Here is a 72,089-nt window from a genome sequence, read left to right on the forward strand (position 1 = left end):
TTTCATCTGAAGTCGATTCACTCATCCCTAGTGATAACCAACATGGGTTTACCAAGGACAGAAGTTGTCAGACTAACCTGATTTGTTAGTCTGACAACTAACAGGGGAGTAGAAGCCTGGACAGAGGGGAGGCTGTGGATGTTCAGTGGTCAATAATCCCTATTCAGAATGTAGGGGTTGAGCGAAACCGAACTCTAAAGTTCGGGTTTGTACCGAACTTTAGGATTTTTGGACCCCGGACGCGAACCCAAACTTTTCAGTAAAAGTTTGGGTTCGGGTTTGATGTTTGGCGAGTTAATGGCGCTTTTTGAAAGGCTGCAGAGCAGCCAATCAACAAGAATTTAACTTGTGTGCCCTTAGAAGCCATCAGAGCCATGCCTACTAATGGCATGGCTGTGATTGGCCAGTGCAGCATGTGACTCAGCCTCTATATAAGCTGGAGTCAAGTAGCGCTGCACGTCACTCTGCTCTAATTAGTGTAGGGATAGGATGCTGCTGCTGTGAGGGAGAGAATAGGAAAGAATATTTAATCTGAAGTGCTTGTTAACTCAGCAATCTACCTAGATTTTGATTTGTGGGTGCAGTGCACAATCTTTTTACCCTACCCTGAGCCCAGTGACCCAGAAAAATAACTTTTATCCGTCTGTTAGTTAGGTGAGCGCGGCGGCCATTTTATGCAAGGTCTGTGCACCAGCACAGCATATGTGCATTTGTGACAGTCAAATAGAAGCTTGTGTAGTGTACGGGGACTGTAATGCCCGTCACTACAGAAGGGTCACTTGTGTGCTGTCGTCCCCCTTATTTATGGGGAAGTTGGTATAAGTCATCTTTATAAACTGTAATGCTATGTATTTCCCTGTTACTGTGAAACTTGCATGTACAGGCCTGCTAGGGGTGTCATTCCAGCTCTTAGTCACTAGAGGGAGCTAGGGAGCCCTAGGTTATATAAGGCCCAGTCAGGGAAAGGAGAGTGAGTCTAAAGTCAGTCTAGTCTAAAGCCAGTCTACAGCAGCTGGAGTTTAGACTATGTCAGAGTCAAGTCCATGCCGGAAGCCTGCAGACCAGGAGAGGGTATTGCAGTCCCTGTAACGGGGTTCCAGCTTCAAAGAGAAGGTTCCCCTCCTGAATTCACCTATGCAGAAGCAGGAACACCTCAGTTAAAGAGCCTGAGGAAGCTGAGAGAGAGACAGAGGCAAAGTCAGGAAAAGCAAGAGGTACTCAAGACAACAGAGGAGGTACTTGATAAAGATAAAACCAAGGATATACGCCAGAGCTAGGGTATTGGGCCTTGGAGAAAATTTTCTATGTTCCAGGATCAGTCAGGAATAGAGTGCAAGCTGCCTGTACTGCAAGTCCTGTGTTTAACACTCTGAAGTCACCTTGCTATACATATATTGCCTGCTTCAACTGTATTGAAAATCAACTGTCTGCAAAGGAACTGCGTTTCCGTTAATGTCCCTATATGATGACTACTAAAGTTTGAGTTCTGCTTTAACATCACGTGGTTCCTCAGTTATTCCTGCTATCAGCAAACGGCGTGCCACCGTTTAATTGGCACTGGCGTCACGAACATTTCTCATCATCACCTGCCCTTGCAGAGAGTCAGCCGTCTCAGGTTAGTGTCTATTGCACTACAACACCCAGGAACATTTCTAAACCTAACTTGAGTACGCTGCACCTCTCTTTTGGCGTCACGAACAGGATACGCACGCTTTCTAGTGCAAGAAGCGTGAACTTTGTGCCTTATACAGTTGCCCTGTGACCAAAGTGACAAATTGCCTGTTTTGTTTAAAGTGGACTTTGTGGACTGAAAAACATACCAGAGGTGTCCCTAAAACCTCCAAAAAGCGCTGTACAGTGTTGCGCTATCAAGAGGAAGAAAATCGCCACATCGGAGTGTGGTTTTATGGACTTTTTATCATCCTGCTTGCTGTCAGTGAATAGACGGCGCTTCTACCAAAGATGGCCGCTGAGGCTACTGAAATAGCTGCTGCGTCATCTTCATCCCGAAAAGGCGGGAAAAATTGGCGCCTTTTTGAGGAAGTTGCGGGAAGGAGTTCAAGGTCAGGCGCCACTGCTTATCTAGACATTTGCATGTCGGCCAGCATGGACTCCGCCTTCCATATACTGGAATACCTGGGGGGCGGCCTCCCAGTGCAATGGGAGGAGCTGGCTGATCTTATTGGCGCCACCCTGTCGCTCTCCAGAGAAGGATCGAGCATGTTGGAGAGTGAGCACCGCTTTGCTGCAACGTCCACGCCTGAAATACCAAAGATGACTGATATTGGTGTAGAGCCAGAGGAGGCTCCGCCGGCCTACTCTCCGGGACCGGAGAGACCCGCCTGCCCGCCACGGTAGAAAGAACCGGAGCCCTGCTATGGCTCCTGGAGAGACTTCTTTCAGCCCTCTTTCAAGTGGTCTTCACTAATGGCAGAGATCCGGGAGGCCGCTATAAAGCGGAATACAAAGACTAAAATCTATTATGAGGAATTGACCAAGACTATCCATGAACGACACACCGACACCCAGCCCCGCCTGGAAAGGAGAAAGGGGTTGGTGGTGTCCTTCGACAAAACCCGTGGCTACGGGTTCATCCAAGATTATCTAACTGGCAGAGACTTGTATGTTAACAGAAGATCTGTCAAGAGAGACTACCTCCCTTCCTATCAGCACAGCCTCCGCGAGGGAGAGGAAGTGGAGTTCACCCCTGCCGAGAGCCTGAGAGGCCCTTATGCAACTGCCGTGACCCGTCCCAAGCGAGAACCTGAGGACTGGGAGGCAGAAGAAGACTACTCTGGCTGCGAGCGGGAACCTGAACGCTCTCCAGAGCCGGCCCATCACGCCTTCCAGGAGCGGAGCTCCTTCATTGAGCCTAATGTCTTCTGGCAGCCAACCGTGTTGGAAAAATGGGTGAGCCCTTATCCTTCCCCCGAGCTGCCTCGTCGGGAGAAGACCATACAGGACCTGGAGAACTTAAAAGGACTTCGGGTTACCTTGGAGAACATCCGGAAGGGTCGGAGACCCGATGCGCCACCAGAACCTGCAGAGGCCAAGTCCGAGCCATCGTTGACTGTACCTGCGCCGGCGGCGCCAGCAGACGACAGCGACTCCGACACGGAGAGCATCGGTCACCAGATTGTCCGGCTGGAAGAGAAGTTGCGGGAGCTGCGCAAGATCGCGACCGCCAGGATCCGGACGCCGCCAAAGAAGGACGAGGTAAGGGTGCCTGTCACCACCCGTAGACCACCTTCTGTCACCACCGCTCCATTGCGGCCCCAAAGAGGACCCGCTATTGCTGTGAACTGCTGCACAGAGCCCACCGGACCGCTTGCGGCGGCGGTACCCAATGCAGCACCACCCACAATCAGTATGCCGGGATCGGTACGGTCCACCCGAGGGTTTACCCCTGGGCCCATGGGGCCAATACCTATTAGGGGCCCCTTTACCTTGCAGCTGCCCCCTGACACCGTTATGTGGGCACATCCTCCTGTAGAGGACTACTACAGGCCGTACTTGCCAGCAGAGCCGGGTAATTATGACATGCCACTGTGAATCAGCCTGCTAGGCCTTTGATTTATTTTGTTAGAAATGATGATGTTGAAAGCTTAACCCTTCCAGGACAGGAGTCCTATGTTTTCTGGTTCTTTGTTGCTGCTGCCAGTTCATCCACGGCTCAGTGGTAGGTGTTAACCACTGAAATCACAAGGTCAACAAAGCCAAGTTTGTTTCCAGGATCTCCTGCCTGCTTTTGCTATCCCACGCCAAGTTGTGCCTGTTCCTTTGTTGCACCTTTTACCCTTACCCCCCTTTTCAGGTTGATCAGGGGTATTACAGCACTTGTTTTATATTGTGCAACTTGATGCTAAGGAACCGTGCCCGGAGACAGACTCAAAAGAACCTGAGCCTCTGAGATTCTTACTCTTTTTAAAGGAAATGTGCCCAGAGATGGACTCCACCGCACGAGAGCCTCTGTGATTTAATAGGAAAATAACCTGGGTACGGACTCATGTTTGTTCTTTGAGCCTCCAAGAACTTTTATACTGTTTTATCTATTTTGCTGTTCTATTATGGACTTATTCATTGTCATGGACTATCCTGGTTATAATGTTACGCTGTGCCAGGTCAGCGCCCCAGTTCCATTCACTATCCTGAGAAGAAGAGAACGACGCCCCTTGTCACCAACCTTCACCTTTGCCAATTGGACCTGATATGAATGTAAATGCAGATGAATTACATATATGTATGCCTGCATGTCTCTTTTTCTGTTTCAGGTAGAGATTCCAGTTGGGCGAGCCCTGATGGAGTACGAGGTCGTACTCAGCTTAAAGCAGTGGGGTATGTAGTGTACGGGGACTGTAATGCCCGTCACTACAGAAGGGTCACTTGTGTGCTGTCGTCCCCCTTATTTATGGGGAAGTTGGTATAAGTCATCTTTATAAACTGTAATGCTATGTATTTCCCTGTTACTGTGAAACTTGCATGTACAGGCCTTCTAGGGGTGTCATTCCAGCTCTTAGTCACTAGAGGGAGCTAGGGAGCCCTAGGTTATATAAGGCCCAGTCAGGGAAAGGAGAGTGAGTCTAAAGTCAGTCTAGTCTAAAGCCAGTCTACAGCAGCTGGAGTTTAGACTATGTCAGAGTCACGTCCAGGCCGGAAGCCTGCAGACCAGGAGAGGGTATTGCAGTCCCTGTAACGGGGTTCCAGCTTCAAAGAGAAGGTTCCCCTCCTGAATTCACTTATGCAGAAGCAGGAACACCTCAGTTAAAGAGCCTGAGGAAGCTGAGAGAGAGACAGAGGCAAAGTCAGGAAAAGCAAGAGGTACTCAAGACAACAGAGGAGGTACTTGATAAAGATAAAACCAAGGATATACGCCAGAGCTAGGGTATTGGGCCTTGGAGAAGATTTTCTATGTTCCAGGATCAGTCAGGAATAGAGTGCAAGCTGCCTGTACTGCAAGTCCTGTGTTTAACACTCTGAAGTCACCTTGCTATACATATATTGCCTGCTTCAACTGTATTGAAAATCAACTGTCTGCAAAGGAACTGCGTTTCCGTTAATGTCCCTATATGATGACTACTAAAGTTTGAGTTCTGCTTTAACATCACGTGGTTCCTCAGTTATTCCTGCTATCAGCAAACGGCGTGCCACCGTTTAATTGGCACTGGCGTCACGAACATTTCTCATCACCTGCCCTTGCAGAGAGTCAGCCGTCTCAGGTTAGTGTCTATTGCACTACAACACCCAGGAACATTTCTAAACCTAACTTGAGTACGCTGCACCTCAAATACTGCAATTATATTCTGGGTTTAAAAAAATCACCCATTTTTGGCAAGACCCTACATCTGTGGCCTTTGCAGCATTTGTCTGTGTGCAATTTAAGCTTGAAATACATAAATAATTTTCTGGGTTTTGTAAGAAGGAACAAGGGGCCGTCAATGACGGAAGATACGTGTCACCGAGGTTCATGGCTTCGGTGAGGTAAGAACCGGCTTTTTCCCTGAAGTGTCAGTTTTGCTGTAAAGCCGATCCGGGCCGGTTCTTATTGGGAGCAGCCAAAGAGCAGGGTGGGTGGCTGTTCTCCACGGTTCCAGGCCGAGTTTTGGCTGGGATATAAAAACCCAGCCAGCACGTTCAGCTGGTGTGGATTATCCTCCATGACAGAGAAGCTGTGGAGTCTGTGTCTTGAGACACTGAGGCCATCTATTTGTGGGAGCCGCATGCTGGGGAAACAGGCCTCAAAAGCCTGCTGTGGACTGCGGGTGGAAATCTGCTGACTAGGTGAAGGTTTTTTGCACTGTGGACTTTGTGTGGTGTGAACAGGCACCAAAACTGAACACCGTTACTTTTGGCTTGTTTTTTTCTATGTGTGAATAAACACTGAACTTTGCTTTACAAACTTGTTTTTGCCTCTGTACTGCGTCCGCTTACCCTGCCTACCAGAGCGAATCCCCACAGTTTTAAAAAACAACCATTTTTGGCAATACCCTTCATCTGGGGCCTATGTCTTATTTGTAAATGTGCAATTTAAGCTTGAAATACAGCAATAGTTTTCTGGGTTTTAAAAAACACCCTTTTTGGGCAAAATACTAAATTTTACAGCCCTTGCTGCATCTGTCAGTGTGAAATACAAGCGTTATATACTTCTTTCATATTCTGTTATTAAAAAAACATCCATTTAGGGCAAAATCCCAATATTGCAGAGTTTGCTGCATCTGTCATTGTTAAATACAAGCTTAAAATACAGCAATAATTTTCTGGGTTTAAAAAGCACCCCTTTTTGGCACTACCCTCCATCTGGGGCCTATGCAGCATTAGTCAGTGTGCAATTTAAGCTTGAAATACAGCAATAATTTTCTGGTTTTTAAAAAACACCCTTTTTGGGCAAAATACTAAATTTTAAGCCCTTGCTGCATCTGTCAGTGTGAAATACAAGCGTTATATACTTCTGTCATATTCTGTTATTAAAAAAAGACCCATTTAGGGCGAAATCCTAATTTTGCGGCGTTTGCTGAATCTGTCATTGTTACATACAAGCTTTAAATACTGCAATAATTTTCTAGGTTTAAAAAAGCACCCCTTTTTGGCAATACCCTCTATCTGGGGCCTATGCAGCCTTAGTCAGTGTGAAATTTAAGCTTGAAATACTGCAATAATTTTCTTGGTTTTAAAAAACACCCTTTTTGGGCAAAAGACTAAATTTTACAGTCCTTGCTGCATCTGTCAGTGTGAAATACAAGCATTAGATACTACTGTCATATTATGTCATTAAAAAAAAACCACAGATGTTGGGAAATGCCCTACATCTGGGGTCTATGCTGCATTTGTTAGTGTGACATACAAGCTAGAAAAACTGCAATAATATTCTGGGTTTAAAAAAACACCCATTTTGGGCAAAATACTAAATTTGTGGCCTTGGCTGCATCTGTCAGTGTGAGATGCAAGCTTGAAATACTGCAATAATTGTCACCGCCAGTTCTGTGAGAAGGTCTGGCAGACATCCTTCTCTACCTCTTGCATGATGTTCTTTGTTTTTTTTTCACTTTGTCATCTCCTTTCCTTCTCCCAGGTGTCACCTATTTAGACTAAACGTCTCCCGATATTTTCCCTCCCATACTGCCTCACTTTGCGGTTTATACTACTTCCTGGATGAAGTGTTCACTGCTGGAGGCTGCTGCTGCTGTTTCCTCAGATAAGTATTTTCATGTATTGTGTTTCCTTGCTGGCTTGATTCTAGGTGACCCCGTATTAAGTGCAGGTAGCCGGTGGTCGTGTCCCCTCACTATTATAGGGTTTTCAGGTGTCGCACAGTCTTAGGTACGTGGGCATACAATCGTATACCATTGAGACCCAGTCAGGGAAAGCTCTTAGGGTTTTATAGGGCTCACCTATATGCTCCTTAGTTTGGGATCAAGCCAGTTGGACGTTTATTCATAAGTTCCAGCTATCTGCAACATCATCCGTGACAATAATATTCTGGGCTTAAAAAAAAACACCAATTTTTGGCAATACCTTACATCTGGTGCCTTTGCAGCATTTGTCAGTGTGATAGACAAGCTTGAAATACTTCAATAATTTTCTGGGTTTAAAAAAAAAACAGATTTTGGGCAAAATACTACATTTTCAGCCTTTGCTGCATCTGTCAGTGTGAAATACATGCGTTAGATACTGGTATTCTATTCTGTTATTAATAAAACGCCCATTTTGGGCCAAATACTAAATTTGCTGCCTAGCCTGCATCTGTCAGTGTGAGATACGAGCTTGAAATACTTCAATAATTTTCTGGGTTTAAAAATACTCCCATTTTTGGCAATATCCTACATCTGGGGCCTATGCTGCATTTGTTAGTGTGACATAGAAGCTAGAAATACTGCAATAATAGTGATATACAAGCTAGAAAAACTGCAATAATATTCTGGGTTTAAAAAAACACCCATTTTGGGCAAAATACTAAATTTGTGGCCTTGGCTGCATCTGTCAGTGTGAGATGCAAGCTTGAAATACTGCAATAATTGTCACCGCCAGTTCTGTGAGAAGGTCTGGCAGATGTCCTTCTCTACCTCTTGCATGATGTTCTTTGTTTTTTTAAAAATACTCCCATTTTTGGCAATATCCTACATCTGGGGCCTATGCTGCATTTGTTAGTGTGACATAGAATCTAGAAATACTGCAATAATAGTCTGGGTTTAAAAAAACACCCATTTTGGGCAAAATACTAAATTTGCAGCCTTTGCTGCATCTGTCAGTGTGAAATACAAGTATTTCAAGCTTGTATCTCTCACTGACAGATGCAGCCAAGGCCGCAAATTTAGTATTTGGCCCAAAACGGGTGTTTTTTAATAACAGAATAGAATACCAGTATCTAATGCATGTATTTCATGCCATCGAATAAGGGACGTGGCCCCGGTCGTGGTGCTGCTGGTGGAGCTCCTGTTGCAGGGTGAGGACGTGGTCGATCTGTGCAAGCTAAACGCACAAGTGAAACACCTTCCTCAGGTGCGAGTAGACGACAGAACCTTCAGCGTTATTTGGTCGCGTCTAATGCGGCTCTACGAATGGTGAGGCCAGAACAAGTACAGGCGATAGTAGATTGGGTTGCTGACAGTGCCTCCAGTTCCTTCACATTGTCTCCCACCCAGTCTCCTGCTGAAAGATCAGAGTTAGCACCCGCAGCCGATGTCCATCAGTCTTTCACCTCACCCCCTTGCAAATCAGCCAAGCAGTCTGAGCCCCAAGTCATGCAGCAGTCTCTTCTGATTTTTGATGAATCTGCTAGCAGGGTTTCCCATCCACATAGCCCTGCCCCAGAAGTTGAAGAGATTGAGTGCACCGATGCCCAACCACTTATGTTTCAAGATGAGTACATGGGAGGACCACCGCAGCACGTCTCGGATGATGACGAAACACAGGTGCCAACTGCTGTGGCTTTCAAAAGTGTGCAGACCGACAAGGAGGGCAGGGGTGAAGACTGGGTGGAAGATGATGTGGAGGACAATGAGGTCCTCGAATCCCACATGGAATCAAAGTCATGCGAGTGACCTGTGTAGTTCAGAGAAAGAGGCGGCGGTCGCACAGAGCCACCAGCACAGCAGAAGAGTGAGCAGGGTGCAAAAACGGAGCGGCCGTCCCCTAGACAGTACGCCGTGTCTTGTCGTGATGACGACAAGACACGAGTGGTTTGCACGCTGTGCAATTAGAGCCTGAAGTGAGGTATAAACGTTCTCAACCTGAGCACAACCTGCATAACCAGACATCTAAGTGCAAAGCACGAGCTGCAGTGGAGTAGACACCTCGAAAACAAAGAAAGGTCTCTGGCTCCTCCTGCTTCCTCTTCTGCTTTAAAAGCCTTATTGCGGTGGCTGTCCCACAGTACGTCGTGCCCAGCCGCCACTATTTTTCCAAAATCAGGTGTGCACTGCGCAATGCCATCTGTGGCAAGGTCCACCTAACTACGGATACGTGGACCAGTAAGCACGGTCAGGGATGTTATATCTCCCTAACATCACACTGGGTAAATGCATCCTGTTGCTTTATCCTCCTACTCCATTTCTTCATCCTCTACCGCCTCCTCATCCGGTCAGCGTAACACCTTGACCACCAACTTTAGCACAGCCAGGGGTAAACGACAGCAGGCAGTTTTAAAACTTATCTGTTTGGGGGAGCTGTGGACGGGCATGGAACAACAGACCGATGAGTGGTTGGTGCCAGTGAGCCTCAAGCCCAGCCTGGTGGTGTGCGATAATGGGTAAAATCTCGTAGTAGCTCTGGGACTAGTCGGTTTGACGCACATCCCTTGCCTGGCGCATGTGCTGAATTTGGTGGTGCAGAGGTTCCTTAAAAATTACCCCGATATGTCAGAGCTGCTGCAGAAAGTGCGGGCCATCTGTAAGCGCTTTCGGCGTTCTCACCCTGCTGCTGCTCGCCTGTCAGCGCTGCAGCGTAACTTCAGCGTTCCCGCTCACTGCCTCATATGCGACGTGCCCACAAGGTGGAACTCCACCTTGCGCATGCTGGCCATACTATGCGAGCAGCAGCAGGCAATAGTGGAGTTTTAGCTGCAGCACGCTCGGGTGAGTTGCGCTGCGGAACAGCACCACTTCATCACCAATGAGTGGGCCTCCATGCGAGACCTGTGTGCCTTGTTGCGCTGTTTCGAGTACTACACCAACATGGCCAGTGCCGATGACGCCGTTCTCAGCGTTACTATCCCACTTCTATGCCTCCTTGAAAAAACGCTTCGGGCGATGATGGAAGCGGATGTGGCACAGGAGGAGGAGGAGGGATAATTTCATAGGGTTTCAGGCCAGTCATTCACAAGTGGCTCAGAAGGTGGGTTCCTGCACTTACAAATGGCAGGTACTCAATTGTCCAGCCAGGTCACAGTTCTGGAGGATGACGAGGTGGAGGATAAGGAGGAGATAGAGGAGGACGAACTGTATTCACAGCAGAGTGGCACCCAAACCAGCTCATGGCCATCACTGGTGCGTGGCTGAGGGGATACAGAGGACACAGACGATACACCTTCCACAGAGGACAGCTTGTCGTTGCCTCTGGGCAGCCTGGCACACATGAGCGATTACATGCTGCAGTGTCTCCGCAACAACCGCCGAGTTGCCCACATTCTAACTTGTGCTGATTACTGGGTGGCCACGCTGCTGGATCCCCGTTACAAGAACAACGTACCGTCCTTAATTTCATCACTGGAGTGTGATCGTAAGATGCGCGAGTACAAGCGCACGCTGGTTGATGCGCTTCTGGTGGCATTCCCACATGACAGCTGGGGCAGAGTGGAAGCACAAGGCGAAGGCAGAGGAGGAGGAAGAGGTCGCCAACGCAGCTGGGGCACCACCAGCACCTCAGAAGGTAGGATTTGCATGCCCAAAATGTGGAAAAGCTTTGTAAGCACGCCACAACAACCAGCACCACCAGCTGATATGGAACGTCTTAGCAGGAGGCAGCATTTCACCAACATGGTGGAGCAGTATGTGTGCACACGCCTACACGTACTGAATGACGGGTCTGCCCCCTTCAACTTCTGGGTCTCCAAATTGGGCACATGGCCTGAGCTTGCCCTTTACGCCTTGGAGGTGCTGGCCTGCCCTGCAGCCAGTGTATTATCTGAACGTGTGTTTAGCACGGCAGGGGGCGTTATCACAGACAAGCGCAGTCGTCTGTCCACAGCCAATGTTGACAAGCTCACGTTCATTAAAATGAGCCAGGCATGGATCCCTTGGGACTTGTCCGTACCTTGTGCAGAATAGACATGTATACCAGCCATTGTTATACTACAACGCAATTGCTCATTGTTGTATTTTTGATATTTCCCACTCTTTTGGGGTGTACCCTAATTAAGAAAAAATAAATAAAAAATTTAAACCAAAAACCAGTGTTGGCTACCTCGTCCTCCTCCACCGCTGCTTCCACCTATACCGCTACGTCCACCGTCTCCTCAACCTCCTACTCCATATGGACATCCACCTCATACATCAAGATTATTTTTTTTAATTTGTACGTATTTTATTTTATGACATTTTACTAATTTGTTACATTTTTAGGTGAAATTCACCAATTATTGGCTGTGACATACCCCTGCTCTACCTAGTAGACAGGTAAACAAATTTCACTATCTTGTCTGCTACATTTTCGGGTGATATTCACCAATTTTTGGCTGTTATATACCCCTGCTCTACCTAGTTGACAGGTTAATACATTTCACTAATTTTTCTGTTACATTCTTGGGTGACATTTTACCATTTTTGCCGTGAATAAACCCCTGCTCTGCATAGGTGACAGGAACCGGAATTTTTAAAAATCATCTGTTCCATTGCTGGGTGATATTAACCCATTTCTGGCGATAAAAAACCCCTGCTCTGCATAGGTGACAGTGACTTAAATTTCAAAAATTCGTCTTTAATTGGCCCTTTCATTCGATCCTTCTGCTTTAATAACTTGTCCCACATTTCTGCTCGATCACATTGCAGCCACTGACTTCCCTTGGATGTGGTCTCCCTTTCTCACTCTCCCTTTCTGGCGTGGAACCCTGATTCACCGCTAACCGTGATCAACATGGTAGGCGCAGAAAAGAACATCGAAGTTGGTAGAGAAGATATCCAATTGGATCCTGGACATCACGGGGACTTGCAATCAGGCAGAAGTTATCTAAAGTTAACAAAGCGGCAGCAGGGCCTCTTCTGTTTCCAAATCCAGTGACATTCCCCAGTGACATTCCCTATAATTTTTTATTAATCATTTCAATAACAGGGCATCTTAAGAGTCCTGTATTGTTATTTATCGTCACTACCTCCCCGAGTCGGGAGTGGACAATTGCCGTGCGCCCCCTCCTTTCATTCGATCCTTCTGCTTTGACAACTTCTCCCACATTTTAGCTCGATCACATTTAATTTCATACATTGACCTCCCTTGGATGTGGTATCCCTTTCTCACGCTCCCTCTCCGGCATAGAACCCTGATTCGCCACTAACCGTGATCAACATGGTAGGCACAGAAAAGAATATCGAAAGTTTATAGAGCAGATATCCAATTGTATCGTGGACATCACGGGGATGTGCGACATGGTGGAGCAGTATGTGTGCACACGCCTACACGTACTGACTGATGGGTCTGCCCCCTTTAACTTCTGGGTCTACAAATTGGGCATATGGCCTGAGCTTGCCCTTTACGCCTTGAAGGTGCTGGCCTGCCCTGCAGCCATGACTGAACATTTGTTTAGCATGGCTGGAGGGGGTTATAACGGGTTATATTTCCCAATGTTTTGGGGTGTGCCCTAATTTAAACAATAAAAAATAAAACCAAAAAGCCGCTTCCACCTACACCGCCACCTCAACCTCCTACTCCATATGGACCTCGTCCTCCAAGATCAAGATTATTATTTTTTAGATTTACATATTTTATGTTTTTTGAAGTCATTTCCCTATCCACATTAGTTTGCAGAGCACTTGTCATGCTCTTAACCACATTTTGCTGCCATTTGCAGCCCTCTAGCCTTTTCCATGACTTTTTTACAGCCATTTTAGTGCTCAAAAGTTTGGGTCCCCATTGACTTCAATGGGGTTCGGGTTCAAGTTCGGGTCCCGAACTCGAACTTTTTTGTGAAGTTCGACCGAACCTGTCGAACCCGAACATCCAGGTGTCCGCTCAACTCTAGTCCCGGGTTATAAGCGGTGTACCCCAAGGTTCAATGCTGGGTCCCCTATTATTTTATTTATTTATTAATGATATCGAGGAAGGGATTAATAGCACCATGTTCACTATTTTTGCAGATGACACTAAGCTAGGGGTGGATTAGCCATAGACCTTACAGGGAAATTTCCCAGTTGGACCCTCATGCTGGCTAGTGGAAGTTTTTGGGGATGTATTTTGTGCTGCTGGAGGCAGTTTTGTGTGATGGACTGTGGTATTTGGCTCTGTTGGGATGTTATAATGTGCCACAATATGGTATTGATGACTCTGCCTTCCATAAATTTGTACAAAATGGGGCCTCTTTTAGTATTTTTTCGAGGGCCACTTAAAGTTCCCAGTTTGCCCCTGCACTAAGCTATGTAGCACTGTGCAGTCTATGGAAGATGTCCATAAAATACAAGCTGACTTGAACATTCTGAGTGATTGGGCATTAACTTGGCAAATGAGGTTTATTGTGGATAAATGTAAAGTTATGCATCTTGGTAGTAATAATCTCCGTGCATCATATGTCCTAGGGGATGTAACACTGGGAGAGTCACTTATAGAGAGGGATTTGGGTGCCCTTGTAGATGGTAGATTAAATAACAGCATACAATGTCAATCAGCTGCTTCTAAGGCCACTAGGATATTGTCATGCATTAACATTAAATGAGGCATGGACTCCCGGGGCAGAAATGTAATACTACAACTTCACAAAGCGTTGGTGCGGCATCATCTGGACTATGCAGTTCAGTTCTGGGCACCAGTCCATAGAAAGGATGCTCTGGAGCTAGAGAGAGTACAAAGGAGAGTGACTAAACTGATAAGGGGCATAGAGGGTCTGAGTTATGAAGAAAGATTAAAAGAATTAGATGTATTTAGTCTTGAGAAGAGACGTCTAAGGGGAGACATGATTAACCTGTACAGATATATAAATGGACCATACAAAAAATACGGTGAAAAACTGTTCCATGTAAAATGCCCTTAAAAGACAAGGGGGCAAACGTTCAGTCTCCAGAAGCGTCAAAGCTTCTTTACTGTAAGAACTGTGAATCTGTGGAATAGACTTCCTCAGTACGTGGTCACAGCAGGAACAGTGGACAGTTTTATAAAAGGATATATGTAGAAAACGGGCACTCAAGTCATAGGGTGTTGCATCGGAAAAGTTTATATAAACATACCATCATAACATTTAAAATAGCATTTAAAATAACATTTAAAACATAAGAACAATATTCGATTAATTTTCGATTGTAAATCGATATTATAGTTGACTCTGATGATATAAATCGATGTTATAATCGACTGTTAGGACTGATGGTGAAATAGTCAGTTGAAGTGTTCAAAAGAATCGATCTCATACGCATCGACTATTTAAGAAAAAAGCCACAAGAGATACTGGAGAAGGAGCGAAAAACAGAAGCTCTAGATGACTTTCGAGAGATCTTTCAAGTAATGTTCCCAGTGTTGGCATATAAAACCACTTATGCTTTCTTTGTTAGCAAATTAATAAACATATGGAGAAAAGTAAGCAGTCTCTTTGTTATGTCTTCACCACTTTCAGTGAATTTTGTTCGACAGAGTAGACAGCACGCTTATTCAGCGATAATTTCTTCTTCCATTAGTTTAACATGGGTATAGGCTTCAGTTAAAGCTTTCAAAACTTTCGAATGGTGATCCCGAATTTTTCAAATAGTGATCACGTACCTAGTGGCGTCTCACGTGGCGTCCCACGTGGTTTCTATACGTCACCTCTTTACAAATTGCAGCGTGCTGTTTCTTTCAGGTTGAAGTCTGTAATTACTGTAGTCCAATTGTTAGAATTGCCATATGCGTTTCGAGGTTTACACACCTCTTCATCAGTGGCTGTTGTCAGTCTGTATGTGTAACAGTCCATATTTTATGTGGTTTTAGTAGGGTGTGGTTCAAACACCCATTGGTCCAGATTTAATTCGGAGGGGTGGTTTTCAACAATCCCAGCTGCTCTATAATGTGGCTTTTCCCATCTCATTAGTTGGCATTTTAAAACATAGATGTTAAAAATACATTGATTTAAAAGTAATGGTAATAGTGGTGATAGTTCAAAATAGCCAAGGAATATTAAGGAGATAGATATAATTATGAAATTAGCAGAAAACTATATGTACATATATTGTGCAAAAATAGCAAATAAACCACACAAGAGGTATATGTGTGGTATCCGTGCGATTAATGTATCACCTAGTTTTAAGACTAGTGTAATCTGATAGTTCACAGCTTATGTGGGAAACCTTTCAAGTTTTTCCCCAAAGTTGTTTTAAAATATTTCAGGGTATTCCACTAGACCCTCCACACCTTCAGTATGTTATTCGGAGGGCGTGGCATAGTGGAACGTCCAACAAGGGTTTCCATCTCAGTTAGAATTAAAAATAACACAAATCGCATGAAAAACGCATGAAAGACGCACCAAAACCGCAATTGCTATATTCTAATAATTCGTATAGACCTTTTTTCCTAACAAACGGAGACAGTATGATCAATTCCCCCTGGGAAAACGTATTAGGGCAATAGCTATTTAGAGAATTCCCTCGAGAGAATACCCCTGAAAAAATAAGTTAGAGAGAAAATATATATATGTATCCTTTCGAAGGAATCTGCTTTAAAAGTATCTATTTAGAAAGTATCTATTTCGAAAAAAACTCTCAAGGGTTTCTTCAGGTTCTCGAAAGTTTCTCGAAGGTTTCCCGAAGTAAGCCTTGAGTGTTCTATCGGACAATCCATACTCCACAGGTTTTTACATTCAGTAAAGTACAGAATATATTTCTCCAACAGGAACAATCATGGGTTGACTGTGTAGAAAGGGGCCCAAGACCCCTCCCCCGAGGGGGCATGGAGGTGCTGATAAACAGCCAGACACTCCATGCCACATCGGAAGGGGGGGGGGGGGGGGGCGAGCCCATAGTCACAGAAAACCAAACATTTCAAGTTCCGCATTCAGACCCTTCGGAACACGTGAGTCAAATTCATATATTCTTTTAGACATAGCGGAGACATAGTCTAGACATAGCGGAGATATGGTCTCCTCCGCGCCATGGTTTTTTCACCTTCTCAATGGCTGTAAAAATCAATCCTGATGGGTCTTGGTTATGTTCATCTTTAAAGTGTCGGGAAAGGCAGTGTTGTTCATACCCCTTCCTAATGTTATTAATATGTTCAGACACTCTTTTTTTCAAAGTACGTTTCGTTCTCCCTATATATTGTTTAGAATATCCACATTGAATCAAATAGATAACATCTGTGGAATTACAAGATAGATGTTTCTTGATATCAATGTGGAATGAGTTGGCGGTGGATTGGACTGTAACGTTTTTTTTTAGGGAATTTTGTGGTCCTGCAGTTCTTTCAGGTACCACATCTATAGAATCCCTTTACATCCAGCCAATGACCATCTTGTTGTGTTTTTAACTTCTTACAGGTAGGTGCAACCTTAAGGCCCAAGTTTGGTGCCTTAGTACATGTAATTTTAGGGGTCAAACTCAAAAGGGGGACCTATTGTTTTATCGACAAGAAGATGATGCCAATATCTTTTAACTATCCTTTCTATTTTTTTATATTGGCTATTGAAAGGTAATATCAAGTGCAGTAGTTCGTCACACTCAGTATTGTTTGTTTTATTTATTTTGGGTAAGAAGAATGTACCCCTATCCATCTTCTCCACCTTCTGTATTGACCTATTATCTCTGATGGGTATTCTTTGGCGAGGAAGTGTTCTTTTAATTGATCAGCCTCAATCATAAACGTCTAAATTGACTGGTTGGTACATTGGTCAACCAGTTAGGCAAATGACAACTGGAGAACAGTATATAACTGTTTCTCCAGGTGTCCTTTTGGTAGGTCTTACATATTAATTTGGAGCCTTGTTTTTGTATAGTTATATCCAAGAAGTCAATTGTCTCTTTACTATGACTAGAGGTGAATTTTAAGTTCCTGTTGTTATTTATTCCAGATAGGAACTGAATGAGAGCTTCCTCTGATCCATTCCATACATAGACGATATCGTCTATATATCTTCGCCAGAGCACCAGGTCCGTCCCCAAGAATTAGATGTATTTAGTCTTGAGAAGAGACGTCTAAGGGGAGACATGATTAACCTGTACAGATATATAAATGGACCATACAAAAAATACGGTGAAAAACTATTCCATGTAAAATGCCCTTAAAAGACAAGGGGGCAAATGTTCAGTCTCCAGAAGAGTCAAAGCTTCTTTACTGTAAGAACTGTGAATCTGTGGAATAGACTTCCTCAGTACGTGGTCACAGCAGGAACAGTGGACAGTTTTATAAAAGGGTTTAGATGAATTCTTAAAAGTAATAATGCTTATGAAAACATGTAGAAATATGAGTCTCACTTTCTTTGGGGATTCGCGTCCCCAACAGTCCCTTGGTTGAACTTTATGGCCTATGTCTTTTTTCAACCATATTAACTATAGAGGTTTGCTGTGTTTTCTTATCCTTAAAAGTTTTTTTTATTTATTGTGGTTACCATCTTATGCACCCAAATTTACTGTCTGTCTAATGTTGAGATTGCTTAGCGTAGATCCAAATGCAGTCTTCTATTTCTCTAATGTTCTAAAGCTAATGTATACATTTTCATGCTTAAACTGAACATTAGACTTTCTAGGCTGGAAGAAGTACTTTTTCTGAACCACTATTAGGCTTCATGCACACGACCGCAGTCTGGGTCCGCATCCATGCCACATATTTTGTGGGTGGGATGCGGACCCTTTCACTTCAGTGGGGCCACAAAAGATGTGGACAGCACACGTTACGCGGTCCTGCAGAAAAAATAGAACATATCCTTTTCTTGTCCATACCATAGACAAAGATAGGACTGCGCTATTAAAGTCTGGGCGTTCCATTCTGCAAAATGCGGCTGGCATCCATGTTTTGTGGATCCGCAATTTCCGGACCGCAAAACAGACACTGTTGTGTGCATGAGACCTTGGAGTGTGCCATACACATTTTCTGGCACATTTTTATGGCAGTTATTTTTAGCCCAAGCCAGAAGTGGCAAGGTAGTATAAATCCTTCCTTTATATTTCTCATTCTCTTCCAACCCACTTCTGACTTTAACAAAAACGGCATCAAAAACTGCTACAAAAAGTGTGTGACACTACCCCAAGGCCTTGTCCACATTTCTGTTTCTCACGGAAAGCACAAATACCCATTTATTTAAATGTGTCTTTTCACATTTCAGTATTTTTTTACTGACTGTGGGTCAGTAAAAAAAATCACGGAGACATGCACTTCTTTGATCCGTGATGCGGACCAAACACGCCCATAGAATAGTCTATGGGTCCGTGAAAATCATGGACACTTAATCCGTGGTGCATCTGTTTTTCACTTAAGACTGATAGGAGATTCTTTGGAAATTAATTTTTTAGCTGAGCAACGTCAGTGAATTACGGACCAACCACGGACATCATGACTGGAGTCAGATATGCAGTTTCTAAGCCAGTATTGGATTTAAAAAAAAGGGAAACAAACAAAAGCTTGAGTCCTCTCTTTTATATCCATAAATGTGCTCGACTCCAAAAACTGCATAAAACCCTGCCACAAAAACTGTATGTGTGATTTGAGCCTATTTTTGACTACGGTATTAATTACTGCTTCTGGCACTCACTTATGGATATTTTACTAAAGACTGTAAATATCTCCCATAAGCAATTTACCCTTGACAAATCTAACCAAAAGAAGGCCTTCTCCAGACTGTCCTGTAAACTGCTCAAAAAATTTGTATTCAATCAAGTTTAGGTGTACCCCGTCTCGGACCAAAAAGTCGCCATTATGAGCTTCCAACTCACAATGACAAACTACAATTTTCCCCCAAAAAACTAACATACTGCATTTGGAGATTTAAAGGCCCCCAGTAGTGTAAATAATATAAAAATCTGCAATACTCACCTAGTCCCCTTATCGTGATGAATTGAGCACATGCCACTTTCTCCAGCAGGCACCAAGCAGCAACTTAATCACACCTGCCGGGATAAGTAGATGGGGACAGGCGGGGGATGATCCATGGCTTGATCGTTCTTCAACTCAGTCCAGCAGGCAATGTCACTGCACCACGCCTACTGGAGAGAGCACAGATTGGGAATGAGGCCCAGGCTGTAATGGACGACACACAGTAGTCATTATTGCTGTGAGTGTGTGTGTTCTGGCAGTAAGGGTGCCATTTTCATAACCCTGCAAAGGAGGAGATCACACACGGGACAGTGGGTGATGACAACACACAGAAAGAAAACCATAGGGTACTTGCACACGTAGCAAAAAACAAGTTTTTTTCTACATAAATTCCCATGCAGTAAAATCATAGCACAATATGATACCAGCAAAGTGTATGAGACTTAACAAATCTCGTGTAGACTTTGTGGATTTTTTCTGTGCAGACATTTACCTGCGTTATGGATTTATAAATCCGCAGCATGTCAAATTACAGGGGGAAAATAAATATTTCATACACTGGCGATTTTGCAAGTTTTCCCACCTACAAAGAATGGAGAGGTCTGTAATTTTTATCGTAGGTACACTTCCACTGCGAGAGACAGAATCTAAAAAAAAAATCACCAAAAAAATCACAAGAAGGATAAAGGAGGCTAAGATAACCCTGGGATATATATACACATACATACACACACACACACACACACACACACACATTCAAGCATTTCTCACCAAAAAGGAAAATGTTTTTAACAAAAACATACAAAATCCTACAGTGCAGTTTGTTTTTAAAGAAGCTGTTTGTTACCACCAGCAGCCATGCTTTTACCCATAGACATATACAGTATGTCGCCATCACTTTAACCCCTTCAAGACCAAGACAGTTTTCACCATAAGGACCAAGCCACATTTTGCAAATCTGACTTTATGTGGCAATAACTCTGGAATGCTTTTACTTATTTATTTTACACACATATAGTGCTGCTATATTCCACAGAGCTTTACAGACATTAGCATCACACTGTTCCCAATGGGGCTCACAATCTAAGTTTCCTATCAGTATGTCTGAGTGTGGGAGGAAACCGAAGTACCCAGAGGAAACCCATGCAAATAAGGGGAGAACATACAAACATGTCTTTAGACAGATTCTAACCTAGGACCCCAGCACTGCAAGGTACCAGTGCTGACCACTGAGCCACAATACTGCCCACTTAGGCCGAATGCACACGGCCTTGTTCCGCGTCCGAGAGTGGTCCGTGGTATGCCGGGCTGGATTCCTGTTCAGTGTAGGAGCGCACGGCGTCATTGGTTGCTATGACGCCGTGCGCTTCATGCCGCCGCTGCACTACAGTAATACACTATACGAGTGTATTACTGTAGTGCAGCGGCGGCATGAAGCGCACGGCGTCATGGCAACCAATGACGCCGTGCGCTCCTACACTGAACAGGAATCCAGCCCGGCATACCACGGACCGCTCTCGGCCACGGAACACGGCCGTGTGCATTCGGCCTTATCCAAACAATTCTGAAATTGTTTTTCTGTGACATATTACTTCATGTTAGCGGTAAAATTGATTTTAATATGTTTTACCTTTATTTATAAAACAAAAATCCCAAATATATGGAAAATTTTGAATAATTCACTATTTTCTAAATTTGAATTTCTCTGCTTTTAAGACTGATAATGATACCTCATACAATAGTTATTACTTAACATTCCCCATATGTCTACCCTATGTTGCCATCATTTTGTAAATGTCATTTTATTTTTTAGGATGTTAGAAGGTTTTGAATTTTATAAGCAATTTAGAAATTTTTTAAGAAAATTTCTAAACCCACTTTTTATGGACTTATTCAAGTATGAAGTCATTTTGTGGGGCTTACATAGTTGAAATCCCCCATAAATTACCACATTTTAGGACCTACTCCCGTCAAATTATAAAAAAATTATTTTACAAACTTTGTTAACACTTTAAGTGTCTCATAAGAATGAAAGGAAAATGGAGGTGAAATTTCAAAGTTTCAATTTTTTTTGCAGATTTTCCATTTTTATTTATTTTATCCAGCAAGGGTTAACAGCCAAAATTCTAAATTATATATTTATTACCCTGATTCTGTAGTTTACAGTTTATATGTAGTCATAAACTGCTGTATGGGCACATGACAGAGCGCAAAAGGGAAGGAGCGCCATGTGGATTCAACTTCCACGTTAGCCAGTGGCAGCTCATGCAAGACATGTGCCATTCACTTTCTGGAGGGGATGATGAGAAATATGTATGGTAAGGGGACAGTAGACATGGTGCTCCAGCTCCATAAGCTGAAAATTCAGTCTGGAGTCTATGATGAGCAGTTTTCTTTAGCTGCCAGACCATGCAGCAGAACCTCAACTAGCAGGTGGTCGCATACCTGGACTGCTCCATGTCACCCATGATCCAATATCCCAGGGGTGGCCAACCTTACAGACACAAAGAGCCAGAAAAAAAAACATATGACTGCCAGGAGCCACAAGCTATACATTTATACAAATATGCATGCACAAGACAGTATTACTGCAATTAAGTTTTCAAACATTTAAAAGTGTATTTGAACCACTTTTCCTACCTGTAAAGTAGACAGCTTTAGTGAGACTTCTGTCAATCTTTGGTTTTCACAATGTGTTTCAAGATTTCTCAGATGATCGCCCCATGCTCAGATGACACACTCATGCTCAGATGAGTGCTCCATGCACAGATGACCGCCCTATGCACAGATAACCGCTCCATGCACAGATGACCGCCCCATGCTCAGATGACTGCCCATGCTCAGATGACCATTCCATGCACAGATGACCGCCCTATGCACAGATGACCGTCCCATGCTCAGATGACACCCTTATGCTCAAATAACCGCTCCATGCACAGAGGACCGCCCTATGCACAGATAACCGCTCCATGCACAGATGACCACCCCATGCTCAGATGACACCCTCATGCTCAGATGACCATTCCATGCACAGATGACCGCCCTATGCACAGATGACCGTCCCATGCTCAGATGACACCCTTATGCTCAAATGACCGCTCCATGCACAGAGGACCGCCCTTTGCACAGATAACCGCTCCATGCACAGATGATCGCCCCATGCTCAGATGACACCCTCATGCTCAGATGACCGCCCATGCACAGATGACCTCCCATGTTCAGATGATCGCTCCATGCACAGATGACCGCCCCATGCTCATATTATACCCTCATGCTCAGATGACACCCCATGCCCAGCCCACCGAGTATTTGAACATCAAAATGGTGGATTACTATTGATCCTTCTCCCCTTCTCCTCACACATGCCCAGCCCACCGAGTGGTTGACCATCAAAATGGTGGATTATTAATCCCTGTATCATACAGGGATTAATAATCACCATTTTGATGTTCAAAAACTTGGTGTGCTGGGCTAGGCACCTGTGAAGAGAAGGATTAATAATAATCCACCATTTTGATGGTCAAACACACTTGGTGTGATGGGCAGTGGCCCCTGTGAAAAAAAAAAGGCAGAGCAGCAGCAGCCATTTCAGTCAGATTAGAGCCAAAGCTGCAGAGTGGCTGTAATCTGACTAAAATGGCTGCTGCTGGCCTCAGTGAGTCTCTCTGCCACTGCTGCTCTGATTGAGTGCCCACTGCCCTGCTGCCGATCATTAAATTTCATTAAAATTTACTAGGGATGGAGGCTGGAGCTTTGGCTGCTGATCTCTCTGGCTGCTGCTGGAGCAGGTCCTCCTTGCTTGCTGCGCCACTTCTTGCTGCCCCCACAGACCCAGCCTGCGGTCTGATGAATCTGGTTGCTGGGCTGTCCCTGAGAAGACTGGGGGCGGGCATTAGGTCACACACAGACACACTCACAGATGGGGGCATGGGGACGTGGGCGGCCACATCGGCGGCTGGGATAAGCACTGCAGCTTCGCCTTCTGTGCCGTAGGGGAGTTGCACTGAGTCACGTGCCTGCTGTCGGCGCTCTGAGTCCTCTCCACTTTTATGCCTCGTTCCAGCCTTCCACCGTGGGGGCAGGACCTGGGCCAGCTGTTACTGATTATTAATTTGCTATAGGTTATTGGTGGCACAAAATGGGGAGTTTGGGATGGCAAATCGGCGTGGGCCCTTCACTTACCCTGGGCTGCCGACCCAAACACCCCAATTATAATCCAACACTGATGTAGACAGAGCGCCGCAGAGCGAACTGCAAATGAAGGGGCTAGGCCGCGCGTTGGCCACCCCTGCAATATCCCCTGTAGTACTAGGCATGCAAACTTGAAGTGCAGCTGCAAGTGGCAGAGTTTTCCAAGGACATGCTTTACTTACCAGCCAGCAGTGTGGCATTAGAAAAGGTAGGTGCTCAGTGTGGTGGGGGCATAGTTACCCCTAAGAGAACTCACTTTTCCTTCCAAAATGTTGAAAGACTAACCTTCATAAAGATGAATCAGGCACTAGTTCCTGATGCAACATAGATCATTCTGCCACTAATAATCATACTGTAGTGTGCTGGAATATTGTGCAAAATGGGCCATTATTTATGGCCATGTGCTGCTGCCACCTGCCTGATACCTCTACTGGCATTCCTACAAAGGTTTTTTTTAGACCTACTGATATCTACATATTACATATATATGCATACCACTAGCCCTTGCTTTCACACTGTTGATGGGTTCTGCTACTACTATGATCTTCCACCATCTTGTGCTGTATGCCCCTGCTGCTGTACCCCCTCCCCACTCTAATGAGGCCACTCTACCCACTATGTCATGGGACCACTATTGTTACTGCCGCCACCCTCCCCACTCTGTCATGGGGCCACTATTATCACTGCAACCCTCCCCACTGTGTCATGGGGCCACTATTGTCACTGTTACTGCCACCCTTCCCACTGTCATAGGGCCACTATTATCACTGCTACCCTCCCCACTGTGTCATTGGGCCACTATTGTCACTTACTGCCACAAATGCTGCTGCCACTATTATGTGATCTTGACATTTTATCATTATATACGAAACCCATCCCCTCCTCCTCCAATGTCTTATGTTATACGTCCTTTTAGACTAGATAAAGGGTTCTTACATACCCCAAAATGCTTGGTCTTAAACCAAAAATAAAACTTGATCTACATTGATACCTATGTCTGGTTGTGTACTGCGCCTCTCACCATTAATGATCAGCGAGACAACTCCAGTCTAGCCAAGTTCCAGTATTATACCTCACCCCACCGGCAGTTTGGCCCCTGCCCCAAGGGTTTCTGATAGTTCTGGCTGCAACAACGAGTACTTCTCCTTCCTTTCACTCTCTGTGGTGTTGCACCCAGGACAGCACAACACAAACAGGTGGGCAGACTACATCCCTCTCTGAGGGTCACATCCTGACTAAATTACCCTATGAGCGCCTTTCTCTCTAGCCACATTGCTGATGGGGCCACTATTGTCACTGCCACCCTCCCCAATCGGTCATGGGACCCCTACTTGAATATTGGTGCACTGTACAGTTATGTCTGTAGTTCAGCAGTGTCCTATGCTGTCCCTACACTCTCCCTGCAGTTTAACTACCAAGCATTCACACTGAGATTGGGCCACCAAGTGGGAAGAATATGATTAGGCAAATTGGCCTGGGTATACCAGATTTATCGCGATTTGTGACAAATTACGGTAATTTGGAACAAATAAAATCTCTTGTCGAACTTCGGAAAAACCTGCTGAATCAACTGTTTCAAAACCTAGCTCATCTCTACTCTCAGCCAAGGATGAATCCAGCATGAGGAGACATATAAGCCTGCAGACATCAGCAGTGAGGGTCTGTGCACAGGGTGTGTAGCTTGTCCTTCCAACAAGTACAACCCACACATCAGAATTCAGTGATGACCATGTACAGAGGCAGGACTGCTTCCTCCTGCAGCCCTAGGCTGGTGCACCAAACCTCATCATAGCAGGCAAAGAAGCTGAAATATGACAAAGGGGCCACTGTAGAAGAAGTTAATTAATTGAAAATCCATTACTTTTGTTTAGATAGCAACAAAACCATGGGTGAATTAAAAAAAGGGAAGTCGTATCGGTCCTTAATACTTTCTCTCCTTTTATGAGCCACTACTGATTTTTGCTTCCAAAATGGCATGCAGAAACCTGCCTGTGTGGCCATATCCAAGATGAATAATGCTGGCCTTGCATTAAAGGACTTAAAATGAGCTGCACATAGTCCCATTTGGAGCACTTTCAATTTGGGTTGAATTTATTGGAACCCGAATCAAATAAAAAAAAAATGGCCAAATTAAAATAAAAATTTCAAGAAATTCACACAGCCCTGAGTTAATTTTTTAAAAAAAAGACACATTTTTTTAAAACTTTTTTTGTAACTTTTAACTTCATGTTCAAATGAGGGGTGTAGTAAAATATGTAGTGTTAAATACATATCAATACAGCAAGAAAAGAGATACAGTACATGATGAAATACTCTTTAGTACATTTAATATTCATATTGAAAAGTGGTAATATCACTTGAAATGGCATCTCAATTACAATTTATATAAACAGAAATATAGATATCCTCCTCCAGTCCTAAACAATAATTATATAAACTGTAAATGCAGTACATATTCTTAGTATTGCCCTTCTCTCTTTCTGGCATAATACCCCAAACAAGCACAAAATCCAATGCCCACAATTACTGCTCCAAGCAGCATTGCTATTGCATCCCCTTCATCCATTGCTTTCACACCAGGGAGCAGGAAAATTAGTGATATGAATACAGACAGAAGCTTCCAGGCTGGTCCAGAGATAGCCATTTAACCCGAATAACAAGAATGTTTCTGTAAGGAATAGAAAATAGAAAAGGTTATTTACTATACTCTACAATAATGACACGAATGACTATATTCTATCGACTAGGATAAAAAAGGCTTATAATGAATATCTTACTTATTCTTCAAGAGGACCTGTTACCACAAAATGCAGTGTTATCCGCAGGAAGCATGTTATAGAGCAGGAGGAGCTGTACGTCATAGTGACTACGAGAATGTATAAAGTGGGCTGCTATGTGTATGGGACATGGGATCAAGCTACAAGTTATGTAAAAAAAAAAATATATATATGAAAGTTCAATTGACCCACTTTTCACAATTTTACATATAAAAGTAAACATAAACATAACAGGTATTTTCATGCCCAAAAATTTCTGAACTATTAAAATATAAAAATATTTTTCCTGTGTAGTATACGCCGTAAAAATGGTCACCTTAGGCTACTTTCACACTTGCGTTTGGTGCGGATCCGTCATGGATCTGCACAGACGGATCCGTTCAGATAATACAACCATCTGCATCAATTCAGAACGGATCCGTTTATATTATCTGTAACATAGCCAAGACGAATACGTTTTGAACACCATTGAAAGTCAATAGAGGACAGATCCGTTTTCTATTGTGCCAGATTGTATCAGTGAAAACGGATCCGTCCCCATTGACTTACATTGTGTGTCAGAACAGATCAGTTTATATTATCTGTAACATAGCCAAGACGGATCCGTCTTGAACACCATTGAAAGTCAATAGAGGACGGATCAGTTTTCTATTGTGCCAGATTGTGTCATAGAAAACGGATCCGTCCCCATTGACTTACATTGTGTGTCAGAACGGATCCGTTTGGCTAAGTTTCGTCAGACGTTGAGGTGTCCGCCTCCAAAGCGGAATGGAGACGGAATGCCAAATGGAAAGCTAAAACGCCAGTGTGAAAGTAGCCTTATCCTCCCAAAAAATGTAATAACAATTACATACAAAAAAAAAATAATGGTATGTACCCCAAATATACCAATAAAACTACAGTTAGTCAGGCAAAAAATGTAGCCATTATACAGATCTGTAAACAGAAATATAGAAAAGAAAAAAAAAAATGGTGATGCAAAGAAAATAGATTTTTTTCAAAGTTTTTTTTTTTTTTTTTAAAGTAGTAAAACAAAAACTGAGCTGCAGAATATGGATGTCAAGTAATATTTAGCTCACAGTGAACACCATAATATCAAAACTTTTAGGTTTTGTGGGTTTTTTCCAATGTTAAGGTGGTTAATATATCGTTTATGGGAAATTATAAATCAGTATAATGCAGTATGCTCCTGCAAGACAAGCACTGTCCAGAATGGGGGCTCATGCTAATAAACGGAGTGTGATTTCTGGACTGCACACGCTCGTGTGAAACAGCCCTAAGTATGTATATAAAGACAGCCATCAGTCACTGATGATAACTGTTCAAGGGGGCGGTCTTAAAGTGGAACTGTTGTTTCAGTTTATTTTTATATAGTGTAGGGACAGGGATGTTAAACATTTTTATAATCTACTTCATTAGGGCTCATGCACATGACCATTGTTTTTGTCCGTATCCGAGCCACATTTTTTGTGGGTTGGATGAGGACCCATTCAACTCAGTGGGGCCGCAAAAGATGCAGACAGCACCTGTGTGATGTCCGCATCCGTATGTCCGTTCTGTGGCACCCGCAAAAAAATAGAACTTGTCCTATTCTTGCACATACTAAGGACAAGGACAATTATGAGCCGGACATTCCGTTCTGCAAAATGCTGGTATCCGTGTTTTGCAGACCGCAAAAACAGCTATGGCCGTGTGCATGAGCCCTTAGTGTTTTTTGTTTTTTTGTTTCTTTGTACTAGAAAACAGTGGGTATTGAGTCTTTTTAGCAAAGCTCTAACATAGTTGCTAAGGAGAGTCAGTCTTCAGAGTTCTTCTGCATGTTGAAGACACCTGTGTGTAGCACATACCTCCCAACTTTTTGGACGGTCAAAGAGGGACACTTATGGTTCATTGAGTAAAAGATCCATTTTTCCACCAAAGCTATACACATCAATAGGTTTCACTGACGAAATAGCGCAAAAATAATCTGAATATAGAAATTTCTAAAATCTCAACTGCATTGAATAATGAAATTATATACAAGATGGGCTCTAATATACAGAGAGGAACCAGAAACACTTTCTGGGTAAATATTGTGAATGTAATAATGTAACTCTATAACTCAGATCAAAAACAGGGACATTTAAGGAGCAAAAAGGGACAGAGTTACTTGGGTCAAAAAGAGGGACACTTGGGAGGCCTGGTAACATAAAGAGGCTTCCAGACTCACAAATTTTTGCGGAATCTATTCCCACAAAACTATATATCAATCTGCTCAGCTCCTCCTGCTCTAGGCATTTCTTGGTGACAGGTTCTCTTTAAAGATTTATTTCAAGGTAACTATGCTTTTCTACGATACAATTTTAATTGTATAACATCAGTCATATATACGTGCTCCACTCTCCTATATACATCGGTCACACATGCAAATATAGTAACAGAATTAAGGTACTTTCACACTAGTGGCATGTTACTCCGGCATGCTGTTCCGGTGGGTGAACAGCCTGTCGGATCCGTGCTGCCACTAGTGCCGGAACAGCCTGCCGGAGTTCCTTGCCGCTAGTGCGAAACTAGTCTTAGTGTAGTGCATGAGTCCACTGCATAGGTATGGTATTAATGACTAGTGTACAGATACAGTAAAAAACAAGCAAACAAACACTGAACCAAGCAGGATCAGCAGGTTCAAGGCTGCCATCAGGTCATTACTACTGTCAGGTTACCATGCCATTGATCTGCAACATTGTAAACCTTGCTCATGTGTAGATTAGTATGCAATGCTGCTTTATACAGAGACATCTTGCACATATTATGTACTTTTTTTGTCAACATGAGAGCATATGGGCAATGTATCCCACACTATACCTATACAACACATGCGTCAGAGGTACGTTAAGGAATCCTCCTGATATACAGTATTCCTCCAATGTAAACTGAATAGACCCTACGAGCCACCTTCATTTTTCAGGTCCTATTCAAGAAAATGTTGTTCACCTGAAAGGCATTGTCCAGCAAGATAACATTTTAGAGAAAAGGAACACAATGGGTTTAGAAATAAAATAAGAATCAGTATTGTAGCTGGTAAGTTTAAGGCATGTAAGCCCCACCCTGGGAATGTGCAAGTCCACATGGGACGGACTTACATAAGTACCATTTTTGGCTAGGACAGCCTGAATTTGCATGGACCGTCTATGAAAATTGGGACAGTACCTGCAAATTTAAGACTGTTGGCAACTACGGCATTACTAATCTCTTCAATCCTCCTCAGCTGCTGTTCCAATGCTTACTGGGTTCCCACAGGTCTCCAAATGCCTGCTCAGCCAATCACTAGCTGAGGTGGGTCACTGCTGCAAACAGTCATTGGCTGAGTGGGCAATTTGTGTTGCGACAGAATCAGAAAGTGGAGACTAGCAGGAATCTGATAAGTATCAGAACTGCAGTGGCAGGTATTGTTAAGGTACCTCCAGGGGCGTAGTTATAGGGGGTGGAAGGGTTGAAATAGCGTCCTGGCCCCTCAGTACGGTGACACAGTTAAATGTGAGCGATGTCTCCCTGCCCTGCTGTTACCTATGATAGGCTACTGGCACTAGGCCTGAAGCCTATCAGAGGCTGGCACAGGTGGCGCAATGACGTAATCATCATCGCACCGCCTAAGCGGCTTGCAGCGTTTAGCTCAAGAAACAGGCCGGAAGAGGCCTGCACCACATCATTGACAGCCACCTGAAGGTATGTAGTTGAGATAGTTTTTTATTTGGCAAAATGTGGTTGGGCCACCATGGGGGCATCTACTGGGGACACTAAAATAGGGACATTTTGTGCTAGCACACATAACATATAGCAACATAGTTTGTAAGGCTGAAAAAAGACATCTGTCCATCCAGTTTGGCCTGTTATCCTGCAAGTTGATCCAGAGAAAGAAAAAAAAACACAAAAAAAACACTGAGGTAGAAGCCAATTTTCCTCATTTTAAAAGGGGGAAAAAAAATTCAACGACCTTTTTTCAGAAATCTAGTAACTATAGTATTATATAACTAGCTAAAGGAACCGGCTTCGCTTGGGTATATTTCATCCATTTCATTTAATGTTTGTGTGTGTCGCTAAAAGATATCAACACTATCCTCTATAACAGTGACATCTACAGCACCCCACCCCCAAAACAGTGACCTCCACAGCCCCCCACCCCTTAACACTGACCCCCCCCCACAATCCCCTGTCCCTTAAAATTGGACCTCCACAGCAGCCCACCCCATTAACTTTGACCTTTACAGCAGCCTTCCCCTTTAACAGTGACTTTCATAGCATACCACCCCCTTGACAGTGACCTCAACAGGGGCCCGCATTGCATCGGGGCATGTCCTTTTGAACAGCTCACTCTAAGACAGCAGCACTGTACTGTCTGAGTGTGAGCTGCAGGGAGAAAGTCACCATCCCTCCCATCTCTGGAGCTGACAAAAGTTGATTTTTACCTTCATTTTTTCAATCCCTGTCAGCTATGGAGTGGAGGGGGCGTGGCCTAACCCGATCGGGGAATGGCTTAGCGTGACCTAGAAGTAGATTTTTTACTTAATTTTTTCAATCTGAGTCTTCTGAGAAGGCACGTCCTAACTAGATCAGGGGCGTTGCTTAGCGGGACCTGGGGGCGGGGTTTTAAGTCTTTTGAGGGTAGACACATTGTGACAGGGGGCGTGTCTGGGCTCCTTCCTGCAAGAGTGATGCCCCTCTGGGCACCTTACTGGCTCATTTGCATACCAAACTGGATTTTCAGAGGATAAAAACCATCTATTGCTGGAACAAAGGCACATCTTGAAATAAGGTACTAAGTGCTATTAGGCCATGGCTTTACTTCAATAGCGATTATCCTGGTGACAGATTTTTTTTTAAAACTGACCTACACCAGTGAAGATAAATGGCTGGGTTGTTATGGAAACCTGGAGTAAAACTGTATGTGGAGGCTGGAGGACCTGCGAGCTTCTATTGGCTGATAATGGTCATGTGACCAAGCTTCTATTGGCTAATGCATTTTTTGGGAATATTTCAGGAACGGTACGTCCTAGAGAGCTGAGACCTGGTCTAAAACCTTTCTGGATACCTGATGTACCTGTGTGCCAAGTTCGTGATTGTAAATGCGACGGTGCGGATTCCTTTAGCGGACATACACACACACACACATACACAGCTTTTGAACTCTTAGTGAATTCATCCCCACCTCCTCAAGCAGTTGTGTTTTTGTACTGGCATACATTATGGGGGGGGGGGGTCACTGGCACTACTGCGGGCACTAAGAGGCGGCATTTTTATACTGGCAAAGAACGGGGCTTTTTTTTTTGCACTGGCACACATAAGGGGGCATTTTTTGCACTCACACATTATAAGGAGGTCGTTTTTCTACTAGTTCACTTTGTAAAGGGGTATTTTTTTCACATTTTAGGGGGTATTTTTTGCAATGGTGCAAATTATAATGGGGTATTTTTTTTGTACAGGTGCACTTTGTAAGAGGTTATTTTTTTTGTACTAGAAGACATTGTAAGGGGGTATATTTGTACTGGTGCACATTATAAGGCCTCATGCACACGAGTCCCCAATGCACTGCCACCATCTGTGCCATTGTCGCAGATGAATGCAGACCCATCTGCACCGCAAACAATTAGAACCCATTGGGTTATTTGTGGGCTGCATTACGGACATGGCCAGGCAAAAGCCATGTGCATGAGGCCTTACGCAGTATTCTTTGCATTGGAACACACTATAAGGGGTGATTTTTGTACTGGGACACATATAAGGGCATTTCTCTACTGGCACACATTATAAAAAGAATTATTACTACTGGGGCACTATGGGGAACATGATTACTGTGCATAGAATTATTACTATTGGTGGGACTTTGGGGAGCACTATTACTGTGGGAGGCACCCTGGCACAGTATCAGCTCCCTGGCACAGTTATTTTTGAGGGACATAATGTTTACAACACAATTAGTGTTAAGAACACTATTTGCTGGTAGCAGTTATTTTTTTTTAGGGCACTGTGTGCCAATTATTATTGAAGGGGGCTCTAGTATCTGTGTGGTACTAGTATTTTTAGAGGGACTGATTCTGCAGTATAGTATTGGGGAGCACAATGGGAACAATATTGGGGGTGGCAGGATGGGGTGTAGGAGGTGGTAAGGATGATGGAAGAGTAGGAAACTAAGATGTTTGTTTGTCAAACTCTGCAGAGACAATAGATGGCTGAAAGAAATCATCATAGCGGTCTGGTCTGAATGGAGAAGATGAAAAAAAGAGAATGTCTACATCAGAGGAGACATCATTGGATGTAAGAGGTATGTGGCACTGTATTACCCTGTATGTAAGGGTTTCCACGTATGTCTCTAGGAGTAGGGCTGGAGGGAAGGGGTTAGGTTGAGAATGTGTCATGGGCCGTTTCAATGTTTTTCTCAGGTAGCTGAAAGGCTAGGTGCACCCCTGCCTCTTTCCACAAAGCACTGAGGAAAGGGGCCCCAAGTTGTACTCTAGCACCTGGGCCCATAAGCCTTTAGCTATGCCCCTGCTTAAACATTTTTAACCTTTTGTAAAAAAAAAAAAAAAAAATAATAATATAGGATCCCACCATACAACTCAATTATACACTCACCTAAAGAATTATTAGGAACACCTGTTCTATTTCTCATTAATGCAATTATCTAGTCAACCAAATCACATGGCAGTTGCTTCAATGCATTTAGGGGGGTGGTCCTGGTCAAGACAATCTCCTGAACTCCAAACTGAATGTCAGAATGGGAAAGACGGGCCGGTCTGAGTATTTCACAATCTGCTCAGTTACTGGGATTTTCACGCACAACCATTTCTAGGGTTTACAAAGAATGGTGTGAAAAGGGAAAAACATCCAGTATGCGGCAGTCCTGTGGGCAAAAATTCCTTGTGGATGCTAGGGGTCAGAGGAGAATGGGCCGACTGATTCAAGCTGATAAAAGAGCAACGTTGACTGAAATAACCACTCGTTACAACCGAGGTATGCAGCAAAGCATTTGTGAAGCCACAACACGCACAACCTTGAGGCGGATGGGCTACAACAGCAGAAGACCCCACCGGGTACCACTCATCTCCACTACAAATAGGAAAAAGAGGCTACAATTTGCACGAGCTCACCAAAATTGGACTGTTGAAGACTCGAAAAATGTTGCCTGGTCTGATGAGTCTCGATTTCTGTTGAGACATTCAAATGGTAGAGTCCGAATTTGGCATAAACAGAATGAGAACATGTATCCATCCTCTGATGGCTACTTCCAGCAGGATAATGCACCATGTCACAAAGCTCGAATCATTTCAAATTGGTTTCTTGAACATGACAATGAGTTCACTGTACTAAAATGGCCCCCACAGTCACCAGATCTCAACCCAATAGAGCAACTTTGGGATGTGGTGGAACGGGAGCTTCGTGCTCTGGATGTGCATCCCTCAAATCTCCATCAACTGCAAGATGATATCCTATCAATATGGGCCAACATTTCTAAAGAATGCTATCAGCACCTTGTTGAATCAATGCCACGTAGAATTAAGGCAGTTCTGAAGGCAAAAGGGGGTCCAACACCGTATTAGTATGGTGTGCCTAATAATTCTTTAGGTGAGTGTAATGTAGTGATCAACAATTCATGCATCCACACTTAAGGCATTGCCTACTTTCAGTAAGGAAAATACTGCAAAAAAGAATAACGCAGTACTTACCTTGCATATCCAGTGCCGCTGTTCCAGATCTTTTGGCCAGGCTCTTTTTACCTGGCTGCAGTGGTAATATCAAGTCAACAACAAATGACTGCTGCAGAGAATAAACTAGCCTCAGTGATACATCAAAGATGTGTAGTTGAGGTGAGCCTTAAAGGAAGGGGCAGGACCTACAATACATTAATTTATGCTAGAAACCTGAAATCTCTGACGATTAAGTGTTGTGTCATAGTGTACTCCCTCAGGCCATTGCTCCCTGGGGATCGGTGCATTGTAAATGTAGTACTAAAGAATGAGGCCAGAATTAAATGTAACAAAGTATTTTTACTACTGTAAGTGCAACGTAGAACCTCAAATACATGCAGCAGACTAAGTGCAAATCTTCCCTGACATCAGTAAGGACTATAGAGATAGGCTGGAGGTAATTTAGCAATGAGGTGGTACTGGCCAAGTAACGTTCTGGGTGATAGGTGTCCTGGCTGTAATCCCTCACCTTGCAGCAGTGTCTTTAATGCTGGCTGTAGCAGTTCACACTGATGTCTAGCATCTCAAGACTTTACTTGAGTGTAATGGCTGGATGTTAAGGATTTTCTTTTGGAGGATCAGCTCAGGCTTGCACACTACCGTTGTGTGTTTTGTGGTCTGCAAATTGCGGATCTGCAAAATACAGATACCAGCCTTGTGCATTCCGAATTTCACGGAACAGAATGGCTGTCCCCTAATAGAACAGTTCTATCCTTGTCCATAATGTGGACACTGAATGCACACAAAGTAATTTCTTTTCTTTTGAGGCCGAATTGAAGTGAATGGTTCCGCATATGGGCAAAAAAAAAAAAAAAAAAAAAAAAAAAAAGAATAGACACGGGAAAAAAAACATGTGCCCTGTTCCTCGTTAAAGGGGTTTTGTCACTTAAACAAATAGCATTTATCATGTAGAGAAAGTTAATACAAGGCACTTACTAATGTATTGTTATTACCCATATTGCTTCCTTTGCTGGCTTGATTCAATTTTCCATCACATTATACACTGCTTGTTTCCATGGTTACAACCACCCTGCAATCCATCAGCAGTGGCTATGCTTGCATATTATAAAAAAGGCAGCAGCCTATGTGAGCTCCCACGGTCCCGGTCACCAGAAAGGCCGGTATTTTTTTTCCTATAGTGTGCAAGCACAACCACCACTGATGGATTGCAGGGTGGTCGTAACCATGGAAATGAGCAGTGTATAATTTGACGAAAAAATTAATCCAGCCAGCAAAGGAAGCAATATGGATAGTAACAAATTAGTAAGTGGCTTGTATTAACTTTCTCTACGTGATAAATGCCACTTGCTGAAGTAACAAAATCCCTTTAACCCTTGCCATCAATATCCTTAATTGGAAAATACGACCAAATGCATACAATTTAAAAAACTATTTACAATTATAGGACCCCCAGGTCTGGGGTACTACAGATGGAACATCAATGCGCCTGTAAGGAATATGGATTAATATTTACTGTCAGCCATGTTCCCACACCCACCATTTGCTGAAAGGTAGCAGAGGTAGTGAGCTCCACAGGAAGGGCCTGCTTCAAAGCCCCAGCCATATGGCAGAGAACTGCAGGGGGTCTTAGCCATTCCCCAGTTCAATAAAATCTAGCAGAGCATTAACTGGCGATTTACAAGTAAATATGAATCGCCCGTCCATCGCAGGCGCAAACCGGATACATATTTGTGTCCCGGTGGCCACGATGAACATGCCCATGGTCTTAGTTTGGTGGTGGGATGCCAGGGAAGGGAGATATACATATCAACCCACAGAAACCAAATAACGGTACCATATTTGGACTCTACTTGTAGCCGGAACCCAGGCGGATCGGTTGGTCCCAGAACCATCCCCCTGTGACTTTCTGGTCTGGAGCTATGAACCCTAAAGGGTTTTGTGTGTCATTTAATGCCAGCCCAGAAGAGGGGGAGTGGACACTTGCCAGAGGAGGGGCCGGCTACAGTTTAAAAGGCTTGTGCCAGCAAGCGGGCGTGTCTTTTCTCTGAAGGAGGGTCACATCGTGCCATGTGTTTAGAGGGACCTGCAACCAGCTGACATCACTGCCCTCCATGGGAATACAGCAAAAGGACTAATCATAGCCCAAAGGAACATTCATCTACCCGGTAACGGACTTGTGCTCTGTGGAATCCTGTTTGTACCATATTACCTTCATTTGTAACCTCAGACCACTTTATATATTCCTTGTGTATAGTGTGTGATCTAGTGTGCCCTTAAGGCGATTAAATATATAATTTAATCTTGTGCTGTCTTGTATCTCGATCACAAATCCCCACGTCCGTGTTTCGGCCTAGTTATAAGCTACCGCGGGTTGGTTTCGCACCCTATATAATCCCGTTAGCATACCGGGCTTATATCAAACGAGAAGCTGGTGGCAGATTACCCGGGGTGAGAAAGTGCTGTTTCACTGTGGCAGTGAAAAGGCTCTCTCAGCTTGTTGCTTCTCTGTGCCCGCGTGGACAGGAGCTGTCTGTGTAAACTGTACCAAGCTGACCTTACATGCTCCTCTGGGAGGGGCGTAACATCACGCCTTGATAACTAGGGGCCATACCGCATCTCGTGAGCTCGACGTAGTTGATGTCAAGCGGGCATGAGGGGTGGTATCCCTCACAGCGCCTCTTAATAAATTTGGAGTATTTTATTGCAGTGGGCTTTTGACTGTCACTTGTATATGAAATGTATCCTTTGCCATAGAATGGGATTAGCTGTAACAAAACAGCAGTCTGTGTCATGACAAGAATACTGTTTTACAGAAAGGCATTATCACATAACATAATGCAGACATTTATCAAGCTATTTACGCCACTATCGTTGTGAAAAAAGTCACAGATTATAGCGCACGTCATGTGTGCCCCATAATTTGTGACGTTTTGAGCTTCTGGGCACTTCAGTAGACTTCAGTTTCTGCTGCACGGCAGGGCAGAGATGTGTCTGATTTGTTAAGAGGCGTCTGCCTCTTAATAAATGAGACATATCTCACGCCAGTGCAGGGGGATCAAGACTAGTGTGTAGATACATAAATGTCCCTCAACACAGAATGTTGTTTTGGTGAGAACATCTTTTCCTAAACTGCCCTTCCAGTCTTTACAAATGTGCAATACATTACAAGCAGCACATGAGAATGCATCTCAGATCAGATTCTATACTTGCCTTGCATTTTCCCTGAATAGGATTCTACTGCTGGTCTTTATCTGAGAAGCTTTCTACAATAAATCGATAGATGCAATAAACTGTAAACTGTGTACACCTCATAAGTAATGCACTCAATATTGGTTGCAGCATCTAAGGAGTTAAATGGCAGGAAACTCCTAATGGGATCACTGTGAATGATGCTGTAATTCTGAGGTTTTAGTCCAGGTTTGTTGAGAGAGTTTATATTGAAACAAAAGATGGTCTTTTTGAAAGCGATTCTTAAAAGGTAGGCAACCATGCAGTAAATTTTCTCATTTCATAACTGAAGTCATTTCTCAATAGTAAATAAGATGTCACAGACAAGCCCCTTTAGGAAAGCCGCTGGAAAACAGCAGCTTTTGCCGTAGGAAGATGCAGACAGCTACACAATTTTCTCTGCTGTGGCTGCCACGGGGGAAATTAATTATTACATTCACCCCTTCATATGGGTTTTCCACCCCTGGCTAGCATGGCAACCCCTCAGTACCCCACGATCTAGTGGCCGGGAGGCGAACCCTTTAGATCCTGCAGTTGCTAATGGAAAAGCTATCTAAGGGGTTAAACAGTCACTGCAGTGGGAGCACAACTCTGTATTAAAGCCAGCTTCTGTTCCATCCCATGGACATAACTTTACTTCCTTTTGCAGCAACATGCTGCAGGTATGAATGCACAGTTACCTCCATTTGCTGCAAGCCGTTGATTTATTCCAACACCCTTAGGGCTCATGCACTTGACTGTTGGCTGTTTTGCCATCCACAAAGTGTGGATCCTCAAAACACGGATATCATCCGTGTGCATCCCGCATTTTGTGGAACATAACAGCCGGCCCATAATAGAACAGTCCTATCCTTGTCCATAATGCGGACAAGAATAGGACACGTTCTATAATTTTGGGGATGGCACGGGCGGCATCTTTTGCAGCCCCATTGAGGTGAATGGGTCGACATCCGACCTGCAAAAAATACGTATAGGATGCGGACCAATAATACATGAGCCGTCAGGTTGGGATTTCTTGGACTCACCTTCCATCCACACAGAACATGTTTACCTCCAATTTTATTTGTGTTTCTAAACTTTATTATAGCAGGTCTAATACGTTATTTGCGAATCCAAATTGAGAGCATTTAAATATTAAAATGTCCCTCACACACAGAAATTTGGTGCTGGCATTTTGTTAGTTACCTATCAAAAAATGCCAGAATAAGAAAAAAAATAAAAATTATTTATCCCACTCATGTTTTTTCCTTGCAATTTCTGTAGTGTTTTTCTGCTGTTTTCGTGGTATATATTGGCCCAGATTTTCAAATTTTTCTGTGCCAAAAATCAGTCTAGAAAGTGGCACAATTTGGAGAAGCATACATTTATTGTAGTGACTGTACTTACTTTGGGTTCTGAGGTCTGTAATTACTCTAAAGATTTGTGTCCACACTTTGGGTTCTGGTCTGGGGTCTACAGGGAGTGCAGAATTATTAGGCAAGTTGTATTTTTGAGGATTAATTTTATTATTGAACAACAACCATGTTCTCAATGAACCCAAAAAACTCATTAATATCAAAGCTGAATATTTTTGGAAGTAGTTTTTAGTTTGTTTTTAGTTTTAGCTATTTTAGGGGGATATCTGTGTGTGCAGGTGACTATTACTGTGCATAATTATTAGGCAACTTAACAAAAAACAAATATATACCCATTTCAATTATTTATTTTTACCAGTGAAACCAATATAACATCTCAACATTCACAAATATACATTTCTGACATTCAAAAACAAAACAAAAACAAATCAGTGACCAATATAGCCACCTTTCTTTGCAAGGACACTCAAAAGCCTGCCATCCATGGATTCTGTCAGTGTTTTGATCTGTTCACCATCAACATTGCGTGCAGCAGCAACCACAGCCTCCCAGACACTGTTCAGAGAGGTGTACTGTTTTCCCTCCTTGTAAATCTCACATTTGATGATGGACCACAGGTTCTCAATGGGGTTCAGATCAGGTGAACAAGGAGGCCATGTCATTAGATTTTCTTCTTTTATACCCTTTCTTGCCAGCCACGCTGTGGAGTACTTGGACGCATGTGATGGAGCATTGTCCTGCATGAAAATCATGTTTTTCTTGAAGGATGCAGACTTCTTCCTGTACCACTGCTTGAAGAAGGTGTCTTCCAGAAACTGGCAGTAGGACTGGGAGTTGAGCTTGACTCCATCCTCAACCCGAAAAGGCCCCACAAGCTCATCTTTGATGATACCAGCCCAAAACAGTACTCCACCTCCACCTTGCTGGCGTCTGAGTTGGACTGGAGCTCTCTGCCCTTTACCAATCCAGCCAAGGGCCCATCCATCTGGCCCATCAAGACTCACTCTCATTTCATCAGTCCATAAAACCTTAGAAAAATCAGTCTTGAGATATTTCTTGGCCCAGTCTTGACGTTTCAGCTTGTGTGTCTTGTTCAGTGGTGGTCGTCTTTCAGCCTTTCTTACCTTGGCCATGTCTCTGAGTATTGCACACCTTGTGCTTTTGGGCACTCCAGTGATGTTGCAGCTCTGAAATATGGCCAAACTGGTGGCAAGTGGCATCTTGGCAGCTGCACGCTTGACTTTTCTCAGTTCATGGGCAGTTATTTTGTGCCTTGGTTTTTCCACACGCTCCTTGCGACCCTGTTGACTATTTTGAATGAAACGCTTGATTGTTCGATGATCACGCTTCAGAAGCTTTGCAATTTTAAGAGTGCTGCATCCCTCTGCAAGATATCTCACTATTTTTGACTTTTCTGAGCCTGTCAAGTCCTTCTTTTGACCCATTTTGCCAAAGGAAAGGAAGTTGCCTAATAATTATGCACACCTGATATAGGGTGTTGATGTCATTAGACCACACCCCTTCTCATTACAGAGATGCACATCACCTAATATGCTTAATTGGTAGTAGGCTTTCGAGCCTATACAGCTTGGAGTAAGACAACATGCATAAAGAGGATGATGTGGTCAAAATACTCATTTGCCTAATTCTGCACGCAGTGTATATTCACTTTGGGGTGTGATAAATCATGTACATGACTTGTGGATAAGTTGGCGAGGTTTGGATGTCATATGTAAATGGATGAGATACATGTTAAAAAAAAATCTCTCATAACATTTAGTCATACTGTACCTCCCAAATTTTAAAAATCACAAAGAGGGACAATATATGCTGGCATACGTCACCACAATTTTTTCATACTAAGCCACACCCCTAACTCCATCCAAAGCATAATTACTGACTCTGTCAGAAATGCGGCAGCTGAGGATTGGTTGGGGGAGTGTGAGTTCCTTTATTTTTACAGCATGTGGAGTCCTTGGGGTTATCCAAAACCTATAATGTCCTCCTATATGCCTAGGCCCCTCATACAGGTAATACTTACCTCGCTTCCCAGCACCCGCGTCATTTCTGATGCCTGTACGGCCTCCGCTGCTTCTTCCTGTCTGGCGACGTGGGGGTTAGCCAATGGCAGGCCACGATGTTAACGGATGATGCTCGGGAGGTTCGTTCCAGTCGCGGCCTGCTATTGGCTGTGCCGCAAACCGCCCCGCCCCCCCAAATCGCCGGATGTTTTCATGCGTGCGACGGGGAGATGCAGTGGCGGCTGTGCGGCTATCAGAAGCGACACGGGTCCCGGGGAGCAAAGTAGGTACAATCTGTGTGAAGGGCCCCGAGCATATGGGGGAGCATTATAGGTCTTGGATAACCCCTTTAAATAGCATATAAATCATGAGATTATAGATATGTTAAGGTCCAAATTGCACCAAATAATGAATTTACGGACTAATATACAGGTAGAAAGCATACAGACACTTTAGTAAATTTATTAATGCACATTTAAAGGGGTTATCCAACCCCTAAAATGCCTCCCTATACGCCTGGGCCCCTGACCGAGGCTATACCTACCTGGCCCATATACCTACCTCGCCAATAGCCGGCTGTGACGGGAACGAACCTCCCTAGCATCACCCACGATGCAGTGGCGGCCATGCGGGCACCAGAAGCTATGCAGGTGGCGAGGAGCCAGGCAAGTACAATCTCTGTGGGGCGAGGGAGCAGGGCTGGCCTTAGGTGTTCAGGCGCCCTGTGCGAGCTAATCTTGTGGTGCCCCCCCCCCCCCCCTTCCCGGTTCACCTAAACATACACAAAGAGGAAAAAAATCTTTGTAACAAACAGTTTTTTTTTATTACAGATAATGTAAGTGCAAACAAGTACAATCATACCCAGTGTCACCCTTACCCAGTCCCCTGCCCCCTCAATTAGACCCTACCCCCCTTAAATTAAGGGTGACAGACACTGGGTATGATTAAGGGGCAGGGGACTGGGCAAAGGTGACACTGGGTATGATTAAGGGGGGCAGGAGACTGGCTATGGGTGACACTGGGTATTAAGGGCCTTATAATGTGCCAGTAAAAAGGGACCCCCATATTGCTCCCCAATAATGTGCCAGTAAGTGTCCCCATAGATGCCCCTCCATCATGTGCCAGTATCAAGTGCCTCTCACCTCCCCCCCACATGTCCCAGTATCATAGTGCCATCTCTCCCCCCCAATGTGCCAGTATCAAGTGCCTCTCTCCTCCTCCCACATGTCCCATTATCATAGTGCCATCTCTCCCCCCCAAAAGTGTCAGTATCAAGTGCCTCTCTCCTCCCCCCCATGTCCCAGTATCAGTGCCATCTCCCCCCAATGTGCCAGTATCAAGTGCCTCTCTCCTTCCCACCCCCCCATATGTGCCAGTATCATAATGCCATCTCTCCCCCCCCTCCCAATGTGCCAGTATCAAGTGCCTCTCTCCTCCCCCCCCCCACATGTGCCAGTATCATAGTGCCAACCCCCCTCCCCCTATGTGCCAGTATCAAATGCCTCCTGCTCCCCCCATGTGGCAGTAACAGTTTGGTATTAAAAAAAAAAAAACACTTATACTTACCTCCATGTCAGCCTCTTCCGGCATGTGTCCCGAGCTGTATGTCCATATATGGAGTCAGTGCTTGTGTATTCTAATTTAGCCTGTATCTCAGAAAAGTTTCTGTTGGGACTCAAACCCACGACCTTCTTTATCAGAGGCTAGGCACACCCGGCTCTGCTACATCTATACACATGACAGCTGCCGCAGCACACCCGGCTCTGCTACATCTATACACATGACAGCTGCCGCAGCACACTCAGCTCTGCTATATCTCTATATATCTATCTACTGTATAGTAATACTTAGAGATATATAGATATAGCAGAGCTGAAAACGGCAATACAGATGACTATGCCTGGGATTCGTCAGATTCGAATCTCCTAAATGAGAAGCGTGCAAGGAGCCTCCTCGCTGTCGGCACAGCCTGGCCGCCGGGCGCCCCTGTTGCCATGGGACCCTGTGCGGCCACACAGCTCGCACACCCCAAAGGCTGCAGCAAATTCCTAATGTTCTACAGTGGGTTTTGCTATGAAGACTTCCCCAAGTTTGACCAAAGATTTTACCATTTACATGTCCAGATCTGCAACATTGGAAGTCTGCAACCTTTTTTTTTCCTGGGGGTATTTCATCCACTTTTTGCCTCAGGGAGCAGAAAAAAAAAAGGTCCATTCATAGTTTATAAGGGCGAAAAAAGACATCTGTCCATCCAGGTCGGCCTGTTATCCTGCAAGTTGATCCAGAGGAAGTCAAAAAACACACAACAAAAAACAACAACACGCGTGAGGTAGAAGCCAATTTTCCCCACTTAATGAAAAAAAAAAAAAAAGGGAAAAAAAAAAATGAAAAAATAAAAATAAAAAATTGGAATAACTCCCTGGATCAACGACCCAGTAGCTCTCTAGTAGCTATAGCCTGTAATATTATTATACTCCAGAAATACATCCAGGCCCCTCTTGAACTCTTTTAGTGAACTCCCCATCACCACCTCCTCAGGCAGAGAGTTCCATAGTCTCACTGCTCTTACCGTAAAGAATCCTCTTCTATGTTTGTGTACAAACCTTCTTTCCTCCAGACGCAGAGCATTTCCCCTCGTCACAGTCCTGGGGATAAATAGATGATGGGAGAGATCTCTGTACTGACCCCTGATATATTTATACATTATACATAGTTATTAGATATCCCCTCAGTCGTCTTTTTTCTAAACTGAATAACCCTAATTTTGATAATCTTTCAGGGTACTGTAGTCCATCCATTCCAGTTATTACTTAAGTTGCCCTCCTCTGAACCCTCTCCAGCTCTGCTATGTCTGCCTTGTTCACAGGAGCCCAGAACTGTACACAGTACTCCATGTGTGGTCTGACTAGTGATTTGTAAAGTGGCAGGACTATGTTCTTATCACGGGCATCTATGCCCCTTTTGATGCAACCCATTATCTTATTGGCTTTGGCAGCAGCTGCCTGACACTGGTTTCTGCAGCTTAGTTTGCTGTTCACTAAAATTCCTAGGTCCTTTTCCATGTCAGTGTTACCCAGTATTTTACCATTTAGTATGTACTGGTGACTTGCATTATTCCTTCCCATGTGCATAACCTTACATTTGTCAGTGTTAAACCTCATCTGCCACTTATCTGCCCAAGCCTCCAATCTATCCAGATCCCTCTGTTGCGGTATACTGCCCTCTTCCCTGTCAATTACTTTACACAGTTTAGTGTCATCTGCAAAAATTGACACTTTACTATGCAAGCCTTCTACAAGATCATTAATAAATATATTGAAGAGAATAGGGCCCAATACTGACCCCTGAGGTACCCCACTAGTGACAGTGACCCAATTTGAGTATGTACCGTTAATAACCACCCACTAACCTTTTATGTGGTACAGTGTCAAATGCTTTGGAGAAGTCCAGATATACGATATCCATTGATTCGCCGCTGTCAAGTCTAGAACTTACCTCCTCATAGAAACTGATTAAATTAGTTTGACATGACTCGATCCCTTATGAAGCCATGCTGTTATGGCGTTATTTGCTTATTTTCATTGAGGTACTCCAAGATAGCATCTCTTAGAAAACCTTCAAACAGTTTACCCACGACAGATGTTAAATTTACCAGCCTATAGTTTTCGGGCTTTGTTTTTGGGAACAGCCAGCACACGGTCGTGTGCATGAGCCCTTAGAAAGCATTGGTAAATCTGCCCCATAAATTCTAGTGTCAAGTGACTGGCTCCTTAGGCCACTCTTAGGCTTCATTCACAGTTGTGTTGGTAATCAGGCTACCGGAGCTCACCATATCCAGCATTTCTGGACACGACTGTGTACTGCTAGATGCCTGTTAACTACAATGGTATACGGCTGTGAACCAGCTGTGTTTCGACTGAACAAATACTGCTGCATGTAGCATTTTATCAGGCCGACAATATATAGACCGTGTTTCCCTGGCCGTTCATAGTCGTGTGCATGAGCTGCAAGACCTATAAGCTTTGGCGGATAAAAATAAAGACTATCGAACTGCAGTAAAATTTTGTGCACTGTCCTGATATACTGAATTAGGGTCCATTCACACGTCTGCAATTTCGTTCCGGAATTGTGGACCCATTCATTTCTATTGGGGAAGCACAATGCAATTGTGGACAAGAATAGGCATATTCTATTAGTGCCGGCAATGTGCGGTCTGCAAAATGCGGAACGCACATTGCCGCTGTCCGTGTTTTGCGGATCCGTGGATCCGCAAAACACACACGGATGTGTGAATGGACCCTTAAGGTTGCCTAAGGCTCCTTTCACACGGGCGAGATTTCCGCGAGGGTGCAATGCGTGAGGTAAACGCATTGCACCCGCACTGAATCCGGACCCATTCACTTCTATGGGGCTGTGCACATGATGCGTGAAAATCACCGCTCACTTGTGCGTTGCGTGAAAACCGCAGCATGCTCTATATTGTGCGTTTTCCACGCAACACAGGCCCCATAGAAGTGAATTGGACTGCGTGAAAATCTCAAGCATCCGCAAGCAAGTGCGGATGCGGTGCGATTTTCACGCATGGTTGCTAAGATGACAGTCTATTCACTGTATTATTTTCCCTTATAACATGGTTATAAGGGAAAAATAATAGCATTGTTTAATACAGAATGCTTAGTAGAAGGTTAATTGAGGGTTAAAAAAAAGAGACGATTACTCTTACCAGTAATTGGATTTTCCAATAGCCTCCACAACGGCACTCCAGGAGGGTGTCCCCGCCTCCCCAGGACAGGAAACAACGTAGAAGCTTAAGTTTAAAAGGCCCCCCCCCCCCTTACCTGCTTCAGTTAATGAGATAGGACTCGGTTGGTTAGTTAGTTAGTTAGTTGGTTCAAAACTGTATTGACATAATGACAACATAACATGAGTAACATAACATTTCACATAAATTATACCACTTGGGTAGGGAATCCAGTGCCGTTGTGGAGGCTATTGGAAAATCCAATTACCGGTAAGAGTAATCGTCTCTTTTCCCCGGCGCCTCCACAACAGCACTCCAGAAGGATTAATAGAGAAATAAACTCTAGGGTGGGACTACTGCAGATAAAACTTTTCTGCCATATGTTAACTCATGACTTCTGAGTATATCTAACTTATAATGTCTAAAGAAAGTATTTGGATTTTTCCATGTAGCTGCTGTACATATTTGCTCTACTGAGGCCGAGGCGTTTTCCGCCCATGAGGCAGACACAGCTCTGGTAGAGTGCTTTTATCCCTTCAGGAGGGGTCAAGTTCCTCTGCAGATAGCAAAATTCAATGGTGTTCCGGATCCATCTGGATATAGTGCCTTTGCTTGCCGCTGATCCCTTGCACTGGCCCTGATATTGAAGGAGGATATGGTCCGATTTTCTGAATGTCGCTGAGATTTCTAGGTACGTTAGTAGACATCTCCTGACATCCAGGTTATGGAATTTCCTCTCCAGATCAGAAGTTGGATTCTCACAAAAGGATGGAAGTGACACCTCCTGTTGGCGGTGGAACCTTGAGGCCACTTTGGGTAGAAACATTGGGGTGTGTCTAAGAATAATCCGGTCTTCTAAAACTGTAAAATAAGGTGCTTTACAGGAGAATGCCTGAATCTCACCTACCCTTTTGGCTGATGTTATAGCCAGCAGAAAGGCAGTCTTTAAGGAGAGAAGTTTAAGTGAGATCTCTTCTAAAGGCTCAAAGGATGCCTCCATTAGGACTTCTAACACTAGGTTCAAGTCCTACGGGGGAATGGTCGAATGAATGAATGGGCATTTTCTGAATGCTCCTTTTATGAACCTCTTTATTAATGGAAGGTCTGCCAATTTTACATCAAGGAAGCTACTTAATGCTGAGACTTGTACCTTTATGGTGTTGGGTCTGAGGCCTTTATCCAGGCCTGCCTGTAAAAAGTCCAGTATGAGTGGGATATTAGTTTCCTGACTGTAGTATATCCTGTCTCCTGCAAATCCTAGGAAGGCTTCAAGTTCTTTTATACAGGGAGTGCAGAATTATTAGGCAAATGAGTATTTTGACCACATCATCCTCTTTATGCATGTTGTCTTACTCCAAGCTGTATAGGCTCGAAAGCCTACTACCAATTAAGCATATTAGGTGATGTGCATCTCTGTAATGAGAAGGGGTGTGGTCTAATGACATCAACACCCTATATCAGGTGTGCATAATTATTAGGCAACTTCCTTTCCTTTGGCAAAATGGGTCAAAAGAAGGACTTGACAGGCTCAGAAAGGTCAAAAATAGTGAGATATCTTGCAGAGGGATGCAGCACTCTTAAAATTGCAAAGCTTCTGAAGCGTGATCATTGAACAATCAAAATTCAAAATATTCAACAGGGTCGCAAGAAGCGTGTGGAAAAACCAAGGCGCAAAATAACTGCCCATGAACTGAGAAAAGTCAAGCGTGCAGCTGCCAAGATGCCACTTGCCACCAGTTTGGCCATATTTCAGAGCTGCAACATCACTGGAGTGCCCAAAAGCACAAGGTGTGCAATACTCAGAGACATGGCCAAGGTAAGAAAGGCTGAAAGATGACCACCACTGAACAAGACACACAAGCTGAAACGTCAAGACTGGGCCAAGAAATATCTCAAGACTGATTTTTCTAAGGTTTTATGGACTGATGAAATGAGAGTGAGTCTTGATGGGCCAGATGGATGGGCCCCTGGCTGGATTGGTAAAGGGCAGAGAGCTCCAGTCCGACTCAGACGCCAGCAAGGTGGAGGTGGAGTACTGGTTTGGGCTGGTACCATCAAAGATGAGCTTGTGGGGCCTTTTCGGGTTGAGGATGGAGTCAAGCTCAACTCCCAGTCCTACTGCCAGTTTCTGGAAGACACCTTCTTCAAGCAGTGGTACAGGAAGAAGTCTGCATCCTTCAAGAAAAACATGATTTTCATGCAGGACAATGCTCCATCACATGCGTCCAAGTACTCCACAGCGTGGCTGGCAAGAAAGGGTATAAAAGAAGAAAATCTAATGACATGGCCTCCTTGTTCACCTGATCTGAACCCCATTGAGAACCTGTGGTCCATCATCAAATGTGAGATTTACAAGGAGGGAAAGCAGTACACCTCTCTGAACAGTGTCTGGGAGGCTGTGGTTGCTGCTGCACGCAATGTTGATGGTGAACAGATCAAAACACTGACAGAATCCATGGATGGCAGGCTTTTGAGTGTCCTTGCAAAGAAAGGTGGCTATATTGGTCACTGATTTGTTTTTGAATGTCAGAAATGTATATTTGTGAATGTTGAGATGTTATATTGGTTTCACTGGTAAAAATAAATAATTGAAATGGGTATATATTTGTTTTTTGTTAAGTTGCCTAATAATTATGCACAGTAATAGTCACCTGCACACACAGATATCCCCCTAAAATAGCTAAAACTAAAAACAAACTAAAACTACTTCCAAAAATATTCAGCTTTGATATTAATGAGTTTTTTGGGTTCATTGAGAACATGGTTGTTGTTCAATAATAAAATTAATCCTCAAAAATACAACTTGCCTAATAATTCTGCACTCCCTGTAGATCCGAGAGGTAGAGGCCTTTTTACTGCATAGTAGGGTAGATATTACGGAATCTGATAGACCTCTTTGCTGTAAGTGAACCCGTTCACTTTCCATGCCGTTAAGTGAAGGTTTGCTACCTCTGGATGAAGTACCGGCCCCTGACGTAGTAGTCCCGGATATGATGGGAGAGACCAGTATTGACCTGCCAACAGATCTCTTACGTTTGAGGAAACTGTTGACATCTCTGGGATCCAGGAGCCTTGGATTACATGACTCCCTGTATGGGCTCCCCAGCCCCGGCTGCTGGCGTCGGTGGTTATAGTGATCTGGTTTATCGGTCGCAAAAAGACTCCTTTTTGCTGGTTTCTTTTTATTTTCCACCACAGGAGAGATATTTTCACTCTTAGTGGAATTCCTACCTTCCTGTTTAGGGAGCTTTGTTCTCCGTCCCAGGATTCTAGGAGAAACCTTTGCAATTTTCTCGTGTGATGTTGTGCCCATCGCACTGTGGGAATAGTGGATGTCAGATGACCTAACAGTCTCATGATGTCTCTTATGGTCACTTTCTTTGCTTCGCAAATTTTGGAGACTTTTTGACCTATGTTTATCAGTTTTTCTGGGGGCAGGAAGGACATGAGATTGTGTGAATCTAATAGTATCCCTAGAAATTTTTTCAGTTGACTGGGAACTAAGTCGGATTTTTGGGTATTTATTAGCCAACCTAGCTCGGTCAGTTTCTCCTGCACCAGCTGTAGATGACCCTGGAGAACCTGAAGAGATGAGCCCGCTATCAGGAGGTCATCTAGGTATGGGACTACTAGGATACCCTGAAGGTGTAGGAACCCTGTCACTTCGACCATGATTTTCGAGAAAATTCTTGGGGCGGATGATATCCCAAAGGGAAGGGCTTGAAACTGGAAGTGAAACTCCTGACCTCCTAGAAGGAGGGCTATCCTGAGATATTTTTGGTAGGCTCTGTGTATGGGAACATGGTAGTATGCGTCCGCAAGGTCTATAGTTACCATGTAGCAATTTTTGGGTAGGAGATTTACTGTGGATTTGATCGACTCCATTTTGAATTTTTTGTAGGTCATATATTTGTTCAGTTTTTTTAAATTGATTATTAACCTGAAGGATTTGTTGGGTTTTTGAATAAGGAATATGGGGGAATAGAACCCTTGCCTCTCCTGACCTTCTGGGACTGGTACAATAACTTCCTTTTTTAAGAGAGATGATATCTCTGACTCTAAGGCCTGTTGGCTTTCTGTTTTTTTTAATGGTCTGTTGATAGAGAAATGCTCCGGAGGAGCCGTATCGAATTCTAGCTCGTACCTCATGGATATGGTGTTTATGATCCAAGGGGCGGACGAGACCTTCCCCCAAGGTGTGGTAAACCTTCTTAATGCCTGGCGTCATTGACTGGGCTTAGAGGTGGACTCGGGGTTAAAAAGGAACCCCCTCCCTCTCCCTCTGGAGGATTGCCATCTATTGGTGTTATCCTTCCTCTTCTGGTCTGTTCTATTTCTCCTTTGGCTACGAAAGGACCGACGTTGTTGGTAGAATTTTGATTCTGATGGAAACCCTTTCTTTTTGTCAGACGCTTTCTCTAAAATGTCCTCAAGAACTGAACCAAAAAGCTTATCCCCCTCACACGGAATGGTGCATAGCCTACTCTTTGAGCTGGCGTCTCCCGTCCAAGATCTAAGCCACACAGCTCTTCTTGTGGAATTGGAGAGGGCCGCGGATCTAGCTGATAATTTCACCAGATCTGCTGATGCGTCTGACAAAAAAATTACATGCCTGCTTAAGGGTAGGTATTGAGGCCAGGATTTCTTCCCTAGAAGTCCCTACTGCCAGGTGTTCTTCTAATTGGTCTAGCCATATTGACAGGGATCTTGATCTGCAAGTAGCTGCTATACTGGGCCTGAGCATGGCTGTGTTTGTCTCCCAGGTTCGTTTTAATAGTCCCTCACATTTTTTATCCATGGGATCTTTCAGCAGGCCCATGTCCTCAAAGGGAAGACACGTTTTCTTGGATATTCTGGCAACCGGCGCATCAATTCTAGGTGTCTTGTCCCAAAGAACTGAATCCTCTTCCAGGAATGGGTATTTCCTTTTAAAGGAGGCCGGTATTAAATTATTTTTCTCCGGGTCTTTCCATTCTTTTTTAATTAAAGTTTTAATATTATTATGGACGGGAAAAACTTTCCTCTTTTTCTCTCCCAGCCCCTGGAACATTTTGTCCTGCACAGACTGAGGCTCCTTGGTCTCTTCAATTTTCATTGTGGCCCTAATGGTCCTTAATAATCTCTCGGTCTCTTTTGGGCTACAGAGGGGTTTCCCTGATTCTTCCTCAGAGGACTCGGATTCCTCCAGAGACACTACCTCTCCCTCTTCGGAGTCAGGCTCCGGCTGATGGTGCGACACCTGAGATTTTTGCGAGGTGGAGGGCTGAGGAGAACACGGAGGGAGTCTTGCATCAATTGCCGAATTCACCTCCTCTTTAATCATACCACGAATAGATTCAAGAAGAGAGGGCGATTCCTCCGACACTATCTTGTCCGTACACTTGGGACATAGTGATTTTTTGGTTTTAGAGGGTAGGGATTTTTTGCACATAGCACATCTTTTTTTAGACAAAGATTCCCCAGATCTTCTGGTGCTGGTGTCCTGGCCCTGAAAGGTAATATTTAAAGCTTTTTTAGGGCATGTAATAGCCTACGCTACCACCAGTGAGGGAAATAGTGGGGATAGTGTGCACTCTTCCACCCACCCTAAACGGGGTTAATACATAAGGGAAGGAGGCTTACCAGGCTCTGGGCGGCAGGATCCACAGGCTTGCGAGTCTCAGGAGCTTCCACGGGAGTCGACATGTCACCCAGCGAAGCAGGACGCCGACTCCTCGCTTCCCAGCTCTATATCCGCCAGTCCTCTGACGTCACACGCCACCAGAAGTGACGCCGAGGACTGGAGAGCTCACTTCCGCCTGTGCATGTGCATGCGCGCTTGATCCCTCGTTCCTTTAATGAAAATGAGGAACGGAGGCCCGTGGCTGCCTTCATGGACGGACTTACGCTTAAGGTACAGGGCAGTCCGATACCCTCTACCTCTGCACGGCCCTCCCGAACGGGGAAATCCTCCAGGCAGTGCGCATTAAATCCCCGCCGTAGCAGGAGCGGCTTCCACGCGATCCCGAGGACAGGAAACAACAAACTGAAGCAGGTAATGGGAGGGGGCCTTTTAAACTTAAGCTTCTACGTTGTTTCCTGTCCTGGGGAGGCGGGGACACCCTCCTGGAGTGCCGTTGTGGAGGCGCCGGGGAAAAAATAAAAAATTAAATTAACTCACCTCCTCCTCTTGATCGAGTAGTTGCTGATCTCTTACTTCTTTAATCATGAGCTGCCGGCTAAAGGACCTGTGGTGACATCACATCACATGGCCCAATCACATGGTCCATCACCATGGTGATGGACCATGTGATTGGACCATGTGATGACCTCAGTGACGTCACCACAGGTCCTTCGACAGGTCCTGAAGAAAGAACAGGAGACTGGCAGCTACGCGATCAATTTAAAGGAGGCGAGTTAAAAAAAAATTTAAACCCTCAATTGACCTTGTACTAAGCATTCTGTATTAAAGAATGCTATTATTTTCCCTTATAACCATGTTATAAGGGAAAGTAATTACATCTACACAACACCGAACCCAAACTTGAACTTCAGTGAAGAAGTTCGGGTCTGGGTACCACATTCAGTTTTTTATCACGCGCGTGCAAAACGCATTGCACCCGCGCGATAAAAACTGAACAACGGAATGCAATAGCAGTCCAAACTGACTGCAATTGCGTACCTACTCGTGCGGGTTTGCCGCAATGCACCCGGGACGCATCCGGACACGCTCGTCTGCAAGGGGCCAAAAGGCCTCGTGGCAGAAGAGGCTTCTATTGGATGGGCACCAAGCTATTGTTACTAGGAGATGGATAGTGCTGTTGCCACCCACTAAAAAGAATATCAATGACAAGATGGTCAATGTTTCATCCGTGAAGGATCCGTGTTTGGTCTGTGTGTTATATTATCTGAACGGATGCGTTTGTGCAGATCCATGACGGATTCGCACCAAACGCGAGTGTGAAAGTAGCCTTATTTGTATTTCTATGGACAATGCTCAGCTGAAAATTAATTTCAAGAGAATTTTCTAGGAACAATCTATGAAACATGGACAAAATACGGATGCCATCTGTCCTGTGTCTGTATTTTTTCTCAGACCTATAGACCAAAGTAGTACATGTTTCTCGGATTTTTGTTTTCTACTGACCCACGGTCAGTAAAAAACTACTGATATGTGAACAGACACATTAGAATCAATCAGAAAACATGGACAGCACACCAGTGAAAAATGAAAATGTGAATGAGGCCTTACACTGCAGTATTTTGGTCAGAATTTGTAAGCCAAATCCAGATGTGGAGCCAAAATACAGCGTTATAAATCTTTGTATTTTAGGCCTAGTTCACACTTCAGGGATTTGGTCAGTGATCTCTATCAGTGACTGTATGCCAAAACCAGTACTAGAGGCTACACATAGATATGGTGTAATGGAAAGATTTGCACCGTTTTTGTATTTTTGACCCGCACCTGGTTTTGGCTAATTTTCACTAATAGAAAACACTGACCAAACACTGAATAGTGAACTAAGGCCTGTATTACACCAACAGATTATCTGAGCAATGTGTGTTCAATCAGACCAATAGTTGGTGTGTATAACAAAAGATCTGTGTGTGTAGTTGGCCATCTGACCCATCATTGGTCAGAAAATCTTTTGATGTAATACAGGCCTTAGGCCTCTCGCACACGTGTGTCTCCCATGGCCCTATTGTGGCCCGCATATGGCGGGTCCGTAATACACGGGACAGCGGCCGTGTGCATTCCGCATCATGGATGCGAACCTATTCACTTGAATGGGTCCGCAAATCCAGAGATGCGTTGTGGAACGGAACGCAAGCACTACGGAGTGCTTTTGTGGGGTTCCGTTCCGTGCTTCTGTTCCGCAAAAAGATAGAACTTATCCTATCTTTTTGCGGAATGGACGGATCGCGAACCCCATTCAAGTGAATGGGGTCGCGATCCGCATGCGGCTGGCTCACGGTCGGTGCCCGTGCATTGTGGACCGCAATTTGCAGTCCGCAGCACGGGCACAGGCAGCACGCGTTCGTGTGCAAGAGGCCTCAACCTTTCGTTTTTCCCCGTTTATTATCCACTTCTAGTTTAGGCTATGGGCTTATTCTCATATCAGTGAGTTACAGACATGTGGTGTCCATGTTCTTCATGGGCAGCACACATATCCATTGATTTTAATGTGCTTATTCACACATCCTTTCTTGGTCAGTGGAAAAACAATGGAAGCATGCACTACTTTGGTCCATGGTGTGGTCCAAACATCCCAGTTGAAGTCTATGGGGGACATCAATAATGGCGTAATTTGCGCCAAAAAATTCTAAAGTTACAAATCAAAACTGGTGATTTGTTTCACCTCATATCAAAAAGGCGCACACCACATGTGACTTTTTAAAATGTGTGACATTTTGATTTGTGACATTTTAACACCAACAGCACTAAAATATGACTTTTTTAACCCAAAATGCGCCATTTCAGCCACCCCCCTGCCAGACTACACTTGAGACTTTTGAAGAATATTTGCAACATTTCCACTGTTAAATTGCGACTTTGTCCCAGACTCGGGACGTTTTTGGTATTGTTGGATGTCAGTTTACTGACAAAACCCTGTTTAGCTCATATTAGAAAAAATAATTGCATCCTGTTTTAATACTTACCTATCACTTGTTCCCACCAAGAGTTGGTTTCACTTTTCATGAATGCGACTTTGACAAAATGTCGCATTTTTATTCCATAAATGCGACTTTTTACACAAGACACCACCACATAAGCCGGCTTAATTGTCTGCAACAATTTGAGCAATTTTTGCCCATAAGAGGTTGATAAATGAGGCGTAATACGCGCCAATGTGATAGGGGCTTTGACATTTAAAACTCATTTCTGGCGTGATACATTTTTATGGTGAAAATTCTGGAGAAAACAGGTGATATATTTGGTGCAAATCCAAACTCCATTCTTTTTGGTGCATTTTACGCCATAATTCCGGTGCAACATGCTTTGTAAATCTCCCCATATGGGTTCATGATCCATGTTCTGTCAGTGGTTTTCACTGACCGTTGGTAGATACTTTGAACATCCCCTTTTCAAGCCAGCAGTGCAGGTGGAATACCAATGACAAATGGATGGCAATAAACAGACAAGTGCCAAAAACAGACCTTTTACGCATGTCTTCATAGATGAAACACTGACAATTTTTTGTCAAATGGGCACGGACATGTGAATAAGGACTAACAAATGCTGATGCAAAATACTGGAACATGGACAAAGGACTCTTGACTGCGTTAGAGCTGCAGTGTCCTCTCATAGTCTAGTAGTCCTACCCTGTAAGGCCTATTGCACACGACCGTATGGCTTTTTCAGTGTTTTGCGATCCGTTTTTCACGGATCCGTTGTTCCGTTTTTTGTTTCCGTTGTGTTTCCGTTTCTGTTCCGTTTTTCCGTATGGCATATACAGTATACAGTAATTACATAGATAAAATTGGGCTGGGCATAACATTTTCAATAGATGGTTCAGCAAAAAACGGAACGGAAACGGAAGACATACGGATGCATTTCCGTATGTGTTCCGTTTTTTTGCGGACCCATTGACTTGAATGGAGCCACGGACTGTGATTTGCGGGCAATAATAGGACATGTTCTATGTTAAAACGGAACGGAAAAACGGAAATACGGAAACGGAATGCATACGGAGTACATTCCGTTTTTTTTGCTGACCCATTGAAATGAATGGTTCCGTATACGGACCGTATACGGAACGCAAAAAACGGCCAGTAAACGGGAAAAAAAAACGTCCGTGTGCAATAGGCCTAAGGTTGGTTTGACATGGAGCAAAAAAAGCAGCGGGCAGATGTTACATTCTGGCCAGTAGTAAACTGAAATTGCAGCATATTCTGTCTTCTTTCCCATAGACTTTTCTATATGGCTACTTTCACACTGGTGTTTTGTTTTCCGTTTGCGAGTTCCGTTCAGGGCTCTCACAAGCGGTCTAAAACGGATCAGTTTTGCCCTAATGCATTCTGAATAGATAAGGATCCGTTCAGAATGCATCAGTTTGGCTCTGTTCCGTCTCCATTCCGCTCTGAAGGGGACACCAAAACACTGCCTGCAGCGTTTTGGTGTCCGTCTGACGAAGCTGAGCCCAACGGATCACAATGTAAGTCAACAGGGACGGATCCGCTTTCACTGACACAATGCAAAACGGATCCGCCCCCCCCATTGACTTTCAACGGTGTTCAAGAAGGATCCGTTTTGGCAATGTTAAAGATAATACTAACGGATCCGTTCTGAACGGATGCATGAGGTTGTATTATCTGTGCAGATCCGAGACGGATCCGCACCAAACGCAAGTGTGAAAGTAGCCATAGAAAGTAAAACGCCACACTACAAGCCAAAACTAAATGTCAGGAGAAACATAGTGTGGCAGCATTACTTACATGTTAAACATACTGTATATTGCTGTTTTTGGGATAATAGGTGTAAATGTTGGCAAAAAAGTACTCCACTCAGGAGGACGCACCTAATTTATAATGCAGCATGATCCTAGTCACAAATTAGGTGCAGCCCAGGGGGGGGGGGGGGGGGGGGATCAAAGACCAGTGTTTTACATGTTTGTAAATGACCCCCACTCTATTCTGGAACTATGAGTAATTAGAGGCAAGGCATATGTAGAAAAACATTGCTACATCTAATCTCCTAAAAAGTTATTGGGGGTCATTTACTAACATTGCTATGTTTTTGGCATAAAAAAAAAAAAAAGACCCTATGCGACTTTAACGCCTGTGTCACAAAATTTGGTCGCACGGATGTTTTTCGCATGGGCAAATTTATTAACCTTTACGCTGGAGTAGTTTTCACCCCAGATGCATGGACTGCTGGAGGTGCGGCAAATTGTGTCTCATCATTAGACCTCATGCACACGAACATACTTTTTTTCTCCTTGTTGAAAACGGAACAGACACAGAAAAAAAAATTCAAATGTCTCAGTGTGCATTCGGTGTCTGTATGGCTGTTCCGCAAAAACATAGAACATGTCCTATTATTGTCCACATTACAGACAAGGATAGGACTGTTCTATTAGGGGACGGCCATTCCGTTTCGCTTGCAGAATGCACGCAGCCAGTGTCTGCAATTTGTGGACTGCAGAACATCCAATTTGTGTGCATGAGCCCTTAGTTTGGCGCTTCCTCCGGCAGTATAAGGGCTATCAAAGACCAGAGTAACAAGCTGGTACGACCCTCATTGCTAGAAGTAGCTAGTAATGCATGATAATCTATTAACCCTGTGTGCTACATAAGAATACGAGTAGTGAACGCACATTACTGTATGTTCTCCATAATCCTAGACAGGATAAAAGTGATAACTATATAACACAAGTGACAAATGCATAAAAGTGAGAAGACCCACCTGTGTCAGTGACGTGAGCAGCAGCAGCCCCCTCCCATGTGCTTACAGGAAGACAGCAGCTACAATTCAGAAAAGCAGCTTTGTTAACAACAGTTTTATACGGCCAGTTACAAACACAAATCATGTCACGCCCAATGTCCCAAAATGTAGAATTACCTGAAAAAAAAACCTGCTAAATAAAACTTATGCAGCAGCAGCAGCAGCACAAACAGGGCAGAGTTTCTTTCCTTATTACATTCAGGAAGAGATGGCAGAAGGAAGTGCTTTCTACTACAAATCCCATCATGCTTTAGGTCTAGTAGTTTCTGTGCTGTGGGAGGCCGCAGTGTCTGATGATTCATGAACATGGCGTGCCTGTAAACAGACCAAATCCTGTTCTGGCAATGCAAATGGAGACGTGCTTGCGGTTGTGAGAACAGCATGGTGCTCTGCTCTGTGCTGGACATCATATAAGTGGATGTGTTTGTATGGTGGGCAATGCTCTGCCCAGACACAGCTCTTGGATGTCAGTCAGGGTCATCTAGTCAAATGAGCCAAGCTTACATCTGCAGAAATAAGGATATGTTCACACTGTGCAGGGTTTCTTCAAGCTTTTTGAAAAAGAGGAGAAGTCGGATCTGACATTTAAGTACTGGCACATTTTCGTTTCTACATTTTTGTTGTTTCCTCCACACATTCCATTAGCCAGAACTTTTTAAAATTTTCCCTTCATATAGCCATATGAGGGATTATTTTTCGTGGGATAAATTGTATTTTTTTTAATGGCACCATTTAATTTAGTATGTTTTGCATTGGAAAATGGTAATACAATTCTTTGTGGGGTTAAATAAAAAAATAAAAAAAACACACATGACGTTCATATTCTGCAGCGCTACTTTTTTGCCGTGCGGAGGCACGGCCAGAACCACCACGGAAGCACTCTGTAGTGCTTCCGTGGGGTTCGGATCAGTGCCTCCGTTCTGAATCTCCATGATTACGGACCCATTCAAATGAATGGGTCTGCGATCCGTGATGCGGAATTCACACGGCCGGGGCCCGTGTATTGCGGACCCGCTGTGTGCGGGCCGCAATACGGCCACGGGGGGCACACGGTCGTGTGCATGTAACTGTTATATTTCCATCCACAGAGCAGTATGAGGGCTTTTTTTTGGGGGGGGAGGAGGGTGAACTGTGGTTTTTGATACAATTTTTGAGGTGCATACAACATTTTCATCACTGTTATTATATTTTTTGGGTATAAGGTGACCAAAATATGGTGACTCGTGTGTTTTTTTCCGTTACAGCGTACACCGTGCAGGAAAAAGTTTTTTATATTTTAATAGTTAAGATATTTTCGGACGCAGTGATACCTGTTACATATTTTTTTGTTGTATTATGTTTATATATTTTCATATGTAAAATTCGGAAAAGGGGTGTGATTTAAACTTAATATTTTGATGGTTATTTTTTTTACTTTTTTTAAACTTTTTTAACAATAACTTTTACTCCCCTTAGGGCTCATGCACATGAACATGTGCCGGCCGTTCCATACATTGAGGACTGCAATTTGTGGTCCCCAATGCACGGTCAACATCCGTGCATTTTCCACATACAGATGCCGACATGTTCTACTTTTTTGCGTTGTAGAGACACGGAGAGAAACCCCACGGAAGCACGCCATAGTGCTTCCGTGGAGTTCAATGCCTCCATTCTGCACCGCAACCTCCATGATGCTGTGCACAGACGGCCTGGACCCGTATATTATCGACCCACTGTTTGTGGGCCGCAATACGCGCCTAGCCGGCATACGTTTGCAGGGCTGTATTTAATATTGATTGGACCCTGGGCAAGAATTTACTTGGCCCCCCTGGATTCTGCCTTCCCACACCATAGCATGGTATCAAGCCCTCCACCACACAACACACACACGCAAAAAAATAATAATCCACACACCTCGTATACAATGCACAGGAATGTGCAGTGTGTGAGCATATCATAGCCAACCCACTGCTTTCGCATAGGGAAGCATTGGGAGGCTATAGCGCATGCATGGCTTCATAGAGATGCTTTCAATCAATGCATTTCTATGAGGAGTGTTTAGCGTGCAACACTGGACTAGGAAGCACCTCCAGTGGCCGTCTGATGAGTGGCCACTAGAGGTGTTCTTGGCAGTAATGTAAATACTGCCTTTTTTTCTGAAAAGGCAGTGTTTACATTAAAAAGCTTGCAGAGACATGATATAGACACCAGAACTACTACGTTTATCTGTTGTGGTTCTGGTGACTACAGTGTCCCTTAATATAGAGGGGGAAAAAGAATCAGCACAAAAGTATCAAATAAAATTGTAGCCATATGTAATGCTATACAGTATTCTGGGAACATGAGAGGCTTAGATACACCTCACAGAAGTAATTATCACACATGATAGACTTAAATACACCTCTCAGAAGACCATGATAGACATGGATACACCTTTCAGATGACAGTATGATGCAAATATTTTGGCGCAATACGTGAAACTTCACATTTTAGCAGGTCTGCATGTATATATGGACAGCAGAACCTAACACACTGTGCTGCAACAGCTACACTATATCAGGATATAACCTACACTGACTATCTCCCACTAAATATCTGTATTATATATATAAGCTAACTAACTATCTATCTAATGCAATGAGTGGAAAGCACAGAGCACAGCAATGACACTGCTGTCTCTCTCAGCACTTAAAAAAATTGTAGAAAATGGCTGCTGGGGAGGTTCTTATATATTAAGGGGTAGGCAACTTTCCTATTGGTTGCTAGGGATGTTGCTAAGCTCAGACAAAGACATTGCAGCCTTCTCATTGGCCCACAAGCAAGAAGGGAGGTTACTGATGAAAAAAAAATCTAGAATATTCGAAATTACAAATATATCACTATGTTCTAAATATTCACGAATTCTCGAAGTGCCTAATTTCGTGATTAATATTCGTGATTCGAATATTCGCACCCAACACTACTGAGCAGAACATATAACACATGATAGGCTTAGATACAGTGTCCCAGGAGACAGTATCACATATGATAGACTCCTAGATGCACCTCTCAGAAGACAGTGATAGACTTGGATATACCTTTCAGATGATAGTATCACACATGATAGACTTAGATACACCTCTCAAAAGACAGTGTCACATATGACATACAGCAGCTGGGCAGAAAGTATATAACACATGATAGGCTTAGATACGGCGGCCCAGGTTTCACATATGAAATCAGTATCAGATGATAAGCTTAGATACAGATGCTTCACAGATATTAACACACATAAAAAACTTAGCTGACTTAGAAAACTGTTTCATAAATGATAGTACTGGATACACCTCACAGAAGTATTACACATGATAGGCTTAGATACCTTTCTCAGAAGACAGTATGGAGGTGCACTCACTGGCTGATGGTCAGATGGTGGGCAGCACGTAAGCGCAGAGCGGAGAACAAGTACAACGCCGGGTGCGTGCCTGCAGCTGGAGGTCAGACAGGGAGCGAGCGTGTGAACCAAAGAGTGGGGCGGGCGCCAGGGCTGGGTGGGTGGTTAGGCAGTCGGGTTGACTTGTTACTCGGAGCCGTAGGGAGAAGTGGGCGGGCCGGGGAGGAGGCAGTCGAGTTGACTTGTTACTCAGAGACGTAGGGAGTAGGGATGAGCGAACCCGAACTGTATAGTTCGGGTTCGTACCGAATTTTGGGGTGTCCGTGACACGGACCCGAACCTGAACATTTTCGTAAAAGTCCGGGTTCGGTGTTCGGCGCTTTCCTGGCGCTTTTTGAAAGGCTGCAAAGCAGCCAATCAACAAGCGTCATACTACTTGCCCCAAGAGGCCATCACAGCCTTGCCTACTATTGGCATGGCTGTGATTGGCCAGTGCAGCATGTGACCCAGCCTCTATATAAGCTTGGGTCACATAGCGCTGCACGTCACTCTGCTGATTCAAGCATAGGGAGAGGTTGCAGCTGCGACGTTAGGGCGAGATTAGGCAGATTAACTCCTCCAAAAGACTTCATTCTGTGATCGATCTGCAGCTGTGGATCATTGAAGTGCTAATGTCGACTTGCTCACTTTTTTGAGGCTGCCCAGAGCGTTTTTAGATCACTTTTTTCTGGGGTGATCGGCGGCCATTTTGTGACTTGTGGTGCGCCAGCACAAGTTATCACCAAGTGTATTTAACCATCAATAGTGTGGTTATTTTGTGCTATATCCTACATCAGCTGCAGGCTGAGCCTGTGTCACCGAAGTGCATTTAACCATCAACAGTCTGGTTATTTTTTGGCCATATACTACATCAGCTGCAGGCTGAGCCTGTGTCACCGAAGTGCATTTAACCATCAACAGTCTGGTTATTTTTTGGCCATATACTACATCTGGTGCAGGCTGAGCCTGTGTCACCCAAGTGCATTTAACCATCAATAGTGTGGTTATTTTTTGGCCATATACTACATCAGGGGCAAGTTGAGCCTGTCACCCAGCGCCTAAAAAATAGACCTGACATTTCTATTCAACCAAATTTGTACTGTTTTAGCTGGTCAAGTTATTTGTAGTGACCGTAAAAGCACAGTTTTTGTTCTGGGTTGAAAAACTATTCCCAAATTTGCCATTCTCAAAATAACTAGTTTCTGCTATATGAGGCCTACTTGAAATCTATCCCAAAAAGGATATCTTACATTGAAGGTGCTGATAGTGTCATTCAGAAAAACCTAAGACACACGCTACCGTGCAGATAGAAGTCTAATTCTGTGATTAAACCTATACCTGTCAGACAGCGCAAAAAAAAAACAGGCCTCACATTTCTATTCAACCAAATCTGTACTGTTTTAGCTGGTCAAGTTATTTGTAGTGACCGTAAAAGCACATTTTTTGTTCTGGGTTGAAAAACTATTCCCAAATTTGCCATTCTCAAAATAACTAGTTTCTGCTATATGAGGCCTACTTGAAATCTATCCCAAAAAGGATATCTTAAATTGAAGGTGCTGATAGTGTCATTCAGAAAAACCTAAGACACACGCTACCATGCAGATAGAAGTCTAATTCTGTGATTAAACCTATACCTGTCACACAGCGCAAAAAAAAACAGGCCTCACATTTCTATTCAACCAAATCTGTACTGTTTTAGCTGGTCAAGTTATTTGTAGTGACCGTAAAAGCACAGTTTTTGTTCTGGGTTGAAAAACTATTCCCAAATTTGCCATTCTCAAAATAAGTAGTTTCTGCTATATGAGGCCTACTTGAAATCTATCCCAAAAAGGATATCTTACATTGAAGGTGCTGATAGTGTCATTTAGAAAAACCTAAGACACACGCTACCGTGCAGATAGAAGTCTAATTCTGTGATTAAACCTATACCTGTCACACAGCGCAAAAAAAAACAGGCCTCACATTTCTATTCAACCAAATCTGTACTGTTTTAGCTGGTCAAGTTATTTGTAGTGACCGTAAAAGCACAGTTTTTGTTCTGGGTTGAAAAACTATTCCCAAATTTGCCATTCTCAAAATAACTAGTTTCTGCTATATGAGGCCTACTTGAAATCTATCCCAAAAAGGATATCTTACATTGAAGGTGCTGATAGTGTCATTCAGAAAAACCTAAGACACACGCTACCGTGCAGATAGAAGTCTAATTCTGTGATTAAACCTATACCTGTCACACAGCGCAAAAAAAAACAGGCCTCACATTTCTATTCAACCAAATCTGTACTGTTTTAGCTGGTCAAGTTATTTGTAGTGACCGTAAAAGCACACTTTTTGTTCTGGGTTGAAAAACTATTCCCAAATTTGCCATTCTCAAAATTGTGGTGAACGGGAACAATGAGGAAAACATCTAATAAGGGACGCGGACGTGGACATGGTCGTAGTGGTGTTAGTGGACCCTCTGCTGCTGGGAGAGGACGTGGCCGTTCTGCCACAGCCACACGTCCTAGTGAACCAACTACCTCAGGTCCCAGTAGCCAGCAGAATTTACAGCGATATTATGTGGGGCCCAATGCCGTTCTAAGGATGGTAAGGCCTGAGCAGGTACAGGCATTAGTCAATTGGGTGGCCGACAGTGGATCCAGCACGTTCACATTATCTCCCACCCAGTCTTCTGCAGAAAGCGCACAGATGGCGCATGAAAACCAAGCCCATCGGTCTGTCACATCACCCCCATGCATATCAGGGAAACTGTCTGAGCCTCAAGTTATGCAGCAGTCTCTTATGCTGTTTGAAGACTCTGCTGCCAGGGTTTTCCAAGGGCATCCACCTAGCCCTTCCCCAGGGGTGGAAGAGATAGAATGCACTAATGCACAACCACTTATTTTTCCTGATGATGAGGACCTCAGCACGTCTCTGATGATGACGAAACACAGGTGCCAACTGCTGCGTCTTTCTGCAGTGTGCAGACTGAACAGGAGGTCAGGGATCAAGACTGGGTGGAAGACGATGCAGGGGACGATGAGGTCCTAGACCCCACATGGAATGAAGGTCGTGCCACTGACTTTCAGAGTTCGGAGGAAGAGGCAGTGGTGAGACCGAGCCAACAGCGTAGCAAAAGAGGGAGCAGTGGGCAAAATCAGAAGACCCGCCGCCAAGAGACTCCGCCTGCTACTGACTGCCGCCATCTAGGACCGAGCACCCCAAAGGCAGCTTCAAGGAGTTCCCTGGCATGGCACTTCTTCAAACAATGTGCTGACGACAAGACCCGAGTGGTTTGCACGCTGTGCCATCAGAGCCTGAAGCGAGGCATTAACGTTCTGAACCTTGGCACAACCTGCATGACCAGGCACCTGCATGCAAAGCATGAACTGCAGTGGAGTCATTCAGTCACTCAGGCTCCCCCTGCTACCTCTTCTGCTGCCGCCGCCTCGGCCTCTTCCTCTGCCTCTGGAGGAACGTTGGCACCTGCCACCCAGCAAACATGGGATGTACCACCAACACCACCACCTGCGTCACCAAGCATCTCAACCATGTCACACGGCAGCGTTCAGCTCTCCATCTCACAAACATTTGAGAGAAAGCGTAAATTCCCACCTAGCCACCCTCGATCCTTGGCCCTGAATGCCAGCATTTCTAAACTACTGGCCTATGAAATGCTGTCATTTAGGCTGGTGGACACACACAGCTTCAAACAGCTCATGTCACTTGCTGTCCCACAGTATGATGTTCCCAGCCGCCACTACTTCTCCAAGAGAGCCGTGCCTTCCCTGCACAAACAAGTGTCCGATAAAATCAAGTGTGCACTGCGCAACGCCATCTGTGGCAAGGTCCACCTAACCACAGATACGTGGACCAGTAAGCACGGCCAGGGACGCTATATCTCCCTAACTGCACACTGGGTAAATGTAGTGGCGGCTGGGCCCCAGGCGGAGAGCTGTTTGGCGCACGTCCTTCCGCCGCCAAGGATCGCAGGGCAACATTCTTTGCCTCCTGTCTCCTCCTCCTCCTACTCAGCTTCCTTCTCCTCTTCTTCCACCTGCTCATCCAGTCAGCCACACACCTTCACAGCCCGGGGTAAACGTCAGCAGGCCATTCTGATACTCGTATGTTTGGGGGACAGGCCCCACACCGCACAGGAGTTGTGGCGGGGTATAGAACAACAGACCGACGAGTGGTTGCTGCCGGTGAGCCTCAAGCCCGGCCTGGTGGTGTGCGATAATGGGCGAAATCTCGTTGCAGCTCTGGGACTAGCCGGTTTGACGCACATCCCTTGCCTGGCGCATGTGCTGAATTTGGTGGTGCAGAAGTTCATTCGCAACTACCCTGACATGTCAGAGCTGCTGCATAAAGTGTGGGCCGTCTGTTCGCGCTTCCGGCGTTCACACTCTGCCACTGCTCGCCTGTCTGCGCTACAGCGTAACTTCGGCCTTCCCGCTCACCGCCTCATATGCGACGTACCCACCAGGTGGAACTCCACCTTGCATATGCTGGACAGACTGTGCGAGCAGCAGCAGGCCATAGTGGAGTTTTAGCTGCAGCACGCACGGGTCAGTCGCACTGCGGATCAGTGTCACGGATGGTGTACAGGAAACAAGACAATACCATATAAACAATGTCTCTCTGGATCCACAACTAAGGAACAAAGGAAGACCCCTGCAATAGACCTGCCGCTCTCCCTCACTGCTCAGCCTATGTGAACACCCCAAAGTTGGATGGCCGCATATCCACGTTCCTCGGCTATCTATTACCTGAAGACCCTACAATAGTGAAGGGACACGACCACCGGCTCCCTACACTGACACGGAGGGAGTCAGGGTCACCTGGATCCAGAAAAGACAAAATCATAAATACATAAACAGCACTTATCTTGCAGACGACTGACGACTGAGGACTGGGAACTGGGAACTGGGAACAGCATGCACACACACTCCAGGAAGTTGTATCAGCCGCACACTACTGCATTATGGGGAGGAACTTAAAGGGTAGCAATCAGTCCAACTGCATGACAGCTGAGATAGCCTAACGAGATGAGAAACTAAACCAAAACAAAGAAATTCAAGGAGGAGGATCTGAGAATCTCCTGTGAGCGCTTCTCAGCTGTCTGGCTGTGACAGTACCCCTCCCTCTAGGAGTGGACTCCGGACACTCAGAGCCCACCTTCTCAGGATGGGACCTATGGAAAGCCCTGATGAGACGAGAGGCCTTAATGTCCGTCACTGGGACCCACATCCTCTCCTCAGGACCATAACCCTCCCAATGAACGAGGTACTGGAGGGAACCGCGGACAAGACGAGAATCCACAATCCTAGAGACCTGAAATTCAAGATTTCCATCAACCATAATCGGAGGAGGAGGCAAAGGCGAGGGTACAATAGGTTGAACATAAGGTTTCAATAAGGACTTATGAAAATAATTATGGATCTTCCAAGTCTGAGGAAGATCAAGACGGTAGGCAACAGGATTGATGACAGACAGGATCTTGTAAGGCCCAATAAACCTAGGACCCAACTTCCAGGAGGGAACCTTCAATTTGATATTCTTGGTAGACAACCACACCAGATCACCAACATTCAGGTCCGGACCAGGCACACGTCTCTTATCCGCCACACGCTTATATCTCTCACTCATGCTCTTTAGATTATCCTGAATCTTTTGATAAAAATAGATGACAAAGACGAGGAGAATCTGTCCTCATCAGGCAAACCAGAAGAGCCCTCTCCCGAGAAAGTCCCAAACTGCGGATGGAACCCATATGCACCAAAAAATGGTGACTTATCAGAGGACTCCTGACGACGGTTATTTAAAGCAAACTCAGCAAGGGACAAAAAAGAACACCAATCCTCCTGATTCTCCGCCACAAAACAGCGCAGATATGTCTCCAGATTCTGATTGACGCGCTCTGTCTGGCCATTCGACTGCGGATGGAAAGCAGAAGAGAATGACAACCGAACCCCCAAGCGAGAACAGAAAGCCTTCCAGAATCTGGAAACAAACTGCGTGCCCCTATCAGAGACTATGTCTGAAGGAATCCCATGCAATTTGACAATGTGGTCAATAAATGCCTGCGCCAGCGTCTTAGCATTGGGCAAACCAGGAAAAGGGATAAAATGCACCATTTTGCTAAAACGGTCCACCACCACCAGAATCACAGACTTCCCCGAGGAACGAGGCAAGTCCGTTATGAAGTCCATGGACAGATGTGTCCAAGGACGGGAAGGAATGGGCAAAGGAAGGAGAGGACCTGATGGCCGTGAATGAGGGACCTTGGCACGAGCGCAAGTCTCGCAAGCTGCCACAAAACCCTCAACCGACTTACGAAGCGCAGGCCACCAGAATCTCCGAGCGATGAGATCCAGTGTGGCTCTTGCCCCCGGGTGCCCAGCAAGGACCGTGTCGTGGTGTTCTTTAAAAATCTTGTGTCTCAAAGCGAGAGGCACAAACAACCTCCCAGGAGGACAAAGATCAGGAGCTTCTGACTGGGCTGCCTGCACCTCTGCCTCCAATTCAGGAAAAAGAGCAGAGACCACCACACCTTCAGCCAAAATGGGACCCGGGTCTTCAAAATTCCCACCTCCCGGAAGACAACGTGACAGGGCATCTGCCTTCACATTCTTAACCCCAGGGCGGAACGTAACAACAAAATTAAACCTTGAAAAGAACAAAGACCATCTGGCCTGTCTCGGGTTCAGACGCTTGGCTGACTCCAAGTAGGCCAGATTTTTATGGTCAGTAAACACGGTAATAGGGTGTCTAGCTCCCTCTAGCCAATGGCGCCATTCCTCAAAAGCCAACTTGATGGCCAACAATTCCCTATCTCCCACATCATAATTTCTCTCTGCGGAGGAGAGTTTCTTTGAGAAAAAGGCCCACGGTTGCCATTTGGCAGGAGAGGAACCCTGAGACAAGACCGCACCCACCCCTACCTCAGAAGCATCAACCTCAACTATGAAGGGTAACGAAATATCAGGTTGTACTAGGATGGGAGCGGAAGCAAAACTCTCCTTGATATTAGAAAAGGCCTTACGCGCCTCTACCGACCAGGAAGAAAAATCTACCCCCTTTCTGGTCATATCAGTGAGTGGTTTAACAACAGAAGAATAATTCAAAATAAATTTCCTGTAATAATTGGCAAAGCCCAAAAAACGCATCAGCGCCTTCTGATTCTCAGGAAGCTCCCACTCAAGCACAGCGCGGACCTTCTCGGGGTCCATGCGAAAACCAGAAGCGGAGACAAGAAACCCCAGAAATTGGATTTCTGGAACCGCAAACACACATTTTTCCAGTTTCGCGTATAATTTATTCTCCCGCAGGATGAGCAAGACCTGACGTAAGTGTTCCTTATGAGTCTTGAAATCAGGAGAAAAAATCAAAATGTCATCCAAATACACTAATACAAATTTTCCCATTAAATGATAAAAAATGCTGTTGACGAAATGCTGAAAAACGGCTGGGGCATTCATCAAACCAAAAGGCATAACCAAATTCTCAAAATGGCCCTCAGGGGTATTGAAAGCCGTCTTCCATTCGTCTCCTTCTCTGACCCTAACCAGGTTGTATGCCCCTCTTAGGTCTAATTTGGAAACGACTTTAGCCCCAACAACCTGGTTAAACAGGTCCGGGATCAGAGGAAGCGGATAAGGATCACGAATAGTGATACTGTTCAGCTCCCTGAAATCCAGACAAGGTCTTAAAGAACCATCTTTTTTCTTAACAAAGAAAAAACCAGCGGCAACAGGTGACTTCGAGGGTCGTATGTGTCCTTTTCTCAGACTCTCAGAGATATAAGCCCGCATAGCGACCCTCTCAGGTTGGGAGAGATTGTATAAACGAGATTTAGGCAGCTTGGCGCCTGGGATGAGATTAATAGGGCAATCATACTCCCTGTGCGGAGGTAAACCCTGAACTCCACTCTCAGAAAAGACATCCAAAAATTCAGAGAGGAAAGGTGGTACAGTCTTAGTAGAAACCTCAGAAACAGATGTTATGAGGCAATTCTCTCTGCAAAAGTTACTCCAACCATTTATTTGCCTCGCTTGCCAATCAATGGTGGGGTTATGTTTAGTGAGCCAGGGTAGCCCCAACACTAGAGGAGTAGGCAAACCGCTAAGGACGAAACATGACACATCCTTAACATGAGCATCACTCACAATTAAACGGATATTGTGAACTATGCCCTTTAATGATTTCTGAGAAAGTGGAGCTGAATCAATAGCAAAAACCATGGAAACCTGGAAACCATGAGTTATTGCAAATTGATTATCAATGAGGTTGACAGCTGCTCCACTATCCACAAAAATCTCACAAAAAATGCTCTTGCTCTCTAGCGCCACCCTAGCAGGCAGGACAAAACGGGAACTACAAGCAAACGGAAAACCTTCAATTTCCGCCTCAACCCTGCCAATAGTAACAGACGGAACATTTTTAAAAGATTTTTTCCTTTTTGTCTCTTTATTACTCCCAGAAAACTGCCTGAATCTCCTAGAGGGACAAACATTTGCCAGATGATTTATACCTCCACAACAAAAACAAACCCTCCCCTGCGGGCTGAATCTTCTATTGTCAGAGGCAATCAACCCCAGCTGCATGGACTCCTGCTCAGAAGGGGCTGACAGCAACTGAGACCCCTGTGCACAGAATGAGACCGCTGCACTGTCCCGGGACTGAGTATGACAGGAAGGAGAGATCTCTCCTCTCTCTCTAAGACGCCTGTCAATACGAACAGCCTGAGACATAGCAGAATCCAAGGAGGTAGGTCTTTCATGAAAGGCAAATGCATCTTTCAATCCCTCTGAAAGACCATAGCAAAATTGACTTCGGAGTGCAGCATCATTCCAACCCGTATCTGCTGCCCATCTCCGAAATTCTGAACAGTATATCTCTGCGGATTGTTTACCATGGCATAACAGACGTAGTCTAGACTCAGCCAGAGCAATACGATCCGGATCATCATATATCTGACCCAGGGCTAAAAAGAATTCATCCACTGAACGAAGGGGCCGTGCCCCCTCCGGCAGCGAAAAGGCCCAGGACTGAGCGTTACCCCTGAGCAGCGATAGAATGATCCCCACCCTCCGTTCTTCATCACCAGAAGAATGGGGAAGAAGGCGAAAATGGAGTTTGCAAGCCTCTCTAAAACGCACAAAATTCTCACTACCCCCGGAGAACGTATCCGGGAGCGAGATCTTAGGCTCAGCACAAACTCCATGAACGCAAGCTGAACCGGTCACTTGAAACTGAGAAAAAGTCTTACGGAGATCAGCTACCTCCAAAGAAAGACCCTGAAAGCGTTCAGCCAAAAGTGAAACCGGATCCATGCTTGAGACGGTTTTGGCGGCTGATAATGTCACGGATGGTGTACAGGAAACAAGACAATACCATATAAACAATGTCTCTCTGGATCCACAACTAAGGAACAAAGAGAGACCCCTGCAATAGACCTGCCGCTCTCCCTCACTGCTCAGCCTATGCGAACACCCCAAAGGTGGATGGCCGCATATCCACGTTCCTCGGCTATCTATTACCTGAAGACCCTACAATAGTGAAGGGACATGACCACCGGCTCCCTACACTGACACGGAGGGAGTCAGGGTCACCTGGATCCAGAAAAGACAAAATCATAAATACATAAACAGCACTTATCTTGCAGACGACTGACGACTGAGGACTGGGAACTGGGAACTGGGAACAGCATGCACACACACTCCAGGAAGTTGTATTAGCCGCACACTACTGCATTATGGGGAGGAACTTAAAGGGTAGCAATCAGTCCAACTGCATGACAGCTGAGATAGAGTAACGAGATGAGAAACTAAACCAAAACAAAGAAATTCAAGGAGGAGGATCTGAGAAGCTCCTGTGAGCGCTTCTCAGCTGTCTGGCTGTGACAATCAGACACACTTCACCACCAATGACTGGGCCTCCATGCGAGACCTGTGTGCCCTGTTGCGTTGTTTCGAGTACTCCACCAACATGGCCAGTGGCGATGACGCCGTTATCAGCGTTACAATACCACTTCTATGTCTCCTTGAGAAAACACTTAGGGCGATGATGGAAGAGGAGGTGGCCCAGGAGGAAGAGGAGGAAGAGGGGTCATTTTTAGCACTTTCAGGCCAGTCTCTTCGAAGTGACTCAGAGGGAGGTTTTTTGCAACACCAGAGGCCAGGTACAAATGTGGCCAGACAGGGCCCACTACTGGAGGACGAGGAGGACGAGGATGAGGAGGAGGTGGAGGAGGATGAGGATGAAGCATGTTCACAGCGGGGTGGCACCCAAAGCAGCTCGGGCCCATCACTGGTGCGTGGCTGAGGGGAAACACAGGACGATGACGATACGCCTCCCACAGAGGACAGCTTGTCCTTACCTCTGGGCAGCCTGGCACACATGAGCGACTACATGCTGCAGTGCCTGCGCAACGACAGCAGAGTTGCCCACATTTTAACGTGTGAGGACTACTGGGTTGCCACCCTGCTGGATCCCCGGTACAAAGACAATGTGCCCACCTTACTTCCTACACTGGAGCGTGATTGGAAGATGCGCGAGTACAAGCGCACGTTGGTAGACGCGCTACTGAGAGCATTCCCAAATGTCACAGCGGAACCAGTGGAAGCCCAAGGCGAAGGCAGAGGAGGAGCAAGAGGTCGCTCCTCTGAGGGCAGGTTTTAGCATGGCAGAGATGTGGAAAAGTTTTGTCACCACGCCACAGCTAACTGCACCACCACCCGATACGGAACGTGTTAGCAGGAGGCAACATTTCACTAACATAATGGAACAGTACCTGTACACACCCCTCCACGTACTGACTGATGGTTCGGCCCCATTCAACTTCTGGGTCTCCAAATTGTCCACGTGGCCAGAGCTAGCCTTTTATGCCTTGGAGGTGCTGGCCTGCCCGGCGACCAGCGTTTTGTCTGAACGTGTATTCAGCACGGCAGGGGGCGTCATTACAGACAAACGCAGCCGCCTGTCTACAGCCAATGTGGACAAGCTGACGTTCATAAAAATGAACCAGGCATGGATCCCACAGGACCTGTCCACCCCTTGTGCAGATTAGATATTAACTACCTCCACTTAACAATATATTATTCTACTCCAGGGCACTTCCTCATTCAATACTATTTTTTATTTCATTTTACCATTATATTGCGGGGCAACCCAAAGTTGAATGAACCTCTCCTCTGTCTGGGTGCCGGGGCCTAAATGTGTGACAGTGGCCTGTTCCAGTGGTGGGTGACGTGAAGCCTGATTCGCTGCTATGACATGAAGACAGATTCTGTGCTGACATAAGGCCAGATTCTCTGTTACGGGACCTCTCTCCTCTGCCTGGGTGCCTGGGCCTAAATATGTGACAGTGGCCTGTTCCAGTGGTGGGTGACGTGAAGCCTGATTCTCTGCTATGACATGAAGACAGATTCTGTGCTGACATAAGGCCAGATTCTCTGTTACGGGACCTCTCTCCTCTGCCTGGGCCTAAATGTGTGACAGTGGTCTGTTCCAGTGGTGGGTGACATGAAGCCTGATTCTCTGCTATGACATGAAGACAGATTCTGTGCTGACATAAGGCCAGATTCTCTGTTACGGGACCTCTCTCCTCTGCCTGGGTGCCTGGGCCTAAATGTGTGACAGTGGCCTGTTCCAGTGGTGGGTGACGTGAAGCCTGATTCTCTGCTATGACATGAAGACAGATTCTGTGCTGACATAAGGCCAGATTCTCTGTTACGGGACCTCTCTCCTCTGCCTGGGTGCCTGGGCCTAAATATGTGACAGTGGCCTGTTCCAGTGGTGGGTGACGTGAAGCCTGATTCTCTGCTATGACATGAAGACAGATTCTGTGCTGACATGAAGCCAGATTCTCTGTTACGGGACCTCTCTCCTCTGCCTGGGTGCCTGGGCCTAAATCTGTGACAGTGGCCTGTTCCAGTGGTGGGTGACGTGAAGCCTGATTCTCTGCTATGACATGAAGACAGATTCTGTGCTGACATAAGGCCAGATTCTCTGTTACGGGACCTCTCTCCTCTGCCTGGGTGCCTGGGCCTAAATGTGTGACAGTGGCCTGTTCCAGTGGTGGGTGACGTGAAGCCTGATTCTCTGCTATGACATGAAGACAGATTCTGTGCTGACATAAGGCCAGATTCTCTGTTACGGGACCTCTCTCCTCTGCCTGGGTGC

General features: G+C 44.8%; 1 protein-coding gene across 1 annotated transcript; it reads right to left on the bottom strand.

Moving 5' to 3' along the window:
- Window positions 1–25,610: 25,610 nt before the first annotated feature.
- On the bottom strand, window positions 25,611–56,803 carry SMIM30 (small integral membrane protein 30). Its single transcript, XM_040411160.1, has 3 exons — window positions 56,654–56,803; window positions 56,498–56,556; window positions 25,611–25,978 (listed from the first exon to the last, which is right to left on the bottom strand). The coding sequence occupies exon 3, from the start codon at window positions 25,952–25,954 to the stop codon at window positions 25,769–25,771; it is 186 nt and encodes a 61-aa protein (XP_040267094.1). The 5' UTR covers window positions 25,955–25,978; window positions 56,498–56,556; window positions 56,654–56,803; the 3' UTR covers window positions 25,611–25,768.
- Between the last annotated feature and the right edge of the window lie 15,286 nt (window positions 56,804–72,089).

This window comes from Bufo bufo, chromosome 1, assembly GCF_905171765.1.
Source record: "Bufo bufo chromosome 1, aBufBuf1.1, whole genome shotgun sequence".
Taxonomy (NCBI): domain Eukaryota; kingdom Metazoa; phylum Chordata; class Amphibia; order Anura; family Bufonidae; genus Bufo; species Bufo bufo.

What these genes read in the sequence shown, in the direction of transcription:
- SMIM30 (XM_040411160.1), bottom strand. Translation starts at nt 25,954, where the DNA reads ATGGCTATCTCTGGACCAGCCTGGAAGCTTCTGTCTGTATTCATATCA.